The sequence below is a fragment of the Salmo salar genome, chromosome ssa11 (assembly GCF_905237065.1).
Source record: "Salmo salar chromosome ssa11, Ssal_v3.1, whole genome shotgun sequence".
Taxonomy (NCBI): domain Eukaryota; kingdom Metazoa; phylum Chordata; class Actinopteri; order Salmoniformes; family Salmonidae; genus Salmo; species Salmo salar.
This window is the reverse complement of record NC_059452.1, coordinates 93,239,202-93,303,037: the sequence shown is the minus strand read 5'-3', so window position 1 is coordinate 93,303,037 and position 63,836 is coordinate 93,239,202. Positions and strand designations below refer to the sequence as shown.

Here is a 63,836-nt window from a genome sequence, read left to right as displayed (position 1 = left end):
TGTTCCACTTCATGATTGTGTCCCACTTGTTGTTGATTCTTCACAAAAAATTACAGTTTTATATCTTTATGTTTGAAGCCTGAAATGTGGCAAAAGGTCGAAAAGTTCAAGGGGGCCGAATACTTTCGCAAGGCACTGTAGGTGTTAGTTGGTGGTATGCAATAGCGGTATATAGGTGTTAGTTGGTGGTATATAATAGTGGTATATGATAGTGGTATATAGGTGTTAGTTGGTGGTATATAATAGTGGTATGTAGATGTTAGTTGGTGCTATATAATCGTGGTATGTAGGTGTTAGTTGGTGGTATATAATAGTGGTATGGTGTTAGTTGGTGGTATATAATAGTGGTATAGAATAGTGGTATATAGGTGTTAGTTGGTGGTATATAATAGTGGTATATAATAGTGGTATGTAGGTGTTAGTTGGTGGTATATAATAGTGGTATATAGGTGTTAGTTGGTGCTATATAATCGTGGTATGTAGGTGTTAGTTGGTGGTATATAATAGTGGTATGTAGGTGTTAGTTGGTGGTATATAATAGTGGTATATAATAGTGGCATGTATGTGTTAGTATGTGGTATATAATAGTGGTATTTAGGTGTTAGTTGGTGGTATATAATAGTGGTATGGTGTTAGTTGGTGGTATATAATAGTGGTATAGAATAGTGGTATATAGGTGTTAGTTGGTGGTATATAATAGTGGTATATAGGTGTTAGTTGGTGGTATATAATAGTGGTATGTAGGTGTTAGTTGGTGGTATATAATAGTGGTATATAGGTGTTAGTTGGTGGTATTTAATAGTGGTATATAGGTGTTAGTTGGTGGTATATAATAGTGGTATTTAATAGTGGTATATAGGTGTTAGTTGGTGGTATATAAGAGTGGTATATAGGTGTTAGTTGGTGGTATATAATAGTGGTATATAGGTGTTAGTTGGTGGTATTTAATAGTGGTATATAGGTGTTAGTTGGTGGTATATAATAGTGGTATATAATAGTGGTATGTAGGTGTTAGTTGGTGGTATATAATAGTGGTATATAATAGTGGTATAAAATAGTGGTATATAGGTGTTAGTTGGTGGTATATAATAGTGATATATAGGTGTTAGTTGGTGGTATATAATAGTGGTATATGATAGTGGTATATAGGTGTTAGTTGGTGGTATATAATAGTGGTATGTAGATGTTAGTTGGTGCTATATAATCGTGGTATGTAGGTGTTAGTTGGTGGTATATAATAGTGGTATGTAGGTGTTAGTTGGTGGTATATAATAGTGGTATATAATAGTGGCATGTATGTGTTAGTATGTGGTATATAATAGGGGTATTTAGGTGTTAGTTGGTGGTATATAATAGTGGTATATAATAGTGGTATAGAATAGTGGTATATAGGTGTTAGTTGGTGGTATATAATAGTGGTATATAATAGTGGTATGTAGGTGTTAGTTGGTGGTATATAATAGTGGTATGTAGGTGTTAGTTGGTGGTATATAATAGTGGTATATAGGTGTTAGTTGGTGGTATTTAATAGTGGTATATAGGTGTTAGTTGGTGGTATATAATAGTGGTATTTAATAGTGGTATATAGGTGTTAGTTGGTGGTATATAAGAGTGGTATATAGGTGTTAGTTGGTGGTATATAATAGTGGTATATAGGTGTTAGTTGGTGGTATTTAATAGTGGTATATAGGTGTTAGTTGGTGGTATATAATAGTGGTATATAATAGTGGTATGTAGGTGTTAGTTGGTGGTATATAATAGTGGTATATAGGTATTAGTTGGTGGTATATAAAAGTGGTATATAGGTGTTAGTTGGTGGTATATAATAGTGGTATGTAGGTGTTAGTTGGTGGTAATATAGGTATTAGTTGGTGGTATATAAAAGTGGTATATAGGTGTTAGTTGGTGGTGTATAATAGTGTCATGTAGGTGTTAGTTGGTGGTATATAATAGTGGTATATAGATGTTAGTTGGTGGTATATAATAGTGGTATATAGGTGTTAGTTGGTGGTATATAATAGTGGTATAGAATAGTGGTATATAGGTGTTAGTTGGTGGTATATAATAGTGGTATATAATAGTGGTATGTAGGTGTTAGTTGGTGGTATATAATAGTGGTATATAGGTGTTAGTTGGTGCTATATAATCGTGGTATGTAGGTGTTAGTTGGTGGTATATAATAGTGGTATGTAGGTGTTAGTTGGTGGTATATAATAGTGGTATATAATAGTGGCATGTATGTGTTAGTATGTGGTATATAATAGTGGTATTTAGGTGTTAGTTGGTGGTATATAATAGTGGTATGGTGTTAGTTGGTGGTATATAATAGTGGTATAGAATAGTGGTATATAGGTGTTAGTTGGTGGTATATAATAGTGGTATATAGGTGTTAGTTGGTGGTATATAATAGTGGTATGTAGGTGTTAGTTGGTGGTATATAATAGTGGTATATAGGTGTTAGTTGGTGGTATTTAATAGTGGTATATAGGTGTTAGTTGGTGGTATATAATAGTGGTATTTAATAGTGGTATATAGGTGTTAGTTGGTGGTATATAAGAGTGGTATATAGGTGTTAGTTGGTGGTATATAATAGTGGTATAGAATAGTGGTATATAGGTGTTAGTTGGTGGTATATAATAGTGGTATATAGGTGTTAGTTGGTGGTATATAATAGTGGTATGTAGGTGTTAGTTGGTGGTATATAATAGTGGTATATAGGTGTTAGTTGGTGGTATTTAATAGTGGTATATAGGTGTTAGTTGGTGGTATATAATAGTGGTATTTAATAGTGGTATATAGGTGTTAGTTGGTGGTATATAAGAGTGGTATATAGGTGTTAGTTGGTGGTATATAATAGTGGTATATAGGTGTTAGTTGGTGGTATTTAATAGTGGTATATAGGTGTTAGTTGGTGGTATATAATAGTGGTATATAATAGTGGTATGTAGGTGTTAGTTGGTGGTATATAATAGTGGTATATAATAGTGGTATAAAATAGTGGTATATAGGTGTTAGTTGGTGGTATATAATAGTGATATATAGGTGTTAGTTGGTGGTATATAATAGTGGTATATGATAGTGGTATATAGGTGTTAGTTGGTGGTATATAATAGTGGTATGTAGATGTTAGTTGGTGCTATATAATCGTGGTATGTAGGTGTTAGTTGGTGGTATATAATAGTGGTATGTAGGTGTTAGTTGGTGGTATATAATAGTGGTATATAATAGTGGCATGTATGTGTTAGTATGTGGTATATAATAGTGGTATTTAGGTGTTAGTTGGTGGTATATAATAGTGGTATATAATAGTGGTATAGAATAGTGGTATATAGGTGTTAGTTGGTGGTATATAATAGTGGTATATAATAGTGGTATGTAGGTGTTAGTTGGTGGTATATAGGTGTTAGTTGGTGGTATATAATAGTGGTATGTAGGTGTTAGTTGGTGGTATATAATAGTGGTATATAGGTGTTAGTTGGTGGTATTTAATAGTGGTATATAGGTGTTAGTTGGTGGTATATAATAGTGGTATTTAATAGTGGTATATAGGTGTTAGTTGGTGGTATATAAGAGTGGTATATAGGTGTTAGTTGGTGGTATATAATAGTGGTATATAGGTGTTAGTTGGTGGTATTTAATAGTGGTATATAGGTGTTAGTTGGTGGTATATAATAGTGGTATATAATAGTGGTATGTAGGTGTTAGTTGGTGGTATATAATAGTGGTATATAGGTATTAGTTGGTGGTATATAAAAGTGGTATATAGGTGTTAGTTGGTGGTATATAATAGTGGTATGTAGGTGTTAGTTGGTGGTAATATATGTATTAGTTGGTGGTATATAAAAGTGGTATATAGGTGTTAGTTGGTGGTGTATAATAGTGTCATGTAGGTGTTAGTTGGTGGTATATAATAGTGGTATATAGATGTTAGTTGGTGGTATATAATAGTGGTATATAGGTGTTAGTTGGTGGTATATAATAGTGGTATATAATAGTGGTATGTAGGTGTTAGTTGGTGGTATATAATAGTGGTATATAGGTATTAGTTGGTGGTATATAAACGTGGTATATAGGTGTTAGTTGGTGGTGTATAATAGTGTCATGTAGGTGTTAGTTGGTGGTATATAATAGTGGTATATAGGTGTTAGTTGGTGGTATATAATAGTCGTATATAGGTGTTAGTTGGTGGTATATAATAGTGGTGTATAGGTGTTAGTTGGTGGTATATAACAGTGGTATGTAGGTGTTAGTTGGTGGTATATAATAGTGGTATATAGGTGTTAGTTGGTGGTGCAATGTTTTCCTTTTATCCCCTTCCTTTTTGACTATTTGTATCACAAAATGTTACGTGATTAAACACACACTACCGCACAGTAGGTGGCAGCATGCACAAACAAAATGTGCGAACGCCAGGATACCAAAGAAGAGGTTTGTTAGTGCAGGGCTGAAATAAAAGCTTCTTCGTGTGTCCCCAGACAGACTGATGCATTGATAGGATACCACTACTAGCCCACATCTGATGAGCTTCCACTAATAGGCTACTTATTGCAGACTGATGCTTCTCTTCATTGGCATATGGTGATTTTATTGTCATTGGATGCATTGTGAAAAAAAATGTTTATTCCAGTGTATAGGTCTAACATGTGCAGTAACTTGGTGAAATACACATATGCAGAAAACAACCAGACACCATATGACACCATATGACCGTATGACACCATATTGAAGAACCTACAGTAGTCCTAATGTAATGTTTCCCAATCCTGGTCCTCGAGTACCCCCAACAGTACACATTTGTATTGTAACCCTGGACAAGCACACCTGATTCAACTTGTCAACTAATCATCAGGCCCTCAATGAGCTGAGTGAGGAGTGATTGTCCAGGGCTACAACAAAAATGTGTTCTGTTGTGTGTACTTAAGGACCAGGGTTGTTAAACACTGGCCTAATGAAAAAGACAGTAGGAAAGAGACTGATATAGCCGCATTCGGAAGTTTGGATGAAAAGCGTGCCTAGAGAAAAGATATGACTGCACTGGGCCTTTAACCTCACTAGGATTGGGGGCAGCATTCGGAAGTTTGGATGAAAAGCGTGCCCAGAGTAAACTGCCTGCTACTCAGGCCCAGAAGCTAGGATATGCATAGTTTTATTGTCTCCTGTTATACCTCATGTATTTTACAGGTCATAGTTGAACTTTAACAATGTGAATCTATTGTTAAAGAAAATAGGTATGGAAAGTATTACATCATTGTTAATTAATGTCTGCTCAACGATGACTTGAATAGGCTATTCTATTCTCAAGATTATCAAGAAAACTCAGTAAATTATGTATTTGATGATTTTCAGCATTTTGAAATGTCCTCATAATGAACAACACAGATTATTGTAATATAATGGAATCTTGGCCACCTATGCTGTGTCACCATTCTGAATACATCAAAGCTTTTAATATCATAATTTCTGCTCCAACTACCCAGCCAACAAAGAATGCAACACCAACTCAGGTTTTGACAAGGCTCTCGGCCCACCAAAAGACACTTCCCTACTTCATAGAATTCTTTCTGGACTCCTCAAAGCTCAAGGACAGAGTAACTGTTCCACTTCCAAAGCTTACTCTTGGCTTATGGATTCTCTGCTGACCTGATGGGGAGTCATTGTCATTGGTCTTGAGGCTGATGGATGAGGAGGGAGTTGAGGCACAGGATCCCCCCACACTGCTGGACCTCTTCCTGGAGGCTGAGCTGTGTCTCAGAGTGGCCTTGGCTGCCACTTTGAAAGAATGGGCCGCAGTGCTACAGCGAACCTCCTCTATAGTGTTCCTGGACGGTTTGAAGAGGATGATGTAGACTTTATTGAAGAAAATACAGGCCAGCAGGCCAAAGCTGGAGGCTAGTATGGCGATGACCTCCACAGCCGACACAAACTTTCCGTAAGTGCTGAAGTAGGCAGGGATGAAAGAGATCCAGACGATGAAGAAGATGAGCATGCTGAAGGTGATGAACTTAGCCTCAGTAAAGTTCTCTGGCAGTTTTCGTGATTTAAATGCAAAGAAGAAGCATATGGCTGCCAGCAGGCATGTGTACCCAATTAGGAAGCCAAGCGCCATCATAGAGCCCTCATTGCATGTAATGAAAATTATCTCATCAATGTCATGGTTCCTGTAGCTCGCCGGAGGAGCATTGTAAAGCCAGACCACACATATCATCACTTGCACAAATGTGAACAGGAACACTAACAGGAACTGCAAGTTTAGCCCCCACCACTTACGATGGAGACTGGTGGGGATCTTGGCTTCGAACACTAGAAGTACTCGGTTAGTTTTTACCAGGATGCAGGAGATGCAGAGAACAAAACTTATCCCGAATGCAGGCTGGCGTAGACGGCATGTCCAGTCCTGGGGTTCACCAATGAAGATGAGGGAACTGGAGAAACAGCAGATGAGTGAGAACAGGAGGAGGTAGGATAGCTCTCTGTTTGTGGCCTTAACAATTGGGGTGTTGCGAAATTTGATAAACACTCCCATCACGAATGCTGTCAAGAATACCCCCAGCACAGAGCATAATGCCAAGGCGATCCCAAAGGGCTCTGTCCAAGACAGAAACTCTATCTCCTTCAGGAAACAAGATGTGTGGTTCTCATTAGACCATGAGTCATTGGGACACTTGGTACAAACACTGGCATCTGCAGGAATAGAGAAGTAGTGTTTGTATTATTGATAGAAACATATGAAATAGCAACAGATTATATAATGGGGTAGTTCAGATTTTTCACTGTCTTTCTTACCTTTGTGATCACTATACTCTCCTTCTGAGCATTCTGTACATTCAAAGCAACACGTTGGCATGCTTTCTATGATCCCCTTTCTGGTGCCTGGTTCACAATCTTCACTACAGTTAGAGAATGGAACCTAATGAAATGACAGAAACCCAGACAAAGATCATGCATCATATGATTTTGGATCAGAACCAATAGACACAAATGCAGCACATACTGTATTTTAGGAAGAATACATTTTTTTTTTTATCTCAATATCGAATCATTTCTGGGTAACAATTAAGTGCCTTACGGTAATAGTTGCCAATTAAAATGGTCAAAGAGAAACAAAAATAGCTTTTTAGCAAAACACTTTCTAAAGCAAGAATTTTGATAGGACTGTCTGGAATTTGTTCTTAACTGGCTTGCCTAGTTAAATGAAGGTTAAATAAATACAAATAAATTCACACCACCTGGTGATGTCACCAGGCAAGCCAAAACTCCACCCATGCAAAACCTGCAAATCAGAAAGTCCTGTGTTGATTGTATTTTCAACCAGCAACTATCAGTAAATAACACTGACCAAATTATTCACACTTTTACAGTGTTCGTTTCACAAGCTGTTGTACAATATAATACAAAACACAGAAAAAAAATATGACTGCACTGGGCCTTTAACCTCACTAGGATAGGGGGCAGCATTCGGAAGTTTGGATGAAAAGCGTGCCCAGAGTAAACTGCCTGCTACTCAGGCCCAGAACCTAGGATATGTATATCATTAGTAGATTTGGGTAGAAAACACTCTGAAGTTTCTAAAACTGTTTGAATGATGTCTGTGAGTATAACAGAACTCATATGGCAGGCGAAAAGCTGAGAAAAATCCAACCAGGAAGTGTGAAATCTGAGGTTTGTAGTTTTTCAAGTGATTGCCTATCCAATATACAGTGTAAATTTGGTCATATTGCACTTCCTTAGGCTTCCACTAAATGTCAACAGTCTTTAGAATGTTGCTTCAGTCTTCTATTGTGAAGGGGGAGCGAATAAGACCAGTCACAGTAACTGCGTCAGCTGAAAGCCTTTAGTTGTTGATTGCGCGTGGCCGTGAGAGCGACCTCCGTTCCCTTTCCTTTCTAAAGACAAAGGAATTGTCCAGTTGGAATATTATTGAAGATTTATGATAAAACATCCTAAAGATTGATTATATACATCGTTTGACATGTTTCTACGAACTGTAATGGAACTTTTTTGACTTTTTGTCTGGACTTAGTGCCCGCGCCTTGTGCATTTGGAATAGTGAACTAAACGTGCGAACAAAAAGGAGGTATTTGGACATAAAGATTAACTTTATCAAACAAAACAAACATTTATTGTGGAACTGGGATTCCTAGGAGTGCATTCCGATGAAGATCATCAAAGGTAAGTGAATATTTATTACACTATTTCTGACTTTTGTTGACTCCACAACATGGCGGGTATCTGTATGGCTTGTTTTTCTGGCTGAGCACTGTACTCAGATTATCGCATGGTGTGCTTTCACCGTAAAGCTTTTTTTAAATCTGACACAGCAGTTGCATTAAGGAGAAGTTTATCTATAATCCTATGCATAACACTTGTATCTTTCATCAAAGTTTATGAGTATTTCTGTAAATTGATTTGGCTCTCTGCAAAATCACTGGATGTTTTGTAGGCAAAACATTACTGAACATAACGCGCCAATGTGAACTGAGATTTTTGGATATAAATATGAACTTTATCAAACAAAACATACATGTATTGTGTAACATTAAGTGCTATGAGTGCCATCTGATGAAGATCATCAAAGGTTAGTGATTAATTTTATCTCTATTTCTGCTTTTTGTGACTCCTCTCTTTGGGTTTTTTGTGACTAGGCGCTGACCTAACATAATTGTATGGTATGCTTTTGCCGTAAAGCCTTTTTGAAATCAGACACTGTGGCTGGATTAACAATAAGTTTATCTTTAAAATGTTTATATAATACTTGTATGTTTGAGGAATTTTAATTATGAGATTTCTGTTGTTTTGAATTTGGCGCCCTGCAATTTCACTGCCTGTTGTTGAGGTGGGACGCTAGCGTCATATCCCAGAGAGGTTAATATCCCTGTTTGGAGCAACATACCTCAGTATTATATCCATTCCATAGAATCTTTGTGTTATCAATGAAAAGTTGTACTCCTCTCTTAGCTCGCATGTTGTAGAAACCGACCTCTTCAAACACAACAGAACCATCCTCAGGAGACCGGTGCCAATTGATAATGGTGTAGTTTCCTGACGGATCAGCATTCTCATCAAAATGTACCTTTTCTCCCATACTGTTTGAGAAGTTTAAATGTCTGAGCTGCTTGAGAACCTGTAATACAGAGCCAGGTATTTGATCAGGAGGGGATATAAGAAGGTATACAAAGGGGTCAACAAAGCTGGGAGCAAACAAAAGCTGGGATCAAGCAAAAAGAGTACACAAATGGATTTGTCAATGTTAGTCATTAGATTTCCTACTCTTTTTAAAGTATTCATTCACCTGCCATGCTTCTATTTTCTTTATATCTGCACATGAGTTGTTGGAAAAAAGACCCCGTCCAGGAATGCAGGTGAGAATGTCCTGTAGGGCCTGTGCAATGGAGTGAACTGCAACATACACATTATAGGAAATACGAAGATGAGTGTAATCCAGATATGGGGTCTCTGCACCCATAATGTCCTCCTCGCCAGTACACAATGGTCTGAAACTGGTGCTCCCATTCTCACTGTCTCTCAGTCTCTGGCTGTCTTCCAGATAGCAGTTAAAAGTCTCCTCCCAAAACTCCCTGACAAATTCATTGTGGCTGGATTTCTTTGGTGTGACCTCTTGTAAGAAGTCCTTGAAGCCAGGTATTTCGCCTGCTCTGAGAGCAAAGCCAATGGTCCCAACTACAACATCAAGGTACTCTGGTTTGGCGATGAGGGAGGTGGTTGCCCAAGCCTCGCTGGCCAACCAGATGCGGTCGGTGATGTTCCGTCTGACCATCTCTTTAATAAGAGGCTCAATGTCAGGCCCACTGGCGAAAACGACTATAACTTTAGCTGAGGAGTTCTCAATACGGTCAACCAATCCTTGGATCTGCCACTCCTCAAAGTACTGAGAGATCAGCTCACTCAGATGGATACAAATGTCTCGTTCTTCCATCTCTTTCTCAAATTTTTCAATCCCCGGACGTCCATACTCATCATCAGACGCAACTGCAATGACCCAATTCCATTGGAAGTAGTCGATGATATCTGCCATGGCAGTGGCCTGGTGCTCATCTGTGGGAATGGTCCTCATGAAGGATTTGAACTGGTTCTTGTTGCTTAGTAGGCGACTGGAAGAGGCATAGCTGATCTGCAGCAATACAGGGGGAATAAAGTTACTGTGATATGTTTTTGTTGATTGATTTAAACAAGGAAATTGGAATTGAGATTGTAGCTCACCTGTGGGATGTAGAAAAGGCCCAACAGATTGGCAACAGCAGTGGAGACCGCTGACCCAGAAGCCCCCACCACTGCTATAGTCGATGGGATGTGATCAGTGCAGTTACAGAATTCATCCAAGTTCAGAGAGTCAATCTTATTCTGTGCTACGAAACTGAGGGTAGCCTCCAGGGCCTTGGACACGGTGTTGCAGGTGTCAAAGATCCTGTAGCCCAGTGTGATGTTGGGCAGGAGAGTACTGCTGTTGTTGATCTCCTCTATTGCAAAAATCATGGCCTGAAGCCAACGGAATCCCCGGAAATTGTACCTGCAAGGGGCGGCACACCATAACATGCATTTAGATACCTTTAGGTTTTCATGAAGTACAATCCAATAATACTGATTGCAATACATTGATATATTTAAAGACACAAATTATAGTTTTATACAGTTTTGCATAAAAATAAACATTCAGCCTCAATTGCCGATTCAAACCTTACCTAACACACTCTGTGGATTCTGGCCGCGCTGCCAGGTCTTGGTCTTTGGAGGTAACACCAAAGTGCATTGGAAACAGCCCGCCCAGCAGAATATCCCCAGTCTTCTGTGCTCTCTGATGAGGCCCATAGGTGGAGATGACAGAACTGAAGCCCAAAAGCACCAGGTAATACAGGTAAAATCTCATCGTTCAGCTCTCAGGAGGGCCTTGTCCTCTCAGCACATTAGACTTCAGAGTTAACCTCAGTCTTGTCCCCTCCAGTGACTCTGGCTGTCGCCTTGTTTCTGACTCATGCTGTTCTTGATCTGAAGAACATCAGTGTGAGAAGTCCATTAAAGAGAGAACTGGAAATGTGTATATTCTTAGTCTGACAACTCAGTTGTCTTGCTCAATCCTGTAAAAAAAAGTATTAAAAAAAAGACTGTTTTAAAGGTAAACGAAATATACCTAATCATGTTTGGCCCTAATGACTGCCATTGTTAGATCTTGTCCAATGTAGAACACTGTTGAAAAAGTCGCTCTGGACCGTGAACCCTTTTGGGTATAAAAGCATTACAAGTTCCTGAGCTCCTATTGTTGTAGTCTTTTTCCCCTCTTGTAGACGCACAGTAGGAGTGACATGCACTGAGAGCGGCGTCACACTCCACTGCTCTTCCTTCCTGCTAGTGCAATGCTGTGGCCAGTGTACCCTGTCACCATGGAGAGGGAGTAATAACGGCCTGCGTCTGGCTAATTATCCTGGAAAAATGCTAGAGCAGGATTGTGCTATTGAGCAAAAGCCTGCTAGAACACTCTGGAAAAGGATACTGAACAGGTTATACAGAGGTCGGCATGCCCCATCTATACCAACCTAACTTTCAAATGTGTGCCCAACTAAGAAATTAAACTGATTGGTATGAACATCTGATACTGTACATCCACATCATAGTTGAGTCTATGGTTGCTGTGATTGGCAATAGTTAGAGATTACAATAATGAAAACCCAAGGAGGATGGATTACAAGGCTACCATCAACCATAATTTAATTTCACGTGGCATAGTAATGTCTGAAAGAGATTTTTTTAACCTTTAACTAGACAAGGGTTAGGAAACACATTTTTATTTACAATGGCCACACTGGCCAAACCCGGACAACGCTGGGCCAATGGGACTCCCAATCACGGCCAGTTGTGATACAGCCTGGATTCGAACCAGGCTGTCTGTAGTGACGCCTCCAGCACCGATGCAGTGCCTTGCGCCACTCAGTGCCCCAGGTCACGTAACTCCCAAAACACAATGCATAATTGAAAGCAAACATCTTCCAAGTAGGTAGGTAATCTTACCTAGTTCCTTAGTCTTTACTTTATGAATACACTAAAATTAGTTTCCTTCAAAATAATTGACAAATACAGTTAATTCCATGGCATACATTTAAGGTAATGCATCTTTAAACAAACATGTGAAACAGGTGTTTCAAGATTAACCCAATGATTGTATATAAACAGTTAATTCCCCAAAAGCACAAAGTTTGTGATTGCGTTTAATGGTATACAATAACACTGTCGATCTTATATAAAGAGCTATATACAGAGCTGAGGCAAGAGAAACTTACCTTGATAATGCTTGATTTCAGACAAACCAAAGCAAATACAACAAAAATATGCTGTTGGAACACTCTCCTGCAATTCTAGTCTCTAATTAATTCAGCTCAGTGGTTTTGCCAAACCCCGCATCTGAACGAGATGAAACATTAACTAGGAGGGCAGTCCATTTCCTTTAGGAGATTAAGCCAATCTTTGGTCACTCCTTTTTCAAGTTTGTTGGAGTTGAGTAAATTAAAAAAAATAATAAGGTACTACCCAAAGCTTACAGTTGTGCACTGAAATGGCAGACCAAATTCTTTACAGCACAGGAACAGCATTCTTTGTTTAAATTCAGGGGTTAGTATTGTGCCAAATACCATTCCAAGATCTGAAGAAAAATGCAAAGACAAATACATATATATATATTTTATTTTGTAGGCCACAAAAAAAATGTCTCATCTTCAAAAGAAACAATGTCTCCCACATGTATCATGCCAAATGTACTATTTAAATAAGGTAATGAATTAAGTGCAAATACAAACTCAACATGATGAAGTACAGTACAGAAAAACAAAGACTAAACTTGTCCTTTGCTATAGGAGACTTGGAAAAAACAAGATCATTTCTACACCACAAACTTGTTCTTTGTTATTGAATTGCTTTTGGTGGCAGTGTCTGCATGGGCTTGATATCCAATGACGAGTTTTGGAGGTAGGCCTAGTCCTTCCTTGTACTTTCGTCTGAAAATATGAATCATATGGTAAAACATTAATTTAACTGACCAATCACATGATCAAACAAAGGTAGCTTTGAAAATAAAGAAATGTTGTTAAATCTGGATGTATGGGGGAAATTGTTGATGCCAATTATCTGTAGCCAATGCTATATGTAATACTAATATCCTGGGAACAATGGATTGCACCATTAAGTCTTTCCTTGGTCTAATGGAAATCCATTTTTCATTAGGTTGCTATGCAAACATCCTCATCCTGAACAATTCTAGTTTACAACATGATGGCCAACAGGCCACATCTGGCTTCTGTGGGATCTGGCCCAAGCCTGGCTGTAACTGGAGTGAAGCCGGCAGATAAAATCCATGACTGTTCAAGGCAAGTATGACAAGTGTCGAGACACCTGTGAATCAGAGCAGACATGACACTACAGAAACTAGTAATTTGGTCCAGCCACACTGAATAATGTCAGACTTACCCAATATAGGTAACTGCTTCTCCATTCTCTGTATCGGTGGTCCAGATGGCGATTTTGTCACCTTTGGCTCGAACATTGATGACAGCACCGCAAACGTCCCTGCTGAAGGAGCCAAAGCCCTCTCCAATGAGGCAAAGGAGCTGTTAAAAACACATTTAAAATAACTAATTTTACTGAAATGCATAAATTAAAGATTTCTTGCATTTCAGAGGACTACAGTTAGATTGCTCTCCAACAACAAAAGAGGGGACAACATTGATTCAGTGGCCCCACATCATTGGTTTCCTCAGTGTTACAGGGCCCTGGGTCTGAACCCCAACAGGCAACTGGGTCCTAGACCTCATGACAGGCCATCCCTAGGTGGTGAAGGTAGGCAACACCGCCACTGATCCTCAACACAGTGGCCCCACAAGGATACGTGTTCAGCCCCCTCCTGTATTCCCACGACTGCGTGGTCACGCAAACCTCCAACTTAATTGTCAAGTTTGCGGACGACACAGTGGTAGGTAGGCCAGATTATCAACAATGACAAGAGAGCCTACAGGGAGGAAGGAGGTGAGGGGCCTGGCGGAGTAGTGACAAGAAAATAACCTCTCCCTCAACAAAATGAAGAAGCTGATAGTGGACTCCAGAAAACAGCAGAGGGAGCACTCCCCTATCCACGTCGATGGGACCGTTGTGGAGAAGGTGAAAAGCATCAAGTTCCTCAGTGTACACATCACTGACAATCTGAAATGGTCCACTCATAGACAGTGTGGGGAAGGCAGTGCAACAGCACCTCTTCAACCTCAGGAAGCTCAAGAAATTCAGCTCAGCCACTAAGACCCCCAAACTTTTACAGATGCACCATTGAGAGCATCATGTAGGGCTGTAGCACCACCTGGTATGGCTACTGCAACACCCACAGGGCTCTCCAGAGGGTGGTGTGGTCTGCCCAACACATCACCAGGGAACACTGCCTGCCCTCCAGGACATCTACAGCACCGGTGTCACAATGCCAAGATCAAGGACTTCAGCCACCTGAGCCACAACCTGTTCACCCCGCTATTATCCAGAAAGCTAGGTCAGTACAGGTACATCAAAGCTAGGACTGAGAGACTGAAAAACAGCTTCCATCTGAAGGCCATCAGACTTATATAGCCATCACTCCCAGCCTACAGCCCTGAACTTAGTCACTCACTAGCCGGCTACCACCCGGTTACTCAACCCTGCACCTTGGAGGCTGCTGCCCTATGTACATAGACATGGAACACTGGTCACTTTAATAATGTTTACATGCTGTTTTACACATTTCATATGTATACACTATTATAGTCAAGGCCTATCATTTTAATCTATTGCTGTACATATACTATACTACATATTCTTCAGATATTATGGACAGTGTGGCTATAATATGTAGTATGTCTTTACATCACATATTTATACTCTGTACTCAGACATTGATCGTCCAAGTATTTCTATATTTCTTAATTACATTATTTTACTTTTAGATGTGTGTATTGTTAGATTATACTGCACTGTTGGAGCTAGGAACAAGTATTGCTTTCACCCGCAATACCATCTGCTAAATACAGTATGTGACCAATACTTCTATTTGGATTTGAATCAGCTTTCTGACAAATATTGAACAAAGAATATTTCTGGCTTTCATAGTGATACAAAACTGAAAAAGTGTTGGGCAGAGAGGACCGACTACTGACAGTCTCCTTCCAGAAGCGGTCGAGTTCAGTGTGCCTCTGCTGCTTCGACAGTGTAATCAGCCAGCGTCCTCCACACTTGTTACGCCTGTCTTCCCACATTGGCTCAATGCCATCCTGGGGGAAGTGACAGTATCATTATAGTCCAATTAATATAGGAGTACATGGACAAGAAGTATTATGGAAATTGTAAATCTCAAACTGAAGGAGACATTGCCCCAAAAGTCTACATCACCTTGAAAACAGAGTAGTCGCAACCAGATGAAAGCTTGCTCACCAGCTGAATGTTGTTGTACAACCTATAAAAAAAACAATCAATTTTCAGTCAAGAAAAGAATAAGTGGTGGTGACCTATATCATAGGTTCTCAATAGAAGTTGCAATAGCCACAGTAGGTATAAGACTGTCAAGGATATCAGCCATTTAGTCTGTAAATCAAGGACAAACTGCAAAACTCACGCCCAGAAGTCTTCCACTGTGTCAAACTTTGTGATGAGCCTCAAATTGTCCTGCCACATTTTGCTCTTATCGTTCTTGTAGAACCAGAGAGCCCATCTGAAACAATGCACAAGTGATTGAATAAAAGGAGGGGTTGGTGGACCTTCAAATATTTCAATTGTTATCTGAATTGTAATCTGATTTGCAAGTGACTTCACTTCCTGCACATTAAATTACATCTTGCAACAGAAACCATTTACCGTTAAAGAACTAAACAGAGTAAATTAAAATTAGAGGGGCCTACCCGAATTTGTCCAATATAAATTACCTTTCGTTGCAAAACGTTTTCCATTGAGTAGAATAAACGTTTTGCAACAGAATCACCGTAATGAATACAACCAGATATGAACTATAAATGTTACTGATTGACAAAATAGAAACTTCCAAGTAATCTAAATGTAAGAAGACTCTCTCAACCTGAAAACACACCTGTTTTGTAGAGGATGCTTCACATGTGGTCCCACAACAACACGCACCACTTTGTTATCAAGCTTTTTTTTGGCTCCATCAATCTTTTTTAGGGCTCCTTTGTCCTAAAAAAAAAAGGGAGAAGACATTTATTAAATAGGCATATAGGAAACGCGTAGGGAGACGACTTCGATTTATTAAAAGGCAACGGTATCAAACAAGCAATCATTATTTTAACAAAACTGTTCTCAAAAAAGTTAGTCAAATTAATTGCGAAATCAAGCAATTTAACACTAGAATTGACATCAGAATAATTAACAGCAAAATATAGTCTAATGAAATCTTACCAAGCGAACTGCAACGCACGCCATCATGAAAGTAATCAGTTTGACGAAGCAGGTGTGGCACTTGAGGTGTCGCAGATAATTGAAACGAGTTCTTCCGGTGGATTTTGACGAAATTTGGATTAAACCAGAGAGGAAGAGACGAAGCGAGAGAGTCCTCTCCCGTCATAATCTTCCCACGCGGGAATACAGCGATAAGCAGACCGCCTTGAAGGCAGCTGTCTTCCCGCCTTCGGGACGACTCCCATTGTTGAGGCGGAGATAAGACCATCTCGTCATTATATACAGTATCTCTTATTAAATTTCAGTTATGACATGTTGGCCTTTCACCCATGTACTTTAAGCATTTACCACAAGATGGTGCCGTAGACAACGGTAGTTTTCATTATACTTTAGGCACGTTATGGACATTGGTTGGGGGTAAATCAGAGGATTTTTTTAAATATGTAATTAACAATTCAATACAAAAAGTACATCGGGGGAACACAAGTATATTTAAAGAATATACAAAGGACATTTGGGCTAGGGGGTACAATATCAAGTTACACAAGGGTCTTAAGGGGCCTACACACATTTAGAATTCTAACTGCCTTTTTGTTGGTAGAGTATTTAATTGTCTTAAAACATAGTTATTTTTGTAAGGTACGAAAATGTAGTGTTTTGTTTGTAAATTTACATTTGTGAATATGAAATTTGGCCCCAAAAAATTATGAAATTAATTGCATAAAACTGTTTCAACTTATTTCTATTGTAGGTAAGGAATCCAAGCAGTACATCTCTCCATAATAGTGTAAAATGTTCATAAATGTGTTAAATTATAAATTTACTGATATCATGCCACAGATTCCTTACATGAATACACATTTCCATAAAGTTAGTTGACTGTGCCTTTAAACAGCTTGGAAAATTCCAGAAAATTATGTCATGGCTTTAGAAGCTTCTGATAGGCTAATTGACATCATTTGAGTCAATTGGAGGTGTACCTGTGGATGTATTTCAAGTCCTACCTTCAAACTCAGTGCCTCTTTGCTTGACATCATGGGAAAATCAAAAGAAATCAGGCAAAACCTCAGAAAAAAAACCTGTAGACCTCCACAAGTCTGGTTCATCCTTGGGAGCAATTTCCAAACGCCTGAAGGTACCATGTTCATCTGCACAAACAATAGTACGCAAGTATAAACACCATGGGACCACGCAACCATCATACCGCTCAGGAAGGAGACGAGTTCTGTCTCCTAGTGATGAATGTACTTTGTTGTGAAAAGTGCAAATCAATCCCAGAACAACAGCAAAGGACCTTGTGAAGATGCTGGAGGAAACAGGTATAAAAGTATCCATATCCACAGTAAAACAAGTCCTATATCGACATAACCTGATAGGCCACTCAGTAAGGAAGAAGCCACTGCTCCAAAACAGCCATAAAAAAGCCAGACTACGGTTTGCAACTGCACATGGGGACAAAGATTGTACTTTTTGGAGAAATGTCCTCTGATCTGATTAAACAAAAATAGAACTGTTTTGGCCATAATGACCATCGTTATGTTTGGAGGAAAAAGGGGGATGCTTGCAAGCTGAAGAACACCATCCCAAACGTGAAGCACGGGGGTGGTAGCATCATGTTGTGGGGGTGCTTTGCTGCAGGAGGGACTGGTGCACTTCACAAAATAGATGACATCATGAGGAGGAAAATTATGTGGATATATTGAAGCAACATCTCAAGACATCAATCAGGAAGCTGAAATAAATCATTCTCTCTACTATTATTCTGACATTTCACATTCTTAAAATAAAGTGGTGCTCCTAACTGACCTAAGGCAGGGAATGTTTACTAGGATTAAATGTCAGGAATTGTGAAACTGAGTTTAAATGTATTTGGCTAAGGTGTATGTAAACTTCTGACTTCAACTGTATAATATATGTGTGGAGAAAAATTATGCTTATAAATTAACGATCATGACAAGAAAACCTGCTGATGAAAAGCAGAGAGTTTCACTGGAACTTTGTCAATATTATAATTGCAAACCAACATGAAGTTAAGGCCACCAAAAGTAGAGAAAACATGATAAGGAATAAAGTTCCACATAGAAGTGGGTCTTCTTTGGAGTTGTTTTATCCAATTGATCTTAAAAGTATTATTTAAGGTAGTAAAGTCCAGAAAATTCAGCCCACCATACTCATAAGTGTTCATCACAACAGATTTCTCCACAGAAATCAGAGGATTCCACATGTGCAGTACAGAGCTCCTGGACTGGAGGGAGTGGGCCTACACTCTGTTTTCACAGTGAATTCTAAAGCATATTCATTTTGCACTCTTAGAGGACGTTAATATAACAAAGCATAATCATTGACATTTTAGAACTCATTAAATTTAGTAGAAGCAATAATGAAAATAAGTATGCAGTGTTTTATTTAATTATGATTTATTGTCATAAATCATACTATATGTTTGTGTATGGTTGTAAAATTTCCAAACACAGTCAATAAGCAATGAACCCAAAACATTTCCTATTAGAGAATAAGATCTATTGAAGTGGGGATTTGATACATCTTCTAGAGGACTGTGATCATCAACTGGTTATGAAATACATGAGTAAATTATGAAATACTGTATGTACCTTATTACCTTTTACGTCATAAGTCACCTAAATGTGCCCTGTTCTGGAATGTTCATATAGGTTTTGCCATGAAGGTGACCATCAAGCTCAAGTGACAACCATGCATCCCTAAAATAATGAATTCACCACCATACTGTAACCAAAAAACAATAATTAAATAAAACAATAAAGAAATAATTTATTAAAACCCCAGTGTATTGGACATATTCTCTAAAACAACCCTTTGAGCCGTTGACATGACCAATTATGGACAGGTTGCGGACCAAGTCCAAGTTCTACAACAAATCAGTCTGGTCCTCTTTTTCAGAAATGGCACAGACATCTGAAATGTAACATAATCTGTCTAAAACGCTTGTACTTCAGAGATGTGAAAGTTAACAGGAGAGAAGCTATAGGATGGGTTTGTGCCCACGAATACCGAGGACAGAATCCAGGACAACCCAGAGGGTCCGCACCTTAGCACACGGCCAAGAAGGTAAGATTACCTTAACTTAATACTAATAGTGACATGCACTGTAGCCTTCTGTACTGCAGCCTTGGTCATAAGGAGTGGATGTGTATGGTCTCATCTGCTGCTCTATGGGTAGTATGTCTTCCATGCATGAACTGAAAATATCTAATATCAAAACGTATTTATGAAACAGGGAGAAGAAAATCCACTGCTACAGTCTATCACAAATATATGTTCAAAAGAAAATAGCTAATTGTTTGCTTGATGAAGTTCATATGGGTTAAACATACAGCTGGTCATAGCTTTGTTTGATTTTGACAAATTGGATTTGTCACTCTGATCTTATCAAATTTGTAATGCATGTGGAAGATGATCTAATCCTATTTATGAAATACTAGATACTGAATGTACTGCTTGCAAAGGTTTACAATAGTTGTAGTTTTGTCTGTAGTGTCTTACAAGCAGTATGTACAACAGTTTACAGTAGATCTATAATTAAAATCAACACTGCTTGTCATTGGTTGATAGATAGAGTCAGTCTATACATTTGAATTCTGTTTTGATGTAATATATGCCTACCATTACTTAGTGTTCTAAAACAGTTGGTTGTACAAATGATGTGATGAACGGCATTTTGATTGGCAGATCTTCTGCTCTTGCAGGATGTCTGGTGCCAGGCTGTTACTGTTCATACAGAGCCTGTCTCGTAGGAAACCCCTGGAGCCAGAGGGGGAGGTGTCCAACTTTAAACGATGTCTGACTACCCTTGACCTGGTGGCTCTGGGGGTTGGCAGCACACTGGGGGCTGGCGTGTATGTGCTGTCAGGAGAGGTGGCCAGGGCCGTAGCTGGGCCCAGTATAATTATATCTTTCCTTGTGGCAGCAATAGCTTCCATTTTTGCAGGGTTGTGCTATGCTGAATTTGGAGCGCGTGTGCCCAAGACTGGCTCTGCCTACCTGTACAGCTATGTGACAGTGGGGGAGATTTGGGCCTTCATCACTGGCTGGAACTTGCTGCTGTCATATGTCATAGGCAAGTGACATCTGATATGGAATATAGAATATTTGATGCAAAATATGTTTTATTGGAAGCTACTGTCAGAGCTCGAGCCCATAAGGATTTTATAAAGGATGACAAGAATCAATCAACAATAACAATTGGAGCTCACTGTTGCATTGACAATGTCTCATGGACATATTGTAATGATCCTTCACACAGAGCCGACATCTCCTCCTTTGGTTTCTTGATTTCTTCTCTGATCAGGAACATCAAGTGTAGCCAGGGCATGGAGTGGGACTTTTGATGACCTCATTGGAAATGCCATTGCCAACTCTTTAGGTCAACATGCAGCAATGGATATGCCAGGCCTTGCTACCTACCCAGACTTCTTTGCTGCTGCTCTCATCATGCTGTTGGCAGGCAAGTGCTATTAACAGAAAGGTTTCATGGTGCAAAATAACTGGTCAATGGTGACAGTAAATAACTATATATACAGTTGAAGTCGGAAGTTTACATACACCTTAGCCAAATACATTTAAACTCAGTTTTTCACAATTCCTGACATTTAATCCTAGTAAAATTCCCCTGTCTTAGGTCAGTTAGCATAACCACTTTATTTGAAGAATGTGGAATGTCAGAATAATAGTAGAGAGAATGATTTACTTCAGCTTTTATTTCTTTCATTACATTCCCAGTGGGTCAGAAGTTTACGTACACTCAATTAGTATTTGGTAGCATTGCCTTAAAATTGTTTAACTTGGATCAAACGTTTCGGGTAGCCAACCACAAGCTTCCCACAATAAGTTGGGTGAATTTTGGCCCATTCCTCCTGACAGAGCTGGTGTAACTGAATCAGGTTTGTAGGCCTCCTTGCTCGCACACACTTTTTCAGTTCAGCCTACGGGATTGAGGTCAGGCCTTTGTGACGGCCACTCCAATACCTTGACTTTGTTGTCCGTAAGCCATTTTGCCACAACTTTGGAAGTATGCTTGGGGTCATTGTCCATTTGGAAGACCCATTTGCAACCAAGCTATTACTTCCTGACTGATGTCTTGAGGTGTTGCTGCACTATATCCACATAATTTTCCTCCTCATGATGTCATCTATTTTGTGAAGTGCACCAGTCCCTCCTGCAGCAAAGCACCCCCACAACATGATGCTTCATGAGGGTGGCAGTTCTTCGGCTTGCAAGCATCCCCCTTTTTCCTCCAAACATAACGATGGTCATTATGGCCAAACAGCTCTATTTTTGTTTAATTAGATCAGAGGACATTTCTCCAAAAAGTACAATCTCTGTCTCCATGCACAGTTTAAAACCGTAGGCGGTTTTGGAGCAGTGGCTTCTTCCTTGCTAAGCGGCCTATCAGGTTATGTCGATATAGGACTCGTTTTACTGTGGATATGGATTCTTTTATACCTGTTTCCTCCAGCATCTTCACAAGGTCCTTTGCTGTTGTTCTGGGATTGATTTGCACTTTTCGCAACAAAGTATATTTATCACTAGGAGACAGAACGTGTCCCCTTCCTGAGTGGTATGATGGCTGCGTGGTCTCATGGTGTTTATACTTGTGTACTATTGTTTGTACAGATAAAGGTGGTACCTTCAGGCGTTTGGAAATTGCTCCCAATGATGAACCAGACTTGCGGAGGTCTACAGGTTTTTTTTCTGAGGTCTTGGCTGATTTCTTTTGATTTTCCCATGATGTCAAGCAAAGAGGCACTGAGTTTGAAGGTAGGACTTGAAATACATCCACAGGTACACCTCCAATTGACTCAAATGATGTCAATTAGCCTATCAGAAGCTTCTAAAGCCATGACATAATCTTCTGGAATTTTCCAAGCTGTTTACAGGCACAGTCAACTTAGTGTATGGAAACTTCTGACCCACTGGAATTGTGATACGGTGAATTATAAGTGTAAACTGTAAACAATTGTTGGAAAAATGACTTGTGTCATGCACAAAGTCCTAACCGACTTGCCAAAACTACAGTTTGTTAACAAGAAATTTGTGGAGTGGTTGAAAAACGAGTTTTAATGACTTCAACCTAAGTGTATGTAAACTTCCGACTTCAACTGTATTTATACACTGAGTGTACAAAACATTAAACACACTTTGCTAATATTGAGTTGCACCCCCCACCCCACCTTTTGCCCTCAGAAAAGCCTCAATTCGTCGGGGCATGGACTCTACAAGGTGTTGAAAGCGTTCCACAGGGATGTTGGCCCATGTTGACTCCAATGCTTCCCACAGTTGTGTCAAGTTGGCTGGATGTTCTTTGGGTGGTGGACCATTCTTGATACACACAGGAAACTGTTGAATGTGGAAAAACAGCAGCGTTGCAGTTCTTGACACAAACTGGTGCTCCTAGCACCTACTACCATACCTCATTCAAAAGCACATAAATATTGTATCATTCCCATTCACCCTCTGAATGGCACATGTACACAATCCATATTTCAATCGTCTCAAGGCTTAAAAATCCTTCTTTAACCTGTCTCCTCCCCTTCATCTACACTGATTGATGTGGATTTAACAAGTGACATCAATATGGGCTCCCGAGTGGCGCAGCGGTCTAAGGCTCTGCATCTCAGTGCTAGAGGCGTCACTACAGACACCCTGGTTCGTATCCAGGCTGTATCACAACCGGCTGTGATTTGGAGTCACCGGCCGTGATTTGGAGTCTCACAGGGCAGCACACAATTGGCCCAGCATGGTCCGGTGTAGGCCGTCAGTGTAAATAAGAATTTGTTCTTAACTGACTTGCCTAGTTAAAAAATAATAAGGGATCTAAGCTTTCACCTGGTCAGTCTACTATGTCATGGAAAGAGCAGGTGTCCTTAATGTTTTGTACACTCAGTGTATATATATATAGTATACTGTATAAGGAGCTTACTCTTGGTTCTAATAATTTATCACTTCCATAGGGATCCTTGCATTTGGCGTTAAAGAGTCTGCTATTGTGAATAAGGTTTTCACAGCAGTTAATACAGTGGTCTTGGTGTTTGTTATCATCGCTGGCTTCATCAAAGGTGACATTGACAACTGGTACATTAGTGAGGACACTATCCTGAACATAACAACAAAAGAGTATGAACTTTATATATATTTTTTTACTTTTAATCCCAACACTATTATGAAATACGACATAAGTGTTCTAATGAAGTACAGTAAATTGAAATTGAAATAACATGAAGTGTGTCATTCCCCTTCAGAAACTTCACATCGGCACTAAATGAAACCACAAATTACGGTGTTGGTGGCTTCTTCCCCTTTGGTGTTGAGGGAACATTGGCAGGAGCTGCAACCTGTTTTTACGCCTTTGTTGGATTTGACTGCATAGCCACAACAGGTAACTGTTGTATAATGTGCTGAAAACCTTGGGCATTTTAGAATGATCTGAAGTATAATCAATGTGCCTTAGTCTCATCTGTATGTATAACATCTGTATGTGTAATCTCCCAGGGGAGGAGGTGCAGAACCCTCAGAAGTCCATCCCTCTGGGCATTGTAACATCCCTGCTAATCTGTTTCCTGGCTTACTTTGGTGTGTCGGCAGCACTGACCCTCATGATGCCCTACTGCATGCTCAGCGTCAATAGCCCATTACCTGTGGCCTTTACATACATCGGCTGGGGCCCTGCAAAGTATGCAGTGGCTGTAGGCTCCCTCTGTGCACTTTCAACAAGGTATGGTATGGTATTATGTATAATTACATAAGTTGCCCCCTGTAGTGTCATTTGTAAAGTTTAAGTAAGTGGTGGATTGTAAATGATGTGTTGGTTTTGCAGTCTTCTAGGATCCATGTTTCCCATGCCCCGGGTCCTCTTTGCGATGGCCAGGGACGGGCTGCTCTTCAAGTCACTCAGTAACATGAGTTCTCAACAAAGTCCTGTGGTAGCCACTCTATCTTCAGGTGTTGTGGCAGGTAACGCTGCTGAACAGCACAAAATCATCAAGCCTAGGTCATCTAACTATGTATTGACATTTGAAAAAGTCAAATGCAGATGCTGTTCCTTGTTTGGGTTGGTATTCACAATGTACTATGTATCACATTTTTGTTTTTGCAGCAATCATGGCTCTTTTATTTGACCTGAAGGCACTTGTGGACATGATGTCAATTGGAACACTCTTTGCCTACACTCTTGTAGCAATATGTATTCTCATATTGAGGTATGCTTGATTGATCTGAACAGAGACATTTTACACAATATGATTTAACACCAAAGCATGTATGCATTTTATCTGGTTACTGTGTATGCGTTTTTATTTAGGTACCAACCAGATCTTGGTGAGGAGTCCAGTGATAATACATCTGAATCCTTTTCGATAATAGAGGCCCTAAACCCTCCTTCTCAGCCCAATGCTCAAACCTCTAAAAATGTATCCATGTTCACAGTCTTTATCAGTGAGTGATTTTATTTATATCCTGTTTCCTTTTATATCCAGTGTCATACTGTCTTAGAGGTCTGATACATTTGTTTTGTCCCCCAGTCCTTTTAGCAATTATTCTGAGTGTTGCCCTGACCAAGGCTGTGGATTCCCTGATGAACCAGGAGTGGTGGAGCATTTCAATCGTCTCTGTGATCCTTTTGATGCTGGTCCTCACTGTTTTCATCATCTGGAGACAGCCTCAAAATACAACCAAAGCTGCTTTTATGGTAACATTGTGTCAAAGCTTAACTCAGATTTGGTTTTCTCCACAATTTTCACCCATTTTGTTTGGTATCTCTGCAGGTTCCTTTTATACCAGCACTTCCTATTGTGAGTACATTTGCCAATGTCTATCTGATGGTTCAGTTGGGAGGAGATACATGGATTCGCTATGCTGTTTGGATGGCAGTGGGTAAGGAACCTAGGAACCTATTGGGCACACACTGGTTGAATCAACGTTGTTTCCACATCATTTCAATTAAATTAAGTTGAACCAACGTGGAATAGACGTTGAATTGACTTCTTCAGCAACGCATACATTTAAAAATAAATTATGTCATGCTATTGTAGCAAAAATATTAGTGACGTTGTATTTTTTCACAGGGTTATTGATCTACTTTTGTTATGGAGTTCATCACAGTGTGCAAAAGCAAAGGCTGGAAAATGAACACAATCAGGTCAACATCCAAAGTCTTAACACAAATATGGAGTAAACCTTTGTGACGGATGTGGATTCCTGTGGCCCTGATATCTGACCCGGAATTGAAATAAAAGATTTCAAAAGAAGGGAAACATCAATACACTGTCTTTGATATAATTATAATAATAGTTATTGATATTGCCATATAAAGCTGTTTTGATTTGAAAGGGGCATTCCATAAAATACCCTACTGCTAATCACTCACTTAAACTCTTGAAATATATACCCCTTGAATTTGAACAACAAGGTGCATAGTTTGCATAAAGCAACTCAGGTTATCATGTAAACAATTTAATCTTTGAAGGTGTTGCCCTGACACTTTGTTTAAGTAGAAAAATCATGTGGATTGTGCGATATGTAAAACTACTTGTAATGATGAATTTTAAATAAACTTTTACTTAAATCATGTCACAAGAGGCTAGTAATGTAACCAACATTAACAAACGTTTACCAATATACTTCATTGTAGCCTACAGTACACTGAAAATACCAGTGGTTTTTATTCTGTCGTGCATATCACAATAAAAGTGCTTTTTATGATGTGGCGAGTGGGTGGTATTGGAGTTAGTGCTGCTGCCTTCATCATACATATACCACTGCTGGCAAGGGTTCAAATCTATCTCACCATTTTCCTGACACTCCTCTCTATTATTCCTGTCATTCCAACTATCTGTCCATCAAAATACATTACGAATTTAAAGGGGGAAAGTGCCGTAGATTTTGCTGCATGATGTATCTGTTTTATATATTATTATATGTAATAAAAATAAAATGTTTACTTTCTGTTGGTCTTCATAGGCTATACTGTATTGAAAGGTCAGTTGGCTCATTTATTGCTACCCTTTAAACAACGATAGTAATTCATAAATACTACAGTATAATCACAAAGACAGCTGTTTCTCTATTGAGAGTGATTAGATGTCCACCTTGTGTATACTAGATTGTCAGTTCACACCTAGTCAGAAATACCTGGACTTTGTCACATTGGTGTCAGAAGTGGGATGGATGGCACATGAATTGTGTTTGCTGCAGAAAAACATGAAGTGGCTTAAATGTGTGGTCTGTCTCACAAGTCAGCCTGGTCTCATAGACTTGACGTAACATAGTAAATGTAAATCCTTGACACTCAAAGTAGTATATATGTTACCTTTGGTATGGTTACATAAGACAGAAGGTTAATTAAGGCAAAAAACGAAAGTAGGGTGGACGTGAACGTCTAGCAACCCAAAGGTTGTGTGTTTGAATCTTATCATGGACAATTTTTGCTAATTAGCAACTTTGCAACTACTTACTACTTGGACAAAAATGTAAATGCAACATGTAAAGTGAGGGTCCCATGTTTCATGAGCTGAAATAAAAGATCCCAAAAATGTTCCATACGCACAAAAAGCTTATTTCTCTCAAATTTTGAGCACAAATTTCTTTACATCCCTGTTAGTGAACATTTCTTCTTTGCATTTTTACATAATTTTTTTTTCTCCAAGATTATTGCCAAGATAATCCATCCACTTGACATGATTGGCATATCAAGAAGCTGATTAAACAGCGTGATCATTACACAGGTAAACCTTGTGTTGGGGTCAATAAAAGGCCACTCTAAAATGTGCAGTTTTGTCACAATGCCACAGATGTCTCAAGTTTTGAGGGAGAGTGCAATTGGCATGATGACTGCAGGAATGTCCACCAAAGCTGTTGCCAGAGAATTGAATATTAATTTCTCTACCATAAGCCGCCTCCAACATTGTTTTAGAGAATTTGGCAGTACAACCAACCGGCCTCACAACCTCAGGCCATGTGTATTGTGTCGTGTGGGTGAGCGGTTTGCTGATATCAACGTTGCTACCATGGGGCACTCTGTTCACGATGGGGTTATTGTATTGTTAGGCATAAACTAAGGAGAACGAACCAATTGAATTTTATTGATGGCAACTTGAATGCACAGAGACAGAAATACCTGGACTTTGTCTCATTGATGTCAGATTATTTTTATATCTGTGACCAATAGATGCATATCTGTATTCCTTGTCATGTGAAATCCATAGATTAGGGCCTAATTTATTTATTTCATTTGACTGATTTCCTTATGAACTATAACTTTGTAAATTCTTTGAAATTGTTGCATTTACGTTTACATTTTTGTCCAGTATACTTAACATGTTAGATAACCCTTTAACCTAACTCCTAACTTTAACCCTAATCTTAAACACTAACCCCTAGCCTAGCTAATGTTAGCCAGCAAGCTCATGTTATCCACAACAAATTGGAATTCATAACATACACTACCGTTCAAAAGTTTGGGGTCACTTAAAAATGTCCTTGTTTTCCATGAAAATATACATGAAATTAGTTGCAAAATGAATAGGAAATATAGTCAAGATGTTGACAAGGTTATAAAAAATGATTTTTAATTTAAATCATAATTGTGTCCTTCAAACTTTGCTTTTGTCAAAGAATCCTCTATTTGCAGCAATTACAGCCTTAAAGACCTTTGGCATTCTAGTTGTCAATTTGTTGAGGTAATCTGAAGAGATTTCACCCCATGTTTCCTGAAGCACCTCCCACAAGTTGGATTGGCTTGATGGTCACTTACGTACCATACGGTCAAGCTGCTCCCACAACAGCTCAATAGGGTTGAGATCTGGTGACTGTGCTGGCCACTCCATTATAGACAGAATACCAGCTGACCACTTCTTCCCTAAATAGTTATTGTATAGTTTGGAGCTGTGCTTTGGGTCATTGTCCTTTTGTAGGAGGAAATTGGCTCCAATTAAGCACCGTCCACAGGGTATTGCATGGCGTTGCAAAATGGAGTGATAGCCTTCCTTCTTCAAGATCCCTTTTACACACTTTACCAACACCAAAGCACCCCCAGACCATCACATTGCCTCCACCATGCTTGACAGATGGCGTCAAGCACTCCTCCAGCATCTTTTCTTTTTTATGCATCTCATGAATGTTCTTCTTTGTGATCCGAACACCTCAAACTTAGAATTGTCTATTCATAACTTTTTTCCAATCTTCCTCTGTCCAGTGTCTGTGTTATTTTGCCCATCTTAATCTTTTCTTTTTATTGGCCAGTCTGAGATATGGCTTTTTCTTTGCAACTCTGCCTTGAAGGACAGCATCCCGGAGTCGCCTCTTCACTGTTGACGTTGAGACTGGTGTTTTGTGGGTACTATTTAATGAACCTGACAGTTGAGGACTTGTGTGGCATCTGTTTCTCAAACTAGACACTTGCTCAGTTGTGCACCAGGGCATCCCGCTCCTCTTTCTATTCCAGTTAGAGCCAGTTTGATCTGTTCTGTGAAGGGAGTAGTACACAGCGTTGTACGAGATCTTCAGTTTATTGGAAATTTCTCACATGGAATAGCCTTCAATTCTCAGAACAAGAATAGACTGACGAGTTTCAGGAGAAAGTTCTTTGTTTCTGGCCATTTTGAACCTGTAATCAAACCCACAAATGCTGATGCTCCAGATTCTCAACTAGTTTAAAGAAGGCCAGTTGTATTGCTTCTTTAATCAGAACAACCGTTTTCAGCTGTGCTAACATAATTGCAAAAGCGTTTTCTAATGATCAATTAGCCTTTTAAAATGATAAACTTAGATTAGCTAGCACACCGTGCCATTGGAACACAGGAGTGAGTGATGGTTGCTGATAATGGGCCTCTGTACGCCTATGTAGATATTCCATTTAAAAAAATCTGCCATTTCCAGCTACAATAGTCATTTCCAACATTAACAATGTCTATACTGTATTTCTGATCAATTTTAATGGACAAAAAAATCGCTTTTCTTTAAAAAACAAGGACATTTCTAAGTGGCCCCAAAATGTTTTACGGTAGTGTATATGTTTTACAAATTTGTAACATATATGGAAATTCATAACACATCATACGGATTGTAATTCGTAACATATTGTAATGAAACAGGCAGGGAAGCAAGTCTCGAACCCTCGACCTTCTAGCCTGAAGTCCAGCGCGCTATCGACTATGCCGCAAAAGCATGCTCGTGCGGCAGTCGTTACACTATCATACGAAATGGATGATGGACATCCACAATTTAATGCATATTGTAGCATATGAAACGTAACATATCATGCTTTTTGAAGTATTCCAGACTTCCGTTTACTATGTAACGTCTACCCCTGAGTTCAGATTTCGCAAGTGTGTGGGCATCCTGAATGAAGGTAATAATAATATTGGTCTGTGTTTCTGAATAGTGAGTCTGACTTGAGACCAAATATTCCGCTCTGCCTTCCAAACGACAGAGCGGAAGTTCTCCGTTGACATACATCCTAAACTGACCAATGAAAACGTTTGCTTACCGTCCTGCACACTTTGTGGTGCAGGAAAAAACGATTAGCCAGACTGTAACGTTATAGGACTTAAACTGTGCTGTAGCCACTAGCTAGAACATTTTACGAAATACCTGAAAGGGGACTTCTTTAAAGGTATGTTTTACAGCAATCACAATTTGAATTCAATGTAGTAGTTGATCTTCATGCTCAAACATTCAGACCAAAAAAATTCTGATATTGCTTAATTTGCTAGAAAGCTTTGGTAAGCTACTTCTTGCATGCTAGCGGGCCGCATTCCCAAGTGCTTCGTGCAGCTTGCTAAGCTTGGTAACACCAGCGCGAGTTAGTAACTAACAATACAGTAACATAGCTAATAAACGTGGCGCTTGGTTGATATCTAATATTTTTATCGGGGGGGGTGTAAGACGATATTGAGCTTCGTTTTACAGAGTTAAAGATGCGTAGCTAACGTTAACAACAAAGTTCTTGTGTTGAAGGCCTCTCCACCATTGATAATGTATTTATCTAGCTTGCAACAATATTCTGGGAAACGTATTTTTTTCAGCAAGGGACATCAAATTGCTCATAGCAAATGAAGACTATCAAGCTAACCATGGAATGAATTGAAGATGGTAGGCAGTCAGTGCTAGGGAGTCTCAACTTGGGCCTATACTTTTTACCCAACCAGCAACTATCCGAGCTTTTTCTTAACTCCACGATGTACGTGAAATCATTGGAGTTGAACGGAGACTACTTTGCGGACTGAACTTCCGACTACATCGAATCGATAATTGTAACACTTAAACCTTTGCAGTGTGCTTAGTTACGTTTGATACCGGTGCTCCGTCGGCTAGGCATGCGTCGAAATCGCGAAGTAGTGTGCCTATGCGAGTGTATCACTTTATCAGAAGAACGTCATCAATGGCGTCCTTCGTTTGATCACGTGCTTTTTCAACCCATGAGTTGAGAGATCCAACTGATTTCTACCTGGTTCCAGTGGCGGTTCTAGACCATTTCAACTGGGGGGGCCAAGCTGGGGCCAGTTGTACTGTTAGAGGGTCCAGTTACATTAGACGTTATTGGTGTCATATCGTTTTCTTCACTGCATTGCAGGCATTAGCAGGCAAAAGACCATGTTCATAATCATCATTGTTGCCACTGTCTAATAATGGATGTAAAAAAAAAAAAGAAAGATTGCAAAAATGAGTTATGTAACCCCTGCCAACCCCCCCTCAACTCCACGATTTAGGATGATGGAGTTATGACGTTTTTATAAAAAAACTACTACGCCGGGATGATACCAGTATCACAATATTTTTTCCATGGCAAAAATGATAACATGAAGCAGGCAGACCAAACTCTTTGGACCTTAAAAAACCTGCTGTATGTAAATGATGGTGTGCTATAGCTTGGAAAATAAATACTTGTGACTGGATGACAGCATGTTTGTTTTCAACATTATGGCTGTTTTCCTAAAGAAGTTAAATCCGCTTCGTGTTTTGTTTCCTTGCCACGATATATCAATATTTTTATCCTCCCGGCTCTAAAAACGGCGTATTTCAGCACCCAAAGAATAGTCCACATTTGTCTAAATGTGGGTTATTCATTCGGCGCTGAAAATCGCAATTGTTGGAGCCGGGATGATAAAAATATTGATATATCGTGGCAAGGAAACAAAACACGAAGCGGATTTAACTTCACCGCTCAACTTCATTTTAAATCGTGTAGTTTAGTCTGCTACTGAAATCCATACTTTTTAATAAAACTTTAGTCAAATACAACCTGTTTCCTTGTATCGGCTGACCGTGACTTGATGTAGTCGGAAGTGCACTCCGCCCACAGTCGTCACAGTTACACTCTTACTTTAGCCATCTGTTGAAATGACTGAATACAAACTATTCCCCCATTTCAGAATACACTTCTGTGCCCTGGAAATTTGAGGATGGAGGGCAGTGAGGGTCAAAGTTCTGCACGTAAAGGATCTGGTGATGGAGCGTTGAGCGCTATGAATTTATATGCCACTCTGGGGCTCTCTCCAGAAGACGTGGATGCTTTGGCCAAGATTCCAGAGAACGAGATCAGTGTGGAGACACTGCCTTATCTGATAATGCAATTGAAGGCCAATCGAGCCAAGCAAGAGGAGCAGGGTGAGCCCTCCCCAAAGAGAGACGGACAGGAAGAGGGTACAGATGTTAAAGACCGTGGCAGACGGGACAGTCCCCCTGCAGTCCGTTGCCGGTCAAGCAGCCATAGTGACACTGACTATAAGAAAGTGGAGGTGCGACCAGAGAAGGCCGAGGCAAGAAAAGATTCCCACCACACTAGGCCCTCAATGGAAAAAACATCGGACAGCCAACCGTCTTCCTATCAAGTGGAAGATTTTCAAGGAGTTATGCCCAATATTTACCCACACACATGCTCGCTATGCTTCTGTATGTTGAATTCTACTAAGGTATGCTTTGTTATATTTCAATACTCTTGCTGTTGGAGTGTGTCTACAAGTATATGCTTTTAATCAGAACACTCAACCTTTCATAATGACATACATTTTTGCTTAATCTGGGTTTGCTTTTTTTCACAGCAATGGAAGGATCATCTCAATGGATTACGGCATGCAGAGGGCTGTCGAGAACTCTTGCGTCTGTAAGTGTTTCAATGCAAAGTAAAACATTTAGAAAATAAACTGATGCAGATCACAAAATCAATCAGCAGAGGTATTTCCTATTACCTGGTTTTATTCAAATTTGATTTGTTTGTGTCTTTATTTTACTCTTTTTTTTTTACAGATATCCAGATTGGGAAAAACAAGATGTCCAAGGGAAGAAAATGTGAGGGTCATGAAATAAAGCTTCATGGTGAAAACAAGCATGTCATGATGTAAAACAATTAGCCATCCTGTTCTTACTTAGCACTGTTTATGTTATCTTCCAGACCAATTTCCATCCCAAGTAGAGATGCTAATTCACCACCCAGAAGAGCGCCACGTCCTGCTATGCCTTACAAGAGACAACATAGCTCAGACCGCGTAGGAGGTGATAACTTCACATCCTGTCCTAATGTCAAGTTTGATCCAGACCAAATAAGGCCCAATGGCAAACCACTTGAAAATGTAATCTTTTTTCATGTTTTCATCTTTAGGTGAAGTCTGGTCTGCACCAGAAAGACACCATTTGAAGCCCAAGGTAATGCCCCTTCTGTGTCATTGTGTTGTCTAATAAATAGAGCATTTTTTCCATTCACTTGTAATGTAGTTTATTTGCTTAAATCTACATGTTAAATAAAATGCATGCTTGAATGTGTGATCTTATCTTTTGCATCAGGCTGGCACAAAGGTGGTGGTCGCTAAATATCCCCGTGGGTCTGTTGCTGTTGAAGACTTGGTGACTTTGGCTAAGCCATTCGGCACAGTTGTAAAACATCTGGTGTTCCCCTGCAAGGTAAGTTACACAAATTGATAAGAGCCTCAAGTTTAAACACTCAACTCTTAACGTTCTCTCTTTTTTAATAACATTTTATGTTTTGTAGTTTGTCTATTGGCGGATTCACTGTTTTTTTTGTTCCAGGGCTTTGTGGAGTTGAGTTCCCACAAAGAGGCAGTCAATATGGTGGATCACTACAGTGAAAGCAAAGCTATTGTGAAGGGAAATGGTTTGACTCTGTACCTGTCACCTGTAGTGTGCAGTATTTATGTAAGTGCACCTGCCTCTTAAAAGTTTGAGATTCTGTGTTCTTAATCACAGATATCCCAGCATGAGCTTGTTTTTTCCTTTAGACGCCAAGGTCGGATGAACCACCAGGAAAACGCCCCAACAAACAAGTTAGCAATACAGTAGTTTGTTTTTCCCGTGTATCTCCTGGGAAAGAAAGAGAATCTGAGATTCTCGATCTTGCCAAGATGTTTGGGGATGTGCGACATTCGTCATTTTTAAGTGATCAGGTAAGGTTTGAGCAATATGGAATTGAATCAATTCCATATTGCTTGTGATCAATCAAATCTTCAAAATATCTCTTTCAAATAGAAAAACATTATTAAAACAATGGAACAATGCAGTGTATCTATTTTAAATTCAGAATAGCATGGAATTGTATGACTGGAGTAGATCAATCAACACACACCTCCATTTTTAACCACCACCTCTAGCTTTCTCTTACACGTTCTTCCGTATCCATCTGCAGGCCCTGATTGAGATGGTAGATTGGAAGGATGCTGACATTATGGTGAAGTACTACCACTCCAACCCCCTCAAGATCAATGGAAAGACTGTCAAAGTCAGCTTGTCATCATCACTGAAGCGTCTGAGGTAAGTAAGAGTCCACCTGGGGCAATGGCGGCCAGACCAATTTTCCTGTGGGCCTCGTCGGGAAGTTTGTGTCAGGGAAGTTTACCTCAATGGTTTTTGCCTTGTAGAGAAAGTCCTGACTCCACCACATCCAGAAGAGCAGATTCCAGTAAAAGCCAAAGCAGCAGACAGAAGAGCGAGGAGACCAGCAAGAACTCAAACTCCACAAACAAAGAGGGACCCAGTACAGGCAAACAACCTGCTGAGAAAGTGGTGGAACAAGGAAAAGGTCAACAAAGCTCCTCAGAGGAGGTTAAGGAAGAGGTAAAGCAGGACATCAAGGACGAGGAGATCAAGGAAAAGATCGAAGAGGAGGTGGTCAAGAATGAGAGAAAGGGGGAGGACATTGATTTGGAAAACAAAGATCCAGACAAAGAGAGCGTCCAGGTTGAAGATGACCAAAGCTTGTTAGATAATTTTGGAGCTGGTGTTGATACTAACGACTCTGCTCCTTCCAAAAGTGCCTCTCTGGTGGCTGACTCTAAAGATAAGGGGGAACCTGAAAGCACAGAATTGTTGGCAGACAATACCTTGGAGGATTCTGACCTAAAGGCTGCTGATGATCCAGCTCTGTGTGATGCTGACGTCTCAATGGAGGACATGATGGAACAGGAGAGCTTTCATGAACATGGTGTAAGGAATTATTGTCATTCATATGTGTGACCTGAACCAACAAAGGCATTGTTCGCAGAATTGAAAATACGTTTTTGTCGAGTAAACAAGATGTTGGTTCCCAGCAATGGGTTCTTAAAGCAGCTTGGTTGAAGTTCTGGGTGCATTCCAGTGAATGTAGTTTGGTTGAGATCCTCCATTGATCAGTTGAAACAGATGTGGGCATCTTATGCGTAGAACCACTGGAATGGTTTCAGTGGCAAATCAAATCGATCTGACACTTGTGATTGAAGCTCAGATTGAACCTCGTCAACGCAGACAAAAAGTCGATGTTTTCTGTGACTCATGTCGGCAATGCCCGGTTTCAGTCATGGATTGTTGGAATACTGAGTTTGCTTGGTAGCATAACATGCAATGTATCTAGGCTTAATGACATGGCTTATCTCTATGTAGGCTTAATGACATGGCTTATCTCTATGTAGGCTTAATGACATGCTCATGTTTTATTCATTCCATCAGTTAAATGATGGAGATCAGCTCTGAAGGGTTTCTCTTTACTTTCCATAGTTGAATATTAAAGGTGATTGAATCATCTCTGTACAAGCTCTAGAAAACACAGCCTGTCAGTAGTAATCCAGAACAGGTGCTTACATTTACATTTACATTTTAGTCATTTAGCAGACGCTCTTATCCAGAGCGACTTACAGTAGTGAATGCATACATTTCATTAAAAAATGAAAGCTCCCATAGTAGGACTGAGTTCAAGTGGCACAGTGTTGAAGCACAGCCAGTCAGCCAGACATTTTAGATGTATGGATGAGTAGCTGTTCAGCCTTAACTGCTTTGATCAACATGTTGATCTGACCAACATGTTTTAATACGATTGAAGCTGTCTATCGTTTTGTTATAGTGCAGCCACAGGATTCACGTCCTAGCTTTAAGAGACATGGATCTTCATCATAGTTCAAGACCATTGAATACAGTTTTGCATACTTATATCTTCAGTGTTTGAGCAGCTTTTGACAGTTTCCCATAACAACCTCACAAATATTTGTCATGAGATTCGATGTGGTTCTGTTGCAGCACTTTGGAACTTGAAACACTCTTAATTCTTTAACTTATTGATGTTCTGTACTTATTCCAACAGGACGATATGGATGACATGGATTTCCCTGATAACATGGATGATTTTGTTACATTGGATGAACTCGACAACGATACTGGAGAGGATGCATCAATGGGTAAGCAATGAATGATGAAAAACATTCTTACTTGGCAGCAAAGGACATAATTATTACTGTTGTTCTGCCCGTGTGGATAACAAATTAAAGAAAATCTGCAGATCATAATTTATACAAATTACTTTTCTTTTTATTTACAGAGTCAAAGGATTCTTCATGGGTTGGTATTTTACATGGTTCACTAGACTACATGGTTCATTTAGAAACGTGTAGTTGGAATGTGTCAAAAGTGTAGAACTTGTTTTATCCAACATTATTGCTAGTGGGTTACTCAGTAAAACTGTTTTCTACAGGATGGAAAAGTTGTCCATATTAGCCCAATCAGAAAGGGCTATAGAGATGTAGAGGTGGCCATCTTGAAACTGGCAGAGCGAGCAAACGTGAAAGTTGTAAACCGTACCATATCCTTCTTCAGACAGGAGGTAGGTTCATTATTATGTTACTTGCCCCTATGTTATTTGGGGATCAGTTGTCTAGTTTGTTTATGGGATGGAAATAATGTTATCATAGTTTGTATGCCGTTGTGCTTTTTCTATATTTGCAGGGATGGATAGAGCTTGATACTACCGATGAAGCGCATAAGATGGTGAAATTCTACAAAGGCAAAGGACAGTTGTTGGGGAAACCTGTCGATATTAGAATGTGCTATTCACAGAAAAAGTTGGAGGTTGGTTTGGTGCAGTACCTATGCTTTACACGTTATGCATTTGATGAATGAATTGTAATAAGCTAAACTACACACCTAGCATATAGTCAATATTTGTAACACAAAGATGAGTATTATGTGTAATGTGACTTTGTTTCTGTCACTGTAGAGTCCCAGTGGGAGATCCATCTACATTTGTTTGCTTCCACGGCAGAAGTACTCGGACGTCTCTCTGTTACGGCTTGCCCAACCTTTTGGGAAAATCACTGGCTATCATTTGAACTGGGTTCATAGAAAGGTACGGTTTCACCAGCCCATTTTTTTAGGGAGGGCTTCATGTGTTTTTCTATTGGTAAAGGAATCACTTTTTTCTTCTTTCACCTCTCCAGTGTTATATCCAGTTTGAGAGTGTGGAAGCCGCTCAGAAAATGGTGAAGAAGTGCTTCCAACGTCCTCCCAGATTTTACGGCACCCTGATAAGGGTCAGTTTGTGCAAAAAGGGAGACTCACTGATATCCTGGTAAGCAATTTTCAATAACCCCTAAGAATATACAGTGGAAGTGTGCAGCAGAGTAGATGATGGAAATTAGTTAAAGTTGAATTTGAAGTATGCTGATATCCTATCCAGCCAATGTCCACTGCTGGTTCAGTTGATTACTTCATTCTTCCAATTGATATCAATCTCAGATAAAATAATATTGTGTTATATGGTTAAACTGGACTGTATGAGTTCTAGTACTGGGTTGACATTGTATTCTGCTCTCTGGATACAGGAAGCCTCCAGTCAAGTATGAGCTGTGGTTGGCCAGTCAGAACAACAGAAGAACAAGAGATCGCCATGGAGATGAGACTAATGGCCAGTCAGCCAAAAGCCACTCTCCAGTGGTGAAAGAGAAGGTTATTTGCTAAATTTTTGTTTCCCCAATTTAAATGAGGTGAGAGATTACCTTGTTTAGTGAAATGCTTGCTGAAATATTTATGTATTTAGGCAGTTCTGTGAACAATACTTTTATAGTTACCCAGTTAGTCAAGATGTAATCAGTTAATACGCTTCACAGAGAATAGTGAAATTATTTATTGGTGTTCGTCTCGCAATCTCAGGCTGAATAGAATGAATGTGTGATAGACATGATTGTGTTTGTATGGCCAGGATGTCCAGAGCCCTGTGTCTGATAGTGAGGGGGTCTGTGTGGACCCTGAGCGTGAGGAGACCAGTGGTGTGGAAGCTGTCCCAGAGGGAGAGGAGAAGAAGAAGCAGCAGGAGCCTCTGGGTCCTTATCAACCTGACAACCCTGTTGGTAAGAGACTTGAGAGATACTGACTTCTGTTTAAGTTTGGCTGTCTTTTTTTTATTATCAGGGGTGATGGGGATATCAGGGAGGACAAAAACAAGTGAAGTTTCTTTCTGTCCTTTTATTTGCAGGGTTAGACTATCTGGTGCCAAGGACCGGATTCTTCTGCAAGCTGTGCAACATCTTCTACACCAATGAGAAAACAGCCAAATCAGTCCACTGTAGCAGTGAGGAACATTACCTAAACCTGAAGGTAATTTTCAACTATAACAAGTCATTCTTATGAATCCTTACTTTGTGGTGTATTGGTAAGAAAATGTAGTTGACCTTGGAGCCCACAATACATTCTTCAGGTTTCACTGTCAAATGTTAGTTCTTAACAATAAATATCTTGAATAATCATCACCTTCATAGGGAAACCTTGTTGATTCAAGCGAGTTTTACCTTTGCTTGTGGAATCTTGACCAAATGGAAAGATATGAGACTTTTTAGGGGATCTGTTGTAGCTGGTGTTCTTGGTATTGAGTTAATACCCCCATTTGAATATCCCACTGATTTTCTTTTCAGAGAAAGATGGATGAAGATAAACAGCCCTTAGCTGATTGAGAGGGTTGCTGTCCACCTGTAGTCTTCCCAGAGGAAGATTGGCCGTTTTTAGTATAAACGTTTCTGTCCAGTTTTAACATTCCAGTATTTTCTGTTACTGTTGACAGCATTGTTATCCATTTGAAATGAATTAATGCAGCCTATTACAAAATGTAGTCCCATTATGTGGTTAATAATAGTACCTGGATATAGTTTCCTCTTATTGAATAAACAAAAATGTTTGCTTGATGTATTCTTTGACTTCTGGAATTAAATTTGTCACTTCTGTTATGGCTAACATTTACTCTGAACCTTATTTGACAGGTCTATGGTTAATGTTTTTCAATGGTTAACTGTCATCAATGACTAGGACATGTGCACAGGATTGGCTGGAACTACAGAATTGACATAACCCAGAGAGCAAAGAACCATCTGGTGCTTGACTGTGACAGCAGAGCTGGCTAAGATTCACCTATCCTGTCGCAAGGAGCAGCCATTCGCTTGAGGAAAGGACAAATGGGGGAGATTGTTCAGTCCAAACCATCATGAAGGATTTAATCCATACAGGCCTAGATGATTTTTAAACCAATTGGGGGAAAATTCTGTAAATATATTCCATAACATGATACATTTCACACAGTACTCATACATCTGTGTACATTAAGTAATATAAATTAAACCAGAAAAAAACATTCAATACTGAACATTAGCATGCAACAAAGTTATGTGAAAGATAATTGCCGTATAGCATTCACATTCCACACTGTGGTAAAAAATAAGACTAGTCGTGCTGTAAATTACCTGAATAAAGAATACTGTAATGTAATACCATTGTGACTATCATTACAATGACTTTTCTAAATAACCAAAAATGTCTTCTTGGACAATGGCACAGTTCCATGCTGTCGTGTCACAACTGTGTTGACAGAAACCTTGGAACACCAGTCTGATGCACAGACAACATATCCACACTGATCGAAATGACACACCTGACCATGTAACTGAGTGAAGGCTGTTTACACAGGCAGCCCAATTCTGATCTTACTTTCCCCCACTAATTGGTTTTTTGACCAATTGGATCACCTCGGGGAAAAAGATCTGTGATTGGTAAAAATACCAATTAGTGGAAAAAATATCAGAATTGGGCTGCCTGTGTAAATGCAGCTGTAGAGCCACTGTGAGCGCATAAAAGGTTTTTTTGAAGGATGTATGTAATGCCCTGTTAGAGCGCTCAGATTTCCTATATGAAGTGACATCTAGGACCCCTTTAGAGAGATCATCAGGGAAACTTCACGCTGCCCCTGAGCTAATGAGATAGCAACTTTGGATCCCTATAGGGGAGCCAAGTGACATTTTTACATTATCTGGCGTGGCATGCCATACCCTGTCATGCCAGACTGAGACGCCCCTGAGTTGCCGCCCATCTGCATGCCAATCAGACTACGGCCTTGACGCAGCTGCTCCTCAGAAAACTCCCGCCGGTTTCCCTGAGCTTTCCTGAAAGCACAGGAGAGACACAACTGGTCAATTACCTGTAGTGATAGATGTTTGTACAAGAGAGATCAAATTTATGTCAGATAGGAAGGCCTACACCTACAGTAATAACATAGACGCATAAACAAACAGATGAGAGAGAGTGGGGGTTAGGTAATGCGACTCATTGTAAAAAGTTAATTTTAGAGTGGTATGTAATAAAGAAATTGACAAATTATTTTTGCTGTTTTGTAGAACTCATTACAAACATGATTAGTTGATTCGTTTCTTACTTATGAAACCAATCAGGTTCACCACGATATTGACCATCATCCTTTGTGAGTGCCATACTGCCTAGAGCCGACAAGGTCCTTTGCACGGCAGCCATATCCTTCCCTGTTGTCACGCAAAATACCAGACAGATATTTCAATATCATATTTGGCTTTAGTAGGTCCTCATTGGTTATAATGCACATTTGTTTTTGTAGAAGAAAATGTATGATTTGACAAAGTAATCCATTCCAGAAAGTTATATTATATTGAACCGATATATTTACATACCTGAAGTTATCTATCATAACAACTAACAGTTTGCTGCATGTGAGTTTATGCTGGAGAGAAATCACCACTGTACTAGGAGAGCTGTACCTTCCCACAGGTCCACAGTCTGGAAAAGGTCCCCGGTGATCAGCCCATAAGCTTCAGCTGCATGCAGGAACTGGGAGATCTTTTCCATCTGCTTGAAGACCATTTTTGTCTCTGGGATCTTCTTTATGGGCTCTTGACCAGGGGGATATAGGCTGTTAATGAGCCTACAAAGAATCTGTAACGAGATATGAAATGTTGTAATGACAGGCTACAACTGGCCTACATCCACCCAGCCTCATCAGGGGTGGCAGTGGTTGGTTGCTTGGAGGAGAAACCCCATAATACCTAAGGCTATCAAATATGGCACATTATGACCATGGTGGATTAGAGTCTGAGATTATCTGTATATGTGTGTTTTAAAGTGTTGCTCCATAATTTCTGTATAATTTCAGCCAGTAGTTTTGAAAGTGGTGCTCATGAGTCAAAATGGGTCTCCGTCTTTTCTGAACTACGTCATCCATTTCATATGATATGTTACATCCTCCCCCCCAAAAGTAAAAAAAATAAATGTTTTTTTGTTGCAGTTTGTATGATATGTTACAAATCCAATTCATACAATATGTAACAAATTTGTTGTGAAAAAGATCCCGGACTGCATCTTTAAGAGTTAGGTTTAGAATACAGTAAAGGCATGAGGTTATGTTTACATTTTAGTCCTTTAGCAGACACTTTTATCCATAGTGACTTGCAGGAGCAATTAGCGCTATGTGCCTTCCTCTCTAGGCTACCTGCTGCCCTAAGTCAACCAGAGTTTGGCTCAGAGACTCACTGTTCCATCTTTGAGCCAGCTCTGGAAGTTCAGTCTCCCAGGCTCTGGTCGCTCTATGTTCCCCCCAACCTGCAAGATGATCCAGTCCACCAGTCTGGCCTCCAGGTCCAGAGTATACTTCTGGTCTATCTTCTCCTGAACCTCCCTACTCAGTCCGTAGCTGGGTCCTCTGTTAGCCATGGCTGCCAGAGTTGGAGACCTTCCAACGGAGGGACTGCAAGGAAAGGGTTCAATTTAATCAATTATTGTGGGCCAATACATAATAATTGAACTGCCATCTAGTTTGAGGATGTGTCAGATGTGTAGGCCTATGCTGCTGGAACCATACACTATGGCTGTGTTTACACACAGACCAATTCTGATCTTTTTTTCCCACTAATTGGTCTGTTGACCAATCAGATCAGCTCCTTTGCCAACAATTGGGTAAAATATCAGAATTGGGCTGCCTGTGTAAATTTCACTGCTCTCTGTGTATTCTTTGTATTCATAAATAATGTACTCTATGCAGCTCAGACAGAATCCCGCCCTGCGCTTTCATTTCTGATGTCATATGTAGGCTATATATAGCTAGATGCGGGCATGCGTGAGCCTCTGACTTCAAGGAGATGCAGATAACGTAGTTGTAAAGTTCAGCAATTTTCGTCATATTCGGACACCTCTAGTTTCACATTGAGAAATGTATAATTTAACCGTGTGAGTGATACTTCTCTCGAAAACAAATTCGAGGAAAATATGATAGAAATGTAATATACGTAGTGGTCCCGTGATGCGCGCGGTGTCCCTCGCCACTGGAGAGCATATCCAAGGCTGGATTTATGAAACGCCATAATGCACTTGCATAGATAGGCAAAAGGCAAATGCATCCCCCCAAAAATAAAGTTCCTCTCGGACATTCGAGCTATGGAAATAACTTTGGCAAAACGGTCTGGATACACTCCCGCCACGGGAAAATACTGCAAGTGCAAGCAAAATTGATCAATTTACTATAGCGTGCGCAATACATCTAGGCCCATTCGGAATGTCATTCGTCTCAGCACATTATTTTTCCATTTCATTCGTTTACTTACTAATTTTAAATGAATGTATGGTCCGCTTCGCTCCGTTCCTGGTCGTTAGTCCCGCTCTGCAGTCACATGCTGTTCAAACTGTACATCTTTGAGGGGTGCAGTACCAAGCTCAGCATCCCTACTCAGCAACCGTTCTCCGACTCGCCACAGCTTTCAGAGCCACGCGAGTTAAGTGATGCCTCAGCGCCTCTGACAGGGGATTTAAGAAATGAATTCATGGCCAAACCGGAGAAACGTCACAACATCCAGTGAAAATGTGCAGGAATGGTTTTAGGACTACATTACCCTTCAATAATTTACTGGCAGGCAGTTCATTCCAATTATTTCATTAATATAATGTAGGCCATCAATGACAACCACATATCACAGGCATAGAAAGGATGGATTATTTAAGATACTGTTTAATTCAAAAGTCATTCAAATCAAGGCATATTTTCCTTCATCTCGACGAAACCACATGTCTATAATTCCTATAAAATAGTTTATATTCATATACTTACTTAAATGCATGTCACAGAAATACAGTAGCTTATGCTATATGAAAAACGTCTATGCAGAAACTAAACATACATACGAAAAAATTGCATTTTCCTTTCAAATGTTTATTTTTACAGAATAAACAGGATAATAGGCAACATACAGTAAATGCATTCTGCAAGCTACACGCTCTTACGTCAAGGACAGCGCTGTAGAGAAAGCACATTTAGCGCAGTGATTGTATTCATCCACCCTCACCGAGGTGATGCTACTGTCCATAACACTGTGCCTGCTCAGCATCTCCACAACACATCTACTGACCATCGGTCACTGTCCACCTATCAAGGTGAGTACAAGCATTACCCAGCATCTCCATAAAGAAGAGCCTGTAGTTTTCCCTAGAAGACATAAATGCAATCTGACTATTTAAAAACGCATGCCAACAGCAGAGTTACACATTATATGAATTTGTAAGGCGTGTTCTAAATATGTTTTGGGTGTCGTTACGGTTATCTATGGGCGACTTAAGTAGCCATAGAGTGGTCGAACATCAGGTGTCCCATATCCATGTAATACTTGGCATCTTTTCAGAGTTGTGTCCAGTGCTCATTGGCCTTGGGTAGAGAGAGCAATATATCATGGCATTGCAAACAAACACCCATACATATTTACACAGGTGGAAAGCTTGGACTGGTCAAAGGCAATACAAAATCCATTCACATAATACAATATAAATCCATACACACAATACAATGGTAGATGTGGAGGCACCTGTTCTTGAACAGTGTAAGCCTACTGGTTCTGGTTGGGATCCCAGTATCCTAATGATCTCATCAGTCTGATGAATCACTTAGCTTCCTCTTCCTTTAGGAATGAAGCAGAAAAAAACGGTATTGGTATTGCACATTTCTGTTTAGTAATTGATAAAACATTTTATTTTGCGATTGCTTCTGACCTGAAAAAAAGAAAATCTTAATCCAGTTGTGTAAACGACCAAAACAAAATGTTTTTTGTCAATATATGACACTAACATAATATGCCTACGTTGCCTCACAAACCTTAATAAATCAGACAGCTTGATTATGCATCTGGAAAAATATACCACTGCTGCAACATCTCATAGCTTTCAACCATCAACCTGTTAAAGGTATTTAAGGGAGTTCTGGAAAAGGTAGCAGAAATAAGTTAGATTTACCTGAAGCTGGAGACGTGAACTGTTGCTCTGTGGCATGTGAGAGAGTCTCTGGGCTGGAATCTCACAAACGGATGTGAAGGGAACAGAATTCTCTTTCACAGGGAATGCAGAAAGCCCTAAGGAATGAATACTAGCAAGCTTGCAAGTTATCAACCTGTTTCTGTGCCAGAGCTCTGAGATAAAAATAGGCCTTTCACACAAAGTCGTCTGACTGGGCTGGTGCTTTCAAGCTCTTAAAAACAAGTCTAGCACTGAGGATCACATAGTAGAGACCCTGTACACCAACTTGGTTTCCACTCCGACTTAACAAATATTCAGGTTTATTTACTGTAAAGGACAAGCATATCTCAGTCTGAAATTGGTCAACATTGAGCTTTTATTAAGGAAAGCAGTGTGTGTGTATGTATAATATATTATCAGAAACAAGACACTTGATGCATGTTTGGAAATGGGGAAATGGCTCATTTAAAAAAAAGAAAAAAAAGAGGCCTATCTGATGTACAGTATGAGAGAAATAAACAAGTGAAAATGTGCAAACGAATGTGTTAGGCCCATCCTAAAATGTTCATCCATTAGTTCTGGTACTTTGCTTATCGGCGTCAGCTTCAGATGCATGCTTAGCATCACTGTACAGTGAGCTAGCCCATCAATTCTGCGACATAGTACTATCACCTAGAAACATTTACCTGTGATATAGAACATGTCGAAAACAAACTTAGTTCACAAGATGAAACATTCCGGATAGAGGTTGTGATACTTTTGTATATATAGTGTATGAGGACACCACTTCAAATTTGTGGATTCAGCTATTTCAGCCACAACCGTTGCAGACAGGTGCATAAAAATCGAGCACACAGCCATGCAATCTCCATAAACAAACGTTGGCAGTAGAATGGCCTTACTGAAGTGCTGTGACTTTCAACGTGGCACCGTCATAGGAAGCCACCTTTACAAGTCAGTTCTCAAATTTCTTCCCTGGTAGAGCTGCCCCGGTCAACTGCAGGCGATGTTATTGTGAAGTGGAAATGTCTAGGAGCAACAATGGCTCAGCTGCGAATTTGTAGGCCACACAAGCTTACAGAATGGGACCGCCGAGTGCTGAAGCGTGTAAAAATCATCTGTCCTCGGTTGCAACACTCATTAACGAGTTCCAAACTGCCTGTGGAAGCAACATCAGCAGAAGAACTGTGCGTCGGGAGCTTCGTGAAATGGGTTTCCATGGCCGAGCAGCCGCACACAAGCCTAAGATCATCGTGCGCAATGCCAAGCGTCGGCTGGAGTGGTGTAAAGCTCGCCGCCATTGGACTATGGAGCAGTGGAAAAGCGTTCTCTGGAGTGATGAATCACACTTCACAACTGGCAGTTTGGGGAAAGCCCCTTCCTGTTTCAGCATGACAAAGACAGTGCACAAAGTGAGGTCCATACAGAAATGGTTTGTCGAGATCGGTGTGTATTAACTTGACTGGCCTGCACAGAGCCCTGACCTCAACCCCATCGAACACTTTGGGATAAATTGGACCGTCGATTGTGCGAGCCATGCCTAATCGCTTAACATCAGTGCCCGACCGCACTAATGCTTGTGGCTGAATGGAAGCAAGTCCCTGCAGCAATGTTTCAACATCTAGTGGAAAGCCTTCCCAAAAGATTCGAGGCTGTTGTAGCAGCAAAGGGAGGGACCAACTTCATATTAATGTCCATGATTTTGGAATGAGATGTTCAACGACCAGGTGTCCACATACTGTCGGTCATGTAGTGCATGTTGGAAACCAACGACATCAAGTCCTAACCACTTTTAGCTGACAATGTACTAGGCAGTATATCTGAGATCACATTACACTAATGACAGCTTACCATCACTGTATGACATAGTAGCCACACATGGCATTTTAACCAGTTAAATCAGACTGTTGACTACACTAAAAACATGAGCTGCCTACACGGACGGCAACACTTTTCACCTAATTACTTGTGCTTCTTAGGCCAGTCACACATATCAGGCCATCTTATGCAACTGTTCAATCATTATTTGAAATCTGTGTCATTTTGGAATGGGCAATACTTGCAACAAAACCAACATGAACTGGGCCAACATTGAAAAGTTACCCAGAGTGACAGTTAAAATTACATAAAAAGGTATCATTCTGGACTGCACTAAAATCACTCACCATAATAGTTTACTAAAACATTAAAATACATTTTAATAACACAATGCTCAGTTCTACATGAGTTGTCATGCAGTCAATATTCTGTTCTGACCTTGTGTGCAAAATTAAATGGCATGGACAAATCAACATAGATATGTTCTGTCAGCAATGGAACCAAAACAGCAAATACAGACAGCATAAAAAAAATGGGCACCGCGTGGAGGTCAGCATTAGAATCAAACATTACAGTTGAGTAAAGTCCTTTTTCAACTGATCGTTCCACAGACAAGCACCCCCCCCACCCCCCATTTCCTCTGCTGGAGACATGTTACATAGTAGAACTGCCATAGTATAACTGATATTATATAACTGCCTTAACAGTTTGCTGGACATCAGGAAGAGTAGCTGCAGCAGCTAATGGGGATTCATAATAATACAAATGCATAGTGAAGTGCCTAAAATACTGTACTGATATTTGCTGCCTCCTATTGGTCTTTAAGAACACATGCATAAATATAACAAAGGCACATCACACTTGATTGAATAAAATTGACAGTGGAAAAAATAAATGTCTCACAAATGGACATAATGCATCTGTACCTGATGGGCTACTGTAATAGGAGTGATCCCTACTCATTGAAGGTTTAACAGAATAACTATCATACCACATTGTGGGAATAAATCAGAACTGTTCACAGCAGGCCCAATACGTTTGGTAGTCGTGGGAACAAAGTGTCATGGCAATGGTAAATACAAATCCTAATAAAAAGGCATGGAGAGAGCCGGGAGAAAACACAAGAGTTAATTTTCTTCACAGTGTGTGTTTGGTACAATAGCACCTTCGATTCTGTAACGCATCGGGAACCGAACGGCCTGAGTGCGGAAAAGTTGGGGTCGGGGTGGTAGGAGTCACCCACAGCATTGTCCTGATTTGGCCACTCAAACCAACGTGGTCAGCTTGTCTATGAGGTCATCGATGGTGTAGACTATGAGCTTGATGTCCTCCTTTTCTGCCATGCGGTGCTGGCCATGCTTGCGCAAGATGACGTCAACGTCGTTGCTAAGCACACGCTCAGCTAGCTGCATGGAGACGTGCCAGGGCACATCCTGGTCCTTCATCCCGTGGATGAGCCTCACCGGGCAAGTCACTGGAATGGGGCTCTGCAGAACGCAGTGCTGCTCTGCCTCCTTCAGGAACTCTGTGGTGAAAGTGATGGAACCCTCCTCATTGTGTTTGGTAGGAACCACCCACTGCCCCTTCTCTTCAATCTCCTTCCTCACCTACAATGACAACAAAATGATACCATTTTATTTGGGGGGTAAAGTCATTATCTAAGATGGCAGCCATTTAAAAATGTGCTTAGTAAAGCTGTTTCAATTGTAATTCCATCCAAATGTTGTTCTTGCAATTTCAAGATTAAACGCATGTCCCTTTCCTTTGAACCACCTTCACTGTATTGATATGACTCATTTAATCAAGAGTATGTCATTAGGGGAAATGTGCATTGGTCTGTATACAGAGCCTGTTAAGGTTATTGAACACTCAAGATGGTTTATTCTGAATGCTGACTCACCTCAATAGGAAGTGTATTGTAGACAGTTACAAAGTGGTCAGCTGCTGTAGAGATGCCAACCATGGCCGCAGTTCTTTCTGGACGAGCTATAGCTGCCAGGCACATCAGCCAGCCGCCCATACTGGTGCCAACCAGAATCTGCAACATCAGAACAATTAGCTAGATTAGACATTATCTTCTAAATGACAGCACTGATATCTCTAGTGTCAATTGCGCATGCCGGAAGACCCAAAGGCTTATTATACAACTGCAGGCCAAGTCGAGGTATATTAACCCTAAAATCCTCCAAAGGTTTACTATTAACTCAGTGGACAATTCACACTGAAATCTAACAGTTGTACATCAACTACCATCCCGAATGGTTATACACTATTATACATGAGTCTGTGCAGGTCTATTTCAGCTAACAATACTTTGGATTACACTGGCTGATTAGAATTCGTCTCATCATAGAAACAGAGAGGAACTACTTACTTGTGGCCCCTCCACAAGCTCATCCAATACATATAGAACATCCCTCTTCCAAGTGCCAACAGTGCCATCTACTATTTCACCTTCAGAAGACCCACAGCCTGTATAGTCAAACCTGGAAAGACCACATACATCTGCAACGATTGGTTTTCCAGACTAATTGAAGGACCATTTTATGCATAAGACCATTTTTTTTTAATCACTGAAAATACTATAGCTAACTTACCTTAGGTAAGAGTGGCCTAGTGACTGGCAGAACTCCTCAAGGGCTTCTGCTTTCTTCCCACCCATGTTTGAGGCAAACCCTGGCAAGAACACTACCCCTGGGCTCTTCCCCTTCACTTTTCTATAAGCCAGTTTCGGCTGGTCTGGGCGTGTAGCATAATGCACTGTAGACTTATGTCTCACTCCTGTAAAACAGAAACATTACATGCTTCCCCGACCCATTAGCTAGGTCAATCATGTAATACATGATTTCATGAGATTATAATGATAGCCATGTGGTGCAGGGGTGATTTACAACGGTTTTGTCTGTGGCTCCAATTTTGATTTGTTTCTTGTTCGACACCGCTGACCAATCATGCTCTGTTCTGACAGATGTAGATATTACTTAAAACTAGTAAACCCTCATTAGTTAGCTAATACTGACAAATAACTGTTGGCGAGTTATCTCCAGGTTTGCATTAACAGGGTACTTTCCCGTAACTACCTAGTTAGCTATCTATTTAGGGTTGTGCAGCTAAAGACGATGTAGCCAAGCCATGCTTTGATCAAATTAGCCAACTACTGTAGTTCGCTAGCTGGGCTCGTTGGCTTTGCTTGGCTGGGCTAGCGTTAGTTAACGTTAGCTAGTTATCTAACTAATGTTAACGTAGCTAACACTAACCGACTTTGTTTTTGAAGCAATTATTTCGTAGAAAGATCATTCGTTTGAAAATCTGTCTAGTTAGCTAGCCAGTAGACGTTTTTCGTTAAGGATTTAGCTATTGGTTAATTCGCTAGCTAATTTCCTACTGTGGTGTAGCGACACACCCCCTGACGTTATTGTTTTTATGGAAGTCTGCATTACTCAGTGTACGAGTCAGGACATGAATTAAACACTTTTAGCTAGTACTCACCCGAAAACATAATAGCTTGTCTTTGGACATTTAATTGGAAAACCCTGCAGAAACGCCCTAGTAGAGTATAAGCCATCGGTATTCTGATCAGAGTCTAACCTTATTGAACTTGCTAGTGTATTTGAATGACACCGACTGATTAGCTAGCCAGCCAGCCTTCCAGTTCCGGGTCCTACCAACCCCTGCGCTGGATGAACAAAACAAATACAAATATAGAAATATACAAACAAGAGTACATAAACCTAACAAACAGTATTACATATCAAAATACATTTTTAATTTGTCAAAAAGTTTTATGGACCGTATTGCTTTTTGTTTTTTTTACATTTACTGATAATTTCAAAATAATATTTAAATTCTATCTTAAATAATGTGAAGAGGGATTTGTTCTCTGCCCACTTCATTTTATGGCTAAATAATCTTGCATGAAAAATAAACTAATTAACAATGAAAGTCAAATCAGGTTCAACATCATTTGGATCAAAATAAAACATAATATCAGGGTCTCTCAAATTAAAATGAATAGTCGTTTCTTTTAAAATAAAGTCTTCTAACTCCAAAATCTTCTGACATAAAAACAGACTCAAAATAAATGGTCAAGAGTTTCTGGGTCACAACCACAAAATACACATTTGTTATCAATAGCTATTTTGAATCTGTGTATAATGAAGGTCTTTACAGGGTAGATTCTATGAATGAGTTTGTATGATACTTCACCTTATTAGATTTACGGTATTTGACCGTGGTAAAGACATTTTCAGGTTGGATATTCGACGGATATTTGCCTGTAGTTTTCCTGACGTCCAACAACAGCAGTTAGGGACCATCAACATAGTGACAAATCAAATTTTTCAAATTTCAATAGCTCTTTAACCATTACTCCTAAAACGTTCAAAACTAGTTGTAGCTAACCCGATGGCATAGACACACATCGCACACACTTTTATTTGTCGATTTACATCTCGCACTATTTTAAATTATTTATTTACAATTTTGAATTTCAATAGCTCTTTGGTCATATGACCTACTGACTTCAAACAAGGTTCAGAATGTACACTCAGTGAGCCTACACATTGCACACCCTTTAGTTTGTCCATTTTCATCTCACATGTTTTTACATGAATTTGAAGTCAGTAGGTCACATGACCAAACTTTGAAATGTGAAAGTTTGAAAAATGAACGTAAAATCGAGTGAGATGAAAATGGACAAACTAAAGAGTGTCCAATGTGTAGGCCCACTGCGTGTACATTCTGAACCTTGTTTGAAGTCAGTAGGTCACATGACCAAGGAGCTATTGAAATTGTAACTTTTTTTAAATTCATGTAAAATCGAGTGAGATGAAAATGGACAAACTAAAGGGTGTGCAATATAGAAGGGTATTCAGTGGACATTCGGAACCTTTTTCAGAATAGGTCACATGACCAAGGAGCTATTGAAATTCGAATGTAAAAAAAGTTTGTACCTAGTTTGCGCTCCCTAACTAATTAAACTAGGAATACAAAATGCTGCTCACATTTCCACATGTTTATTAGCTTTGGAAAGCAAATTAATGACCAAATCGTGAAAATAAGACCTGTGCAATGATGTGCGCAATTTTTCCAACATCATGACACTTATTTGGAGTCTGTGGCTCAAGTGGTTTGAAAGCTATTGAGGTTTGAAAGTGCGAATATCCAACTAAAACTGTCTTTACCTTGGTCAATATTTGCCAGACAACAACAGGGACTTTGTTCCAGTTCACTTGTCCTAGTGCTGTATTCCAGTAGATTTTAGCAGAGGGAATAGTAACATCATGACATAGTTTTCTTATATATATGTTATTACATTTATAGTTTAAAATGTGAATTCCTTCTAGCTGTATTGAGGCTACAAAATCCTCAACAGTTGCACTTGGAGTATTGTTATATTCTCCTAAACGAAGAATAGCACCTTTAGGGACAACTATTTCAAACTCCTCAGGAGTGAAGGTAACATTGTGTGTCCTCATGAATTTTGGATAATCATATAGTTGTCCATCATTATTCAATAATTGTTTTACCCAGATAATGCTGTTGTCAAACCAGTTCTGGAAAAACATGTATTTTATGTCTTTATTATTCCAGATTCTATATCTATGTGGGGAAAAATACATAAGATTCCAAGTTAGAAGTACTTGTTTATGAAAGTTAGCAAGCTTATTAATAGGGATCTTACCCACATCAAAGTTGCATTTGAGTAAGAATTCTAGACCACCAATCTGTTGGAATATTAAATTAGGGATTATATTCTAAATGCAATCCTCATTTCTTGAATCGTTTTGTATCCATTTGATCTTAAAGATTATATTATAAAGATTAGGTTTTAAAATTCAGAGCATTTAACCCTCCCTCACGTTGGGTGCTACATATTACCGCTTTTCTTAAATAATGAGGTTTATTCCTCCATACGAAGTTAAATAATTTAGTATCAAGCATTGTAGTTAGAGGAACATCCAATGCAAGGGAGGTATAAACTAATCTGGACAGACCTTCAGATTTGTACATAAGTACACATCCAGATAAAGAAGTATCTCTTAATAACCAGGAGATAAATATCTTTCCAATTTTCTCTACAATAGGAGAAATATAAGTTGTCCCTTTGTTGGTGTCGTCAGCCAATTATGAACACTGTATCTCTTTATCTTGTATCTGAATACCCCTAAAACTATCCTTATTGATATGAAGTGCCGTAACTTGTGTGACCAATAAAAATAAGAAAGGAGAAATTGGGCATCCTTGTTTAATTCCGCGTCTAATGTCGAATTTCTGTGAAGTTCCATGGGATAATTTAACAGAAGTGTTACTATTATTGTAAAGTGTCTTAATTACTGTAACAAGTGCAATAGGAGCCAGGAAGCAAGTTCAGGGAGTGCATCATTTAATAAACAAATGAACAAAACAAGAAACACGAAACAACGCACAGACAGGAAACTGAAACAATGACACCTGGGGAAGGAACCAAAGGGAGTGACATATATAGGGAAGGTAATCAGGGAAGTGATGGAGTCCAGGTGAGTGATGATGCACAGGTGCGCGTAACGATGGGCACAGGTGTGTGCCATAATGAGCAGCCTGGTGACCTAGAGGCCGGAGAGGGAGCACATGTGACAATTACACTTACAACCAAAAAAATCGAAGTCTCAAAAATAAAATAATGCCTTGTAAAAGTCTACAAATAAAATAAAGCTATCTTCCATAATGTGTTCATTGTAGTCTATCAAGTCCAAACTAGTCGAATATTATTAGATATATGTCTTACTTTCATAAAACCATTAATGATTTGGTCAAGACCTTTTTTAAGTCTTTCTGCAAAGATGGATGCAACTAGCTTTCCATCATTGTTCATTAATGTGATTGGTCTCCAATTTTCTAACATCATAGGATCTTTGTTTTGTTTGGGGATTACAGAAATGAGGCCTTGTGTCATAGAAACAGGCAGGATCCCTAAACCAATTGCCTCCTTAAAATCATTAAATATAAATTCAACAATATCTTCCTGAAAATATTTATGGAACTCACTAATAAGGCCATCATTTCCTTTGAGATGTGTTCTCTTTTAACTTGCTGATAATTTATTTTATTTCATTAATAGAAATATATTCATCACAAGACTTTTGGAAGTCTTCATCTATGAATTTTGCATAGTCTTTGACAGAGTCTAGAAAGGCAGATATGTCACTAGTAGGACAGGCATTACTGGTGTAAAGATTACCATAGAATTCTGAAACATATTTTGAAATATCTTTGGGGTTTTCACTTTCTTTGCTTTCTAAACTCAGCAAAAAAAGAAACGTCCTTTTTTTCAGGACGCTGTCTTTCAAGGATAATTCGTAAAAATCCAAATAACTTCACAGATCTTCATTGTAAAGGGTTTAAACACTGTTTCCCATGCTTGTTCAATGAACCATTAATGAACGTGCTCGTTAAGACACTAACAGCGTACAGACGGTAGGCAATTAAGGTCAGTTATGAAAACTTAGGACACTAAAGAGATCTTTCTACTGACTCTGAAAAACACAAAAAGAAAGATGCCCAGGTTCCCTGCTCATCTGTGTGAACGTGCCTTAGGCATGCTGCAAGGAGGCATGGGGACTTCAGACGTGGCCAGGGCAATAAATTGCAATGTCCATACTATGAGACGCCTAAGACATCGCTACAGGGAGACAGGATGGACAGCTGATCGTCCTCGCAGTGGCAGACCATGTGTAACAACACCTGCACAGGATCGGTACATCCGAACATCACACCTGCAGGACAGGTACAGGATGGCAACAACAACTGCCTGAGTTACTCCAGGAACGCACAATCCCTTCATCAGTGCTCAGACTGTCCGCAATAGGCTAAGAGAGGCTGGACTGAGGGCTTGTAGGCCTGTTGTAAGGCAGGTCCTCACCAGACATCACCGGCAACAACGTTGCCTATGGGCACAAACCCACCGTCGCTGGACCAGACAGGACTAGCAAAAAGTGCTCTTCACTGACGAGTCGCGGTTTTGTCTCACCAGGGGTGATGGTTGGATTTGCGTTTATCGTTGAAGGAATGAGCGTTACACCGAGGCCTGTACTCTGGAGCGGTATCGATTTGGAGGTGGAGGGTCCGTCATGGTCTGGGGCGGTGTGTCACAGCATCATCGGACTGAGCTTGTTGTCATTGCAGGCTATCTCAATGCTATGCGTTACAGGGAAGACATCCTCCTCCCTCATGTGGTACTCTTCCTGCAGGCTCATCCTGACATGACCCTCAAACATGACAATGCCACCAGCCATACTGCTCTTTCTGTGCATGATTTCCTGCAAGACAGGAATGCCAGTGTCCTGCCATGGCCAGCGAAGAGCCCGGATCTCAATCCCATTGAGCACATCTGGGACCTGTTGGATCGGAGGGTGAGGGCTAGGGCCATTCCCCTCAGAAATGTCCGGGACCTTGCAGGTGCCTTGGTGGAAGAGTGGGGTAACATCTCACAGCAAGAACTGGCAAATCTGGTGCAGTCCATGAGGAGGAGATGCACTGCAGTACTTAATGCAGCTGGTGGCCACACCAGATACTGACTGTTACTTTTGATTTGGACCCCCCTTTGTTCAGGGACACATTATTCAATTTCTGTTAGTCACATGTATGTGGAACTTGTTCAGTTTATGTCTCAGTTGTTGAATCTTGTTATGTTCATAGAAATATTTACACATGTTAAGTTTGCTGAAAATAAACACAGTTGAGAGTGAGAGGACGTTTCTTTTTTGCTGAGTTTATATTAAGCTTATGAACAGAGGTAAATTCAGATTTTTTTCTCTCTAAATTGTAAAAGTAGTTGTGTTTTTTTTCACCTTCCTCCAACCATTTCATTCTTGATCTTACAAATGCCCCCTTTGCTGACTCTTCATACATGCGGTCCATTTCTAGTTGTAAAGAAAATAGTTAATCTTCCCTCAATCTTTTATGTTCAGCAATTTCTTTACCTCTCTTCATGGCTGTTTCTCTTATTTCATACTTCATTAATTCCCAATATTTCCCATAAGACCCAACAAATAGTTGTGCTTTCCTCCAATTTTCTTGTATAATATCTTTGGCATTCATCTTGAAATGATCATTTCCCAACAGTCTACTGTTGAGTATCCAATAACTCTGATTCGGTTTATTAACTTCAGATCCATTACTATTTAAAGATAAGTATATAACTTTTTGATCAGTAAGAATTGATGGTTCAATGAATACCTTGACTACAGTGTTATATAATGAATTAGAAATCAACCAGAAGTCAATTCTTGACTGTCTGGACATGTCCTTGTTACTCCAAGTGAGGTCCTTTTCACCAGGATATTTAAATCTCCAAGACCAAGACATAGATTATTAAACAATGCTGGATCTGTTAAGATGAGGATATCTGTCAATCATCACATTAAGAGACACCATTTAAAATCTCCACCTAAGATAATTTTGATATCCTGAAATACACCTAAACTCTGTTAATCTCTTCTTCAAATTCTTGTTGTTTTGTTTGTTGTTGGATGCATAAATACAGTTGAAGTCGGACGTTTACATACACATTCGCCAAATACATTTAAACTCAGGTTTTCACAATTCCTGACATTTAATCTTAGTAAAAAATCCCTGTCTTAGGTTAGTTAGGATCACCACTTTATTTTAAGAATGTGAAATGTCAGAATAATAGTAGAGAGAATTATTTATTTCAGTTTTTATTTCTTTCATCACATTCCCATTGGGTCAGAAGTTTACATACACTCAATTAGTATTTGGTAGCATTGCCTTTAAATTGTTTAACTTGGGTCAAACGTTTCGGGTAGCCTTCATCAAGCTTCTCACAATAAGTTGGGTGAATTTTGGCCCATTCCTCCTGACAGAGCGCGTGTAACTGAGTCAGGTTTGTAGGCCTCCTTGCTCGCACTCACTTTTTCAGTTCTGCCCACACATTTTCTATATGATTGAGGTCAGGGCTTTGTGATGGCCACTCTAATACCTTGACTTTGTTGTCCTTAAGCCATTTTGCCACAACTTTGGAAGTATGCTTGGGGTCCATTTGGAAGATCCACTTGCGACCAAGCTTTAACTTCCTGACTGATGTCTTGAGATGTTGCTTCAATATATCCACATAATTTTCCTTCTCATGATGCCAATTATTTTATGAAGTGCACCAGTCCCTCCTGCAGCAAAGCACCCCCACAACATGATGCTGCCACCCCCATGCTTCATGGTTGGGAGGGTGTTCTTTGGCTTGCAAGCCTCCCCCTTTTTCCTCCAAACATAACGATGGTCATTATGGCCATACAGTTCTATTTTTTGTTTAATCAGACCAGAGGACATTTCTTCAAAAAGTAAGATCTTTGTCCCCATGTGCAGTTGCAAACAGTAGTCTGGCTTTTTTATGGCGGTTTTGGAGCAGTGGCTTCTTCCTTGCTGTGTGGCCTTTCAGGTTATGTCGATATAGGACTCGTTTTACTGTGGATATGGATACTTTTATACCTGTTTCCTCCAGCATCTTCACAAGGTCCTTTGCTGTTGTTCTGGGATTGATTTACACTTTTTGCAACAAAGTACATTCATCTCTAAGAGACAGAACGCGTCTCCTTCCTGAGCTGTATGATGGCTGCGTGGTCCCATGGTGTATATACAGTGGGGGAAAAAAGTATTTAGTCAGCCACCAATTGTGCAAGTTCTCCCACTTAAAAAGATGAGAGAGGCCTGTAATTTTCATCATAGGTACACGTCAACTATGACAGACAAAATGAGGAAAAGAAAATCCAGAAAATCACATTGTAGGATTTTTAATGAATTTATTTGCAAATTATGGTGGAAAATAAGTATTTGGTCACCTACAAACAAGCAAGATTTCTCAGACTCTGTTATATACCCTTTGTTAGCAATGACACAGGTCCAAACGTTTCTGTAAGTCTTCACAAGGTTTTCACACTGTTGCTGGTGTTTTGGCCCATTCACTCCATGCAGATCTCCTCTAGAGCAGTGATGTTTTGGGGCTGTCGCTGGAGCAACACGGACTTTCAACTCCCTCCAAAGATTTTCTGGGGTTGAGATCTGGAGACTGGCTAGGCCACTCCCAGGACCTTAAAATGCTTCTTGCAAAGCTGCTCCTTCGTGCCTGGGCAGTATGTTTGGGATCATTGTCATGCTGAGAGCCAGCCACGTTTCATCTTCAATGCCCTTGCTGATGGAAAGAAGTTTTCACTCAAAATCTCACGATACATGGCCCCATTCATTCTTTCCTTTAACGGATCGATCCTGGTCCTTTGCAGAAAAACAGCCCCAAAGCATGATGTTTCCCACCCCCGCACTTCACAGTAGGTATAGTGTTCTTTGGATGCAACTCAGCATTCTTTGTCCTCCAAGCACAACAGAGTTGAGTTTTTACCCCATCTACAATGTGATTTTCTGGAGAAAAAAATTCTCATTTTGTCTGTCATAGTTGAAGTGTACCTATGATGAAAATTACAGGCCTCTCTCATCTTTTTAAGTGGGAGAACTTGCACAATTGGTGGCTGACTAAATACTTTTTTGCCCCACTGTACTTGCATACTATTGTTTGTACAGATGAACGTGGTACCTTCAGGCATTTGGAAATTGCTCCCAAAGATGAACCAGACTTGTGGAGGTCTACATTTTTTTTCTGAGCTCTTGGCTGATTTCTTTTGATATTCCCATGATGTCAAGCAAAGAGGCACTGAGTTTGAAGGTAGGCCTTGAAATACATCCACAGGTACACCTCCAATTGACTCAAATGATGTAAATTAGCCTATCAGAAGCTTCTAAAGCCATGCCATCATGTTCTGGAATTTTCTGAGCTGTTTAAAGGCACAGTCAACTTAGTGTAAACTTCTGACCGACAGTGAATTGTAAGTGAAATAATCTGTCTGTAAACAATTGTCGGAAAAATTACTTGTGTCATGCATAAACTAGATGTCCTAACCGACTTGCCAAAACTATAGTTTGTTAAGAAGAAATTTGTGGAGTGGTTGAAAAACTAGTTTTGGCAAGTGTATGTAAACTTCCGACTTCAACTGTATTCCCTAATAAAAACATTTCACTGATGAAATTCACTGTTAAAATGAACCAACATTCCAGAGTGGTGAGTCTTACTACTGATGACCTTCCCTTTAAATGCACCTCTTAAAACTGCTACACCTGCAGAGTGGTTGTTGCCATATGATTACCAGATATCGTCACCCCATTGATTTTTCCAAAAGCTAGATCGGAAGAACAAGCAAGAGTCTTTATTTAACCTTTATTTAACTAGGCAAGTCAGTTAAGAACACATTCTTATTTACAATGACAGCTTAGGAACAGTGGTTTAACTGCCTTGTTCAGGGGCAGAACAACAGATTTTTACCTTGTCAGCCTTGGGATTAGATCTACCAACCTTTCGATTACTGGCCAACAATCTAACCACTTGGCTACCTGCTGCCCATTAGTCTCTTGTAGAAAGTAAAAGTCTGCATTAAACTGTTTGCAATACCGGAAAATAGCCTTACGTTTTAGTAAATTATGAATACCCCTGATATTAATTGAACAAAGAGATAAAGACATAAACTTCAACAAACAACCTTGTAATGTTAATATAAGCTTTTCCTAAGGATATATAACTCAAAAGCATTTCCATTCCATTATTAACCCCTCCAATAAAAACTAAGAAATACTGGTCATAAAGTTACCAAATTATTCTTACTCCCACAAGGGGGAGACATTGTGTAGCAATAAGCAGTTAGTCATCCATTTACATTTACGTCATTTAGCAGACGCTCTTATCCAGAGCGACTTACAAATTGGTGCATTCACCTTATGATATCCAGTGGAACAACCACTTTACAATAGTACATCTATATCTCTTTTTTTTGGGGGGGGGGGGGTTAGAAGGATTACTATATCCTATCCCAGGTATTCCTTAAAGAGGTGGGGTTTCAGGTGTCTCCGGAAGGTGGTGATTGACTCCGCTGTCCTGGCGTCGTGAGGGAGCTTGTTCCACCATTGGGGTGCCAGAGCAGCGAACAGTTTTGACTGGGCTGAGCGGGAACTGTGCTTCCGCAGAGGTAGGGGGGCCAGCAGGCCAGAGGTGGATGAACGCAGTGCCCTTGTTTGGGTGTAGGACCTGATCAGAGCCTGAAGGTACGGAGGTGCCGTTCCCCTCACAGCTCCGTAGGCAAGCACCATGGTCTAGTTAGTGTTTAGTTTACCAGTTTTCAGGTCAGCCTTTTCTCATTCAAGTGTTTGTGTAAATTCTTTCCAATAAAAAGCTACTTTTCGCCTGGCAATTAGGCAGTGTTTAGGCCTACCAGTTCTTGCTGAGTTAGATTCTGTCTCTCTCTCAAATGTTCTGATTTGGCTGCATTTCAAATCAAATCAAATCAAATGTATTTATATAGCCCTTCTTACATCAGCTGATATCACAAAGTGCTGTACAGAAACCCAGCCTAAAACCCCAAACAGCAAGCAATGCAGGTGTAGAAGCACGGTGGCTAGGAAAAACTCCCTAGAAAGGCCAAAACCTAGGAAGAAATCTAGAGAGGAACCAGGCTATGAGGGGTGGCCAGTTCTCTTCTGGCTGTGCCGGGTGGAGATTATAACAGCACATGGCCTAGATGTTCAAATGTTCATAAATGACCAGCATTGTCAAATAATAATAATCATAGTAGTTGTCGAGGGTGCAACAAGTCAGTAACACAAGAGTAAGTGTCAGTTGGCTTTTTCATAGCCGATCTTTGAGAGTATCTCTACCGCTCCTGCTGTCTCTAGAGAGTTGAAAACAGCAGGTCTGGGACAGGTAGCACGACCGGTGAATAGGTCAGGGTTCCAGCAGGTCTGGGACAACAGGTCTGGGACAGGTAGCACGTCCGGCGAACAGGTCAGGGTTCCATAGCTGCAGGCAGAACAGTTGGAACTGGAGCAGCAGCATGGCCAGGTGAACTGGGGACAGCAAGGAGTCATCAAGCCAGGTAGTCCTGAGGCATGGCCCTAGGGCTCAGGTCCTCCGAGAGAGAGAAAGAAAGAAAGAGAAAGAGAGAATTAGAGAGAGCATATTTAAATTCACACAGGACACCGGAAAAGACAAGAGAAATACTCCAGATGTGACAGACTGACCCTAGCCCCCCGACACATAAACTACTGCAGCATAAATACTGGAGGCTGAGACAGGAGGGGTCAGGAGACACTGTGCATTTCTTTCCCATCGACGATCATTCTTGCACTGACAAAAAATGCTGTTTTCCCTGCCTTTCGAGCTGCAGCCCCCATCCGCCACAGTTTCTCTCGTGTCACTTTGTCAGCTGAGGTCAGATCCTCAATTTCTGCTTGATGAGGAACTCACAATTCTTCACTTGGTTCCAGAGAAGATCCTGTGTAAGTTCAATCAATCAATCAAATGTATTTATATAGCACTTCTTACATCACCTGATGTCACAAAGTGCTGTACGGAAACCCAGCCTAAAACCCCAGACAGCAAGCAATGCAGGTGTAGAAGCACGGTGGCTAGGAAAAACTCCCTAGAAAGGCCAGAACCTTGGAAGAAACCTAGAGAGGAACCAGGCTATGAGGGGTGGCCAGTCCTCTTCTGGCTGTGCCGGGTGGAGATTATAACAGAACATGGCCAAGATGTTCAAATGTTCATAGATGACCAGCGGGATCAAATAATAATCACAGTGCTTGTTGAGGGTGCAACAGGTCAGCACCTCAGGAGTAAATGTCAGTTGGCTTTTCATAGCCGATCATTCAGAGTATCTCTACCGCTCCTGCTGTCTCTAGAGAGTTGAAAACAGCATGTCTGGGACAGGTAGCACGTTCGGTGAACAGGTCAGGGTTCCATAGCCGCAGGCAGAACAGTTGAAACTGGAGCAGCAGCATGGCCAGGTGGACTGGGGACAGCAAGGAGTCATCAGGCCAGGTAGCCCTGAGGCATGGTCCTAGGGCTCAGGTCCTCCGAGAGAGAGAAATATAGAAAGAGAGAAAGAAAGAAAGAGAGAAAAAGAGAGAAAAAGAGAGAGAATTAAATAAAGACTTAAAGGTTGAGACCGAGTCTGCGTCTCTCACATGGGTAGGCATACCATTCCATGAAAACAGAGCTCTATAGGAGAAAGCCCTGCCTCCAGCTGTTTGCTTAAAAATTCTAGGGGCAGTAAGGAGGCCTGTATAACATTACGTTAGCCTACATGCTACACTATCAAAGTTGTAAATTATATAGCTTTCGGCTATATTAGCCACAACTTACCGTTCTTTGTGCAGCTTCAAATGTCGAACAAAGTTGGAAATTGTTGCGCCTCCGTCTGTAATTTTCTTCCTGCATGTTTTGCAAGTTGCAATCTGTTTTTTGTTGATACAGCGTCATCTTTATATCCGAAAATAATAATTTGGGGTATCATCTTTCCAAGGGCTCCATCTGAATTCACCTGCCGACATTCCTCTGCACTGCCACGCACAACTTTTTCTCAGCTGGCACAATTTGATTGGCTGCTGTCCGATTCAAACTGTAATCCGTTAAATGCAGAGTTGATGCGCTGCACACTTTTTTAAATAGAATCATTTGTAATATTTGGGCTTGCGGAGGGTATCAAGTTAGGTTGAGTCAAAAGACTCAAGTCCAAGTTAAGTCACGAGTCACTGGTGTTAAAATCAAAGTCGAGTTGATTCACTGACGTGGTCTTCCTGTCTGGGTTGCCGGCCCCCCCCTTGGGTTGTGCCGTGGCGGAGATCTTTGTGGGCTATACTCGGCCTTGTCTTAGGACGGTAAGTTGGTGGTTGGAGACATCCCTCTAGTGGTGTGGGGGCTGTGCTTTGGCAAAGTGTGTGGGGTTATATCCTGCCTGTTTGGCCCTGTCCGGGGGTATCATCGGATGGGGCCACAGTGTCTTCTGATCCCTCCTGTCTCAGCCTCCAGTATTTATGCTGCAGTAGTTTATGTGTCGGGGGGCTAGGGTCAGTCTGTTACATCTGGAGTATTTCTCTTGTCTTATCCGGTGTCCTGTGTGAATTTAAATATGCTCTCTCTAATTCTCTCTTTCTCTCTTTCTTTCTCTCGGAGGACCTGAGCCCTAGGACCATGCCTCAGGACTACCTGGCATGATGACTCCTTGCTGTCCCCAGTCCACCTGGCCATGCTGCTGCTCCAGTTTCAACTGTTCTGCCTGCGGCTATGGAACCCTGACCTGTTCACCGGACGTGCTTGTTGCACCCTCGACAACTACTATGATTATTATTATTTATGAACATTTTAACATCTTGACCATGTTCTGTTATAATATCCACCCGGCACAGCCAGAAGAGGACTGGCCACCCCTCATAGCCTGGTTCCTCTCTAGGTTTCTTCCTAGGTTTTTGGCCTTTCTAGGGAGTTTTTCCTAGGGAGTTTTTCCTAGCCACCGTGCTTCTTTCACATGCATTGCTTGCTGTTTGGGGTTTTAGGCTGGGTTTCTGTACAGCACTTTGAGATATCAGCTGATGTACGAAGGGCTATATAAATAAATTTGATTTGATTTGATTTGAGTTGCAAGTCATCATATTTGTGACTCGAGTCTGACTCGAGTCCAAGTCATGTGACTCGAGTCCACACTTCTGACTGGTACACCTGTGTTCAATCTGGTAACCCATCGGTGGGTTTTAGACCTGCTCCCAAACTACCCCTAAAGTATGGTGCTTCTGCTGCAGAATTGAGCAGCACTATCTGTTTGTTTTCCACCGGTTAATCTTCCAGGCGTCCAGTCTCTTTCTATGTTTCACTGAGAGTAGCACAATAAAAAACCTGACTAATCTCATAGATCTAATTAAGTTACCTGTAAAAGGTATACCAATCATCAGCAGATCCTTTGGGCCTCGATCACTACAGATGCAGTTGCCTAATATATATTTTTCTGACAGATAAGGGGCAGAGTTGTGAAAGGTCTTAAAAATAATGGATTGAGACCTACAGAGACTTAGTGCTGTCTGCCGTTTTGGGCAACTCTCTTTAAAAAAGTTATAGACACAACTCAGTAAAACTACACTGAGGACAGTCAAATGAATCCCAGAACATATGGCCAGTGAGCACAGATGTAGACCACCACAGTCAATATTATTAGTCTTCAGATGTGAATCCAATTGAAGTCCAAACATCCTAGGCAGTATAGGTAGTATAGACCAGGGTTTCCCAAACTCGGTCCTGGGGCCCTCCCTGGGTGCACGGTTTGTTTTTTACCCTAGCACTACACAGCTGATTCAAATAATCAAAGCTTGATGATGAGTTGGTTATTTGAATCAGCTGGGTAGTGCTAGGGCAAAAACCAAAACATGCACTCAGGATGGACCCCAGGACCGAGTTTGGGAAACCCTGATATAGACTATCTTTTTTTCTTGCATCTTAATTGAACAGACAACTGAAAATGCGGATGTTAGTTGTGAAGCTAACATGATAGGTTATCAATTTGTAGTGAAATTATGAGTCTTGAGATGAGCTTTTCACACACTACCACAGCCATCATGCCAACACAACTAATGTCTCTTGAATATCTTTAGTGTTAAGCCTAGGCCCTTCTTAAAGCATAACTTATACTACAATAGGCCTACATTTCTACTGCAGATGGAGATGCGGCGTGGGCCGCATCTCCGGTGCGGCCCACGCTTGGATTGCGTCCTACCTGACAGGTCGTTCCTACCAGGTGGCGTGGCGAGAATCTGTCTCCGCACCACGTGCTCTCACCACTGGTGTCCCCCAGGGCTCTGTTCTAGGCCCTCTCCTATTTTCGCTATACACCAAGTCACTTGGCTTTGTC

The 63,836-nt window shown here is 40.3% G+C and overlaps 6 protein-coding genes and 1 long non-coding RNA gene across 14 annotated transcripts; 2 read left to right on the top strand and 5 right to left on the bottom strand.

The window, feature by feature from the left end:
• Nucleotides 1-4,564: 4,564 nt before the first annotated feature.
• Nucleotides 4,565-12,384, bottom strand: casr (calcium-sensing receptor). 3 transcript variants are annotated; one of them, XM_014129235.2, is made up of 7 exons: nucleotides 12,288-12,384; nucleotides 10,698-11,001; nucleotides 10,219-10,525; nucleotides 9,290-10,129; nucleotides 8,891-9,121; nucleotides 6,784-6,907; nucleotides 4,565-6,681 (listed from the first exon to the last, which is right to left on the bottom strand). In XM_014129235.2, the coding sequence occupies exons 2-7, from the start codon at nucleotides 10,880-10,882 to the stop codon at nucleotides 5,543-5,545; spliced, it is 2,826 nt and encodes a 941-aa protein (XP_013984710.1). In that variant the 5' UTR covers nucleotides 10,883-11,001; nucleotides 12,288-12,384; the 3' UTR covers nucleotides 4,565-5,542.
• A 285-nt stretch (nucleotides 12,385-12,669) lies between these two features.
• Nucleotides 12,670-16,660, bottom strand: eif4e1b (eukaryotic translation initiation factor 4E family member 1B). 2 transcript variants are annotated; one of them, XM_014129397.2, is made up of 7 exons: nucleotides 16,420-16,660; nucleotides 16,094-16,197; nucleotides 15,626-15,721; nucleotides 15,445-15,466; nucleotides 15,171-15,284; nucleotides 13,468-13,607; nucleotides 12,670-12,998 (listed from the first exon to the last, which is right to left on the bottom strand). In XM_014129397.2, exons 1-7 carry the CDS (start codon nucleotides 16,444-16,446, stop codon nucleotides 12,884-12,886), a joined length of 618 nt encoding a protein of 205 aa, XP_013984872.1. In that variant the 5' UTR covers nucleotides 16,447-16,660; the 3' UTR covers nucleotides 12,670-12,883. The 2 variants fall into 2 exon arrangements, with proteins under 2 accessions (XP_013984872.1, XP_013984871.1); XM_014129396.2 differs by having other exon boundaries at nucleotides 15,403-15,466; nucleotides 16,420-16,659.
• A 2,752-nt stretch (nucleotides 16,661-19,412) lies between these two features.
• On the top strand, nucleotides 19,413-26,159 carry zgc:175280 (cationic amino acid transporter 2 family protein). 4 transcript variants are annotated; one of them, XM_014129328.2, is made up of 12 exons: nucleotides 19,413-19,506; nucleotides 20,366-20,515; nucleotides 20,747-20,902; nucleotides 23,409-23,571; nucleotides 23,697-23,833; nucleotides 23,947-24,169; nucleotides 24,272-24,408; nucleotides 24,551-24,653; nucleotides 24,755-24,888; nucleotides 24,975-25,141; nucleotides 25,218-25,326; nucleotides 25,518-26,159. In XM_014129328.2, the coding sequence occupies exons 1-12, from the start codon at nucleotides 19,428-19,430 to the stop codon at nucleotides 25,625-25,627; spliced, it is 1,668 nt and encodes a 555-aa protein (XP_013984803.1). In that variant the 5' UTR covers nucleotides 19,413-19,427; the 3' UTR covers nucleotides 25,628-26,159. The 4 variants fall into 4 exon arrangements, with proteins under 4 accessions (XP_013984803.1, XP_013984805.1, XP_013984802.1 ...); XM_014129327.2 differs by having other exon boundaries at nucleotides 19,427-19,506; nucleotides 20,145-20,515; nucleotides 24,040-24,169; XM_014129326.2 differs by having other exon boundaries at nucleotides 19,427-19,506; nucleotides 20,145-20,515.
• Nucleotides 26,160-29,771: 3,612 nt separating this feature from the next.
• Nucleotides 29,772-38,880, top strand: zgc:152816 (matrin-3). Its single transcript, XM_014129324.2, has 21 exons — nucleotides 29,772-30,064; nucleotides 31,824-32,363; nucleotides 32,493-32,554; nucleotides 32,698-32,739; nucleotides 32,843-32,943; nucleotides 33,050-33,093; nucleotides 33,232-33,348; nucleotides 33,475-33,600; nucleotides 33,684-33,848; nucleotides 34,088-34,212; nucleotides 34,320-34,884; nucleotides 36,011-36,104; nucleotides 36,245-36,264; nucleotides 36,398-36,526; nucleotides 36,649-36,771; nucleotides 36,920-37,048; nucleotides 37,140-37,270; nucleotides 37,524-37,647; nucleotides 37,901-38,048; nucleotides 38,174-38,295; nucleotides 38,610-38,880. Exons 2-21 carry the CDS (start codon nucleotides 31,854-31,856, stop codon nucleotides 38,646-38,648), a joined length of 2,916 nt encoding a protein of 971 aa, XP_013984799.1. The 5' UTR covers nucleotides 29,772-30,064; nucleotides 31,824-31,853; the 3' UTR covers nucleotides 38,649-38,880.
• A 276-nt stretch (nucleotides 38,881-39,156) lies between these two features.
• On the bottom strand, nucleotides 39,157-42,846 carry LOC106563606 (transgelin-3). 2 transcript variants are annotated; one of them, XR_001319295.2, is made up of 6 exons: nucleotides 42,585-42,846; nucleotides 41,518-41,731; nucleotides 40,749-40,923; nucleotides 40,394-40,496; nucleotides 39,793-40,124; nucleotides 39,157-39,656 (listed from the first exon to the last, which is right to left on the bottom strand). XR_001319295.2 is itself a non-coding variant. In XM_014129325.2 (5 exons), exons 2-5 carry the CDS (start codon nucleotides 41,695-41,697, stop codon nucleotides 39,983-39,985), a joined length of 600 nt encoding a protein of 199 aa, XP_013984800.1. In that variant the 5' UTR covers nucleotides 41,698-41,731; nucleotides 42,585-42,846; the 3' UTR covers nucleotides 39,157-39,982. The 2 variants fall into 2 exon arrangements, 1 of the variants encoding a protein (XP_013984800.1); XM_014129325.2 differs by having other exon boundaries at nucleotides 39,157-40,124.
• Nucleotides 42,847-43,165: 319 nt separating this feature from the next.
• LOC106563604 (uncharacterized) lies at nucleotides 43,166-44,345 on the bottom strand. Its single transcript, XR_001319294.2, has 3 exons — nucleotides 44,257-44,345; nucleotides 43,833-43,925; nucleotides 43,166-43,675 (listed from the first exon to the last, which is right to left on the bottom strand). It is a non-coding gene; the product is annotated as an uncharacterized lncRNA (long non-coding RNA).
• Nucleotides 44,346-44,614: 269 nt separating this feature from the next.
• LOC106563603 (palmitoyl-protein thioesterase ABHD10, mitochondrial) lies at nucleotides 44,615-49,733 on the bottom strand. Its single transcript, XM_014129323.2, has 5 exons — nucleotides 49,564-49,733; nucleotides 48,672-48,855; nucleotides 48,449-48,560; nucleotides 47,975-48,112; nucleotides 44,615-47,681 (listed from the first exon to the last, which is right to left on the bottom strand). The coding sequence occupies exons 1-5, from the start codon at nucleotides 49,637-49,639 to the stop codon at nucleotides 47,340-47,342; spliced, it is 852 nt and encodes a 283-aa protein (XP_013984798.1). The 5' UTR covers nucleotides 49,640-49,733; the 3' UTR covers nucleotides 44,615-47,339.
• Nucleotides 49,734-63,836: the final 14,103 nt, after the last annotated feature.

What these genes read in the sequence shown, in the direction of transcription:
- casr (XM_014129235.2), bottom strand. Translation starts at nt 10,882, where the DNA reads ATGAGATTTTACCTGTATTACCTGGTGCTTTTGGGCTTCAGTTCTGTC. An exon ending in GAATCCACAGAGTGTGTTAG is followed by an intron (nt 10,526 to 10,697) that starts GTAAGGTTTGAA and finishes CGCCCCTTGCAG; the next exon opens with GTACAATTTCCGGGGATTCC. An exon ending in GGAATGGATATAATACTGAG is followed by an intron (nt 6,908 to 8,890) that starts GTATGTTGCTCC and finishes TCATTTCATTAG; the next exon opens with GTTCCATTCTCTAACTGTAG.
- eif4e1b (XM_014129396.2), bottom strand. Translation starts at nt 16,446, where the DNA reads ATGATGGCGTGCGTTGCAGTTCGCTTG. An exon ending in CGTGCGTTGCAGTTCGCTTG is followed by an intron (nt 16,198 to 16,419) that starts GTAAGATTTCAT and finishes TTTTTTTTTTAG; the next exon opens with GACAAAGGAGCCCTAAAAAA. An exon ending in GCGACTACTCTGTTTTCAAG is followed by an intron (nt 15,285 to 15,402) that starts GTGATGTAGACT and finishes CACTTCCCCCAG; the next exon opens with GATGGCATTGAGCCAATGTG.
- zgc:175280 (XM_014129326.2), top strand. Translation starts at nt 20,146, where the DNA reads ATGTCTGGTGCCAGGCTGTTACTGTTCATACAGAGCCTGTCTCGTAGG. An exon ending in TCTCATCATGCTGTTGGCAG is followed by an intron (nt 20,903 to 23,408) that starts GCAAGTGCTATT and finishes TCACTTCCATAG; the next exon opens with GGATCCTTGCATTTGGCGTT. An exon ending in ATCTTCAGGTGTTGTGGCAG is followed by an intron (nt 24,409 to 24,550) that starts GTAACGCTGCTG and finishes TTGTTTTTGCAG; the next exon opens with CAATCATGGCTCTTTTATTT.
- zgc:152816 (XM_014129324.2), top strand. Translation starts at nt 31,854, where the DNA reads ATGGAGGGCAGTGAGGGTCAAAGTTCTGCACGTAAAGGATCTGGTGAT. An exon ending in CTCCAGTGGTGAAAGAGAAG is followed by an intron (nt 37,648 to 37,900) that starts GTTATTTGCTAA and finishes TTGTATGGCCAG; the next exon opens with GATGTCCAGAGCCCTGTGTC. An exon ending in AACATTACCTAAACCTGAAG is followed by an intron (nt 38,296 to 38,609) that starts GTAATTTTCAAC and finishes TTTTCTTTTCAG; the next exon opens with AGAAAGATGGATGAAGATAA.
- LOC106563606 (XM_014129325.2), bottom strand. Translation starts at nt 41,697, where the DNA reads ATGGCTAACAGAGGACCCAGCTACGGACTGAGTAGGGAGGTTCAGGAG. An exon ending in GCTGGCTCAAAGATGGAACA is followed by an intron (nt 40,924 to 41,517) that starts GTGAGTCTCTGA and finishes ATCTCGTTACAG; the next exon opens with ATTCTTTGTAGGCTCATTAA. An exon ending in GACTGTGGACCTGTGGGAAG is followed by an intron (nt 40,497 to 40,748) that starts GTACAGCTCTCC and finishes GCGTGACAACAG; the next exon opens with GGAAGGATATGGCTGCCGTG.
- LOC106563603 (XM_014129323.2), bottom strand. Translation starts at nt 49,639, where the DNA reads ATGGCTTATACTCTACTAGGGCGTTTCTGCAGGGTTTTCCAATTAAAT. An exon ending in ACAAGCTATTATGTTTTCGG is followed by an intron (nt 48,856 to 49,563) that starts GTGAGTACTAGC and finishes TCTGTTTTACAG; the next exon opens with GAGTGAGACATAAGTCTACA. An exon ending in AGCTTGTGGAGGGGCCACAA is followed by an intron (nt 48,113 to 48,448) that starts GTAAGTAGTTCC and finishes CTGATGTTGCAG; the next exon opens with ATTCTGGTTGGCACCAGTAT.